This window comes from Clupea harengus, chromosome 12, assembly GCF_900700415.2.
Source record: "Clupea harengus chromosome 12, Ch_v2.0.2, whole genome shotgun sequence".
Taxonomy (NCBI): domain Eukaryota; kingdom Metazoa; phylum Chordata; class Actinopteri; order Clupeiformes; family Clupeidae; genus Clupea; species Clupea harengus.
Genome location: NC_045163.1, coordinates 11,615,503 through 11,687,591, shown reverse-complemented (window position 1 = coordinate 11,687,591; position 72,089 = coordinate 11,615,503). Strand labels below are relative to the sequence as shown.

Below are 72,089 nucleotides of genomic sequence, written 5' to 3'. Positions count from 1 at the left end.
GTAGAGGCTAATGCATTTCATCGCACAACAAAAATAACTTCACTTTCTAAGGAGCCAACTAGCTTCATTCTTTACACTCTGTATTTATTCAACTCTTATGTATTTGTTTATTTATTTATCTTTCTTTCCCTGAGGCTGCCCTTTTTGATTGAATGGCTGGCATATGAAGCGAAATGCCAGCTATCTTCATCACAGAGGCAATTTTTGGGACTGAAAGGAGTGAGTGGAGGGCGGCTCTGGTCCTTTGGTTAGAAACTGCAGCTCTGCACTCAATTGGAGCCAGACATAGCAGGGGGACTCAGCCATGAGGGAAGGAAAGAATGGAAATTCTAGATGCAGACCAAATACCAGTGCGCTGTCAATCAAGAAACAATGCACCATGATTATTGACCCGTTGCTTTGACCTCCGTTATTGTGAAGTGCCTGGAAAGATTGGTTATATCTGACTGGTTGTATCATATATAAAATGCAACATTCCTGCTACCCTTGAGCAACTACAGTTTGCCTTCTGTTCCAATAGATCTGTAGATGACGCGTGGTTTCTCTTGCTGTGCACACTGCTTTAGTCCACCTTGAAATGAAACGTATCTGTCTGAATGTTGCTTATACAGTATATTATAGCTCTGCTTTTAATACAATTGTACCATCTAAGCTGGTGTTGAAACTCAGAGATCTTGGTCTGGGCAAATCTATCTGTAATTGGCTGCTTGATTGTCTGACAGGCAGGCCCCAAACTGTGAGTAAAGGCAAAACACATTCACCTACTGCATCACAGGTCACGTTAATCACTGACTGAATTTTTTTAACAATAGCGACAAAATGAGGCCGAGGCAGATCTGCTGTAATTGTAATTCACACCCCTGTCCAGTTGATGGCAAGGGTGCATAGTAATTAGCCATTGTCTAGTCTTGTCTTTGATCTCACATGCACCTTGTTGTCTAGCTGGCTTTAGCCATCACGCTGGTAGGCTATACCACTACATTCCGTTGTCAAATGTTGAGGCTGCTGAGTGTCCCAAGTCCCAATAATTGCGATTCCATTGATAAATGAGGTGAAAAAAGAAGGACTGATGCAGTGGAGGAGGAAGGACAGGAATACTGATGACGTTTATCAGCCAGCAGCAGCTAATGTTACGGGGCAAGTAAATGGCAGTCAATCGTTTGTTCATATTTTAATTGTCTAATTTTCGAAAACAGAACTGTTCATATTTTCCTGGCGAGGCACATTGGCCGCAGTTGTTTCCGTGGCCTCCACTGCCACAGCGGAAGAAAAGCACCCATCTGCTTCGTGTGAGGTTGACATGAAAACTTCTCTGTTCTCTCTACTCCCTATGAATGCATAATCCACACGCTTGTTCTGTGTATTCAATATTAAATTTGTATTATCATAAAAACATGACATTTAAAATCACAGGGTAATAATAGAATATGACAGACTTTTTATGACCCTGTCTGTCAAGAAAGTCTAATGCAACGTCTTATCTGCATTAGTCCTTCGGACCGGCGCGCCTCAGGGCTGCTGTCACAGTTCCTGCAGTCTCTTAATACACGCCTGTGTTGCCAAATATGACAACAGCATCATAACATTTGCAGAGGACAGCCCCCAGTGATTGGTTTAGTAAGTGACAGTGATCACAGGGCCTAAAGGAGGGAGATGGATGAGCTTACCACATGACGCCATGATAACTACCGGTCTCTAAATGGCAATAAGAGGAAAGAGATCATTACTGACTTCAGAGAAGATCAGAGAAAATCACACTCCAATTTCCATCAATGGGTCGTCTGCTAAAAGTGTTGATATAGTCTTTGATGTCTTGGTATGCCCATCTCAGACATCCTCACATGGTCACACAGCGAAGAGAGTACTATCTGGGTCGTCTCAAAGGTTTTGGCAAGAGTAATGAAGAGCTTGAGGACATTTATCGCTGTGCCATGGAGAATGCACTGACAGGCTGTATCACAGTGTGGTTTGGCAATCGGTAAAGAGAGCAGCAAAAATCATTGGCACAGAACTACAACAACTTCATAAGATCTACATCACTCGCTGCAAAAGGGCCCAAAAAGAGCCCAAAACATCCTTGAAGATCCCATTCTCATCTCTTGTTCTCAGTCTCAGTCCCATCCAGGCCCGGGGTGGGTAATCGGGAGAATCGGGAGAGTTCCCGGTGGGCCGCTTCACTTCTGGGCCGGTCGAGAATTTTATTTTTTGACATTTGTCACGTTAATCCATCTTCTCTTAAAGTAGGCTACACACGTTCCGCATTCTGACACCGCAGCCACTGCATGGGTTGTACCATGCGAGGGAGTTCTCCCCTCCCAAATAGAGTTGGTTGGGTCCATAGCCCGTCTTTTCCAAAAAGTTATCAGACTACCCTGGTCCCATCTAAAAAACATCTCCATCATTACCATCAAATCACACACCACCCTACTCAGTGACAGTTTAGATCCACAGGCAGACAGGTTGCTGAACAGCTGACGCAACCATACACACACTGATGTTTATTCACATGTAATGTTACTGTGTTCTGTATAATGTTATCACACTGATGTTTAATCACATGTAATAATACTGTGTTCTGTATAATATTATCACACTGGTGTTTAATAACATGTAATGTTACTGTGTTCTGTATAATGTTATCACACTGATGTTTAATAACATGTAATGTTACTGTGTTCAGTATAATGTTACCACACTGGTGTTTAATAACATGTAATGTTACGGTGTAGGACACCGTATATTGTGTATTTATTGTGTTGTATCTCTTGTAGTGTCTTTCTTTGTCAGTTTCTTGTTATGGTGTGTCCTTTATGTAAAGGCAGGTAGAGTCAGAGCACAACTGTCTCAAGGTATTTTTAGTACACATGAAAATAAAGTTGAAGTGACGTGAAGTGTGTGTATATGTGAGAGAGAGAGAGAGCATGTGTGTGTGTGTGTGTGTGTGTGTGTGTGTGTGTGTGTGTGTCTGAAGTCTCTGACTGTGCGTCATGCCAGTGGAGATGGCAGAACCTGGCGCTCCGATGCTTTAATTTGGGTGAAGCTCCCCTCCTCTCATCACTGACTTAGCACTGCTCAGCTCTGATGTCTGGTACTTTCTCATGACTCAGCAGAAAAGACAATGAGTCGTCAGCAGGAGAGTGACCCTCCCTCTCCCGATTAGCATCTAATTCACCACAGTATGTGTGTGTGAGTGTGTGTGTGTGCAAGTGTGAGTGTTTGTGAAGGTGTGTGTGTCTGTGAAAGTGTGTGTGTGTGAGTGTATCCCATAAGGCCGCCTCTAATTCATCACTATTAATCTCCCAGACTCTCTGGAAGAAATACACTGTGAGTGCCAAGGCCTAAAAATGTAGAGAGAGGGGGAGTGGGACAGACAGAAGAATAGGAGAGGAGAGGAGAGGGAGAAAGTGATGAAATGTCAGGAAAGAGAGAAGGAGACACAGAGGAATCTAGACAAAACGAAGAAAGAAAGAACGTGACAGAGGAAATCCAGAGAGGGAGTGAAAGAAAGAAAAAAGAAAGGAAGAAGGGGACAGAGTAAAAAAAAGAAAGAAAGAGAACTATTGTGACTCCAGTGGAAACTGCTGACCTGAGTAAGGTTCTGTATGTCTGGGTCTATGGGTCCAGTGGGCCTCTGTGCTAACTGGGTCAGGACAGAGCTTTCACCACTTCACATATCTATTCCCTCGCTTTCTTTTTTTCTCTCTCTCTATGTCTCTCTTCTATCTCTCCCTGCCTCTCTCTCTTTCTCTCTGCTCCATCTCTCCCTGCCTTTCTCTCTCTGAGTCTCTCCCTCCCTTTCTCTTTCTTTCTCCCTCTTTCTCTCTCCGAGTCTCCTCCCTCACTCACTCACTCTCTCTCTTTCCTTCTCTCTCTCAGAGTCTCTCTGAGTCAAGGCTGAGTTACTACCACCTCCAGATCAGTTCTCTCCTGCTCACCTTCAACCATGCACCTTAAGCAGCTCAGTGTGTTTATGGAGGTTTAGACTGACACAATGTTGGCAGCGAGACATAAAGAACAGCGCAGAAAGTGTCATAATGCAGCCACTATATCAATAACACAGATATATGTCAATAACACGGCCACTACGTCAATCACACAGCCACTATATCAATAACACAGCCACTATATCAATAACACGGCCACCACATCAATAACACGGCCACCACATCAATAACACAGCTACTACGTCAATAACGCAGCCACTATATCAAAAACGCTTCACTATATCAATAACCCAGCCACTACGTCAATAACACAGATCTATGTCAATAAACAGCCACTATATCAATATCTATCTATATCAGAACATTAAACTCATGACTCATACACATGCTCTTAAATGTGAAATTTCAATGTGCAATATTAACACTTCAGTCACTGTATTCTACTGCAAGTCACTTATGCCATCTCAGTCACCTTATTCATGTGTATAAGACAAAAATGGGTAACACTTTAGAATAACCCTCCTTAATAAACCGTTTATGAAGCATTTGTTGATAGTCTGTTAATCATTTACAAATCATTATCACAACATTTACAAACGTTAGTAAGCTATTTATAAATGAGTAGTAATGTATTTATGAACATGTTTTCTAATGATCTATAACATTTTTTATTAAGGACATTAGTAAGCCATTTATAAATGAGTATTAATGTATTTATGAACATGTTTCAAATGATTTTCTAATGATCTAAAAGATCGTTTATAAGGACATTAGTAAGCTATTTGTAAACAAGTAGTCATGTTTGTACTAACATGTTTCAAATGATTTTTGAATGAGCTAAAAGATTGTTTATAAGGACATTAGTAAGCTATTTGTAAACGAGTAGTCATGTTTGTATGAACATTTTTCAAACGATTTTCTAATGATTTATAAGATCATTAATAAGGTATATGATAATGGTCTGCTCACATTTTGTAAATCATTTACAAATGATTAATCAACCAGGTTTCAATGAGTTACTAATGATATGTAAGATCATTTATAAGGTGTGTGATAATGGTCTGCTCACCATCTATGGGTCATTATGAATAACCTTTGTCATGCATAAGCTATTGTCTAATTATAAGTAATATATGTTAGCACATGTAACACCTCAGTTTATGCTTAATATAGGTTTTTAGAAATCATTTATTAATCATTAGTAAAGTGTTTTGCATGGGTTGATATAAAGCGGGCACTATCTATACTTTATAAGCATTTACAAATGGCCCGTAACTGAGCAACATACTATAGAAACCATTTACTAATCATTAGTTAAGTGTTTTGCATGGGTTAATATAAAGTGGGACACTATCTATACTTTATAAGCATTTACAAATGGCCCGTAACTGAGGAACATACTATAGAAACCATTTACTAATCATTAGTTAAGTGTTTTGCATGGGTTAATATAAAGTGGGACACTATCTATACTTTATAAGCATTTATAAATGGCCTGTTACTGAGGGACATACCATTAGTAGACAATTCTGCAGCAACTGATGTAAAGTGTGACTACACACATGCTCCGTCAAAGTTTCCAAAAATGACCTCAGACGTTAAGTTGTTAAACATATGAATGGCAAAAGCACACAACACAGCATCGAGGAAATAAAGTGAAATTGGAAAACATTTATTTGAAAAAACTACACTAACAATAAATGCACATTTAACCATGCGTTCTAATCTGCTAAATACAACAAGAACAACAACAAAAATGCAACAATGCAAATACAACTAAGGTGATCCGCCAGTCACTTGCCTTTATTTATTGGCAGAAGTTTGCCAGACTCTTTGAACGCTTTAATTTTTGTAATAATGCTGTCATCACCCTCAATGGCATCTTTACACCTTTGTGTAAAACAACTGAGCTTCTCCTTCTTGGAGCACCTCTCTCTGAGCTCTGCAAATGTTTCTGGGGCAGCAATGCAAAGTTCTGCCATTGGGGCATTCACGACAATAGTGTTGCGGTCAACACCCACAGCTCTGAAAGCAGCCCCCATGGTCCTTCCCTCCTGGCAGATTTTCAACACCTTTCGGTATCGGGCCACCACTTCAGGATCTCGAGCTTCAAATTAGAGAAGGTAAAATGAGTACAGCGCACATCATATATATTCTACTAATTAAATGATCAAACTTGATAAACTTGAAAGCGGGTGTAGACTTTCCCCCGCCACTGTATTCTTATTACCTCTCTGGTAAACACTTTGCTCCTTTCTTTTCTTTCCCCGTTTCCCCTGCTTCCGTCTCTTTACTGTTTTGCTGTTCTTCTTTTTCTTCTTCCGTCCCTCATCCGTGGAGGAAGAGTCATATGAAGAGTTGGATGACGAGTCGGAGGAATCAGAAGAGAAAGTAGCTGAAGCGGCGGAAGTGGTTTGCTGTAAGGGACTTGTGCTGTCCTCTGATGGAACGCCCTTGTCCTATTTATTGCTGTTAAAAACAGACATTGACCGAGGATGATTAGTAAAAAATATAGGCATGTGGGTGGCACACTACTAAGTGTGATGGTCTTTGGAACATAGTTTTCTCAGTTCAAAATCAACCCTTTACTGTTTTTTTGTTTTATTATTTACCGTATTAAAAATATATACAGTGGGGTCCAAATGTCTGAGTCCACTGATCTGATGTTTTAACAAAGGTTTTTTCCCCCGGCATAAATCTAAGTCCTAAGTCAAAATATAAGTAGAAAACCTATTTCAGTGAAATATCTGTTTAACCAATATCATGGCCCCAGGATATGTTAAATGTTCAATTTTCCAAGTGTATTGTCAAACATGACAAAATGACTTACTCATAGCCAGTTGTTCCCTTAGAAAGTCTCTCTCCTTGGTCACTTCCTTGAGCATCTCCTGCTGCCACTTTTTGTTTGGCCATCTCCAGCTCATGGCGTAGTCTTTTTGCAGTTATTTGTGCATTTGGGGCCACTGTGGTCATAGCTAAATGTTTGAGGGAAAGAATAAAACAGACTATTAAAACAACATCCATATAATAAGTTTCATTTATTTTACTGTCAATGTATTGACAACATGAGAGCTACACACAAACTGGGTAGCTTTAAGTAGGCTACCTTAAAGTGAGATATGATGAGACATATAATTTGCAGTTTGAACAAGCCTAGAGCAGACAAATGTCAAGATAGCTATATATAGTATGTACATGTGTGTTTATTCAAGGTAGGAGGAATTCATTTTTCTGCACAAAAATGGCTAAAAGGAAAATAGTGATAGCTAGCTAACATAGGCTACTACTGCTATCTCAGCTATGTAACCAGGGATGAGAATTAAGGTATCGTTATGATATAGTCCATAAAATCAAATTTTCACACCGCTAATTTCCAATAATGAAGGTAAATTATATGCAAATTCAGCAAGAAGGGAAATAGGTTTGTAAGTCTAAGGTTACTAGCTAGGTAGTAAATAAGTACATTAATGCATGTCGGAACGACACTCGGGAGTGAGACAGCTGAAACAAGTGAATGCTAGCTATCAATAGCTGTCAATGGCAAGCTAGCTAGCACTAATGTTAGTAGCTGGTTAGCTAGCTAACCACTGCGGCTCAGTCATGTGCATTAGATTGGCTTGCTACTCACCGGTGGAAGAAATTTCCGCTACGTCCTCCGCAACGGATTCATCAATGACAGGGATATTTCTCTTCATTGTTTCCGATGGTCTAGAAAGTTTTGAGCCAGCTACTTTTGAGGTTGAACAAGACCGAGTATGAGCACGTTCCATTGTGCAGTATTTGTGTCCCGACTCCCTCGTGTTGTGAAACTCAGTGCCACTTGATTTTGTGTCCCCGTCTGCTCAACGCTGTAGGAACTATTCATGGGTATCAAATCAAAGTAATTCATGTTACGTGTTTAATTTTTTCATGTGATGGAAATATTAGCTAAATAAACTGGACATTTTTTCTTAACAACTTTTTAATGTATTACTCGTCAGCTAACTAACGTTATTTTTGTTTTCTGGTGAGACATTTGTGGCCGAAGGACAACAGTTGGCGGGACTGTACCATAAACCCTCACTGTACTTCCTTCTTCCTTACGTTACTGATCTGAATGAGAGTAAGAGGTTAGATTGGTTTGTGTGGCAGATTAAATGCGTGTGTAGGAATACTAATTTAATAATGACAGCCCACATCGTTTCACATATTTTGCAATCATTTTGGATGATGACTAGATTAAATTAAATGACTAGATTAAAAAGGAAACTGCAGGATCTTATTTCTAGGCTCAGTGCAAAGAAACGAAGTTTGAAGCTCATCAAAATGGCTGCATAAAAAGCACCTGTTAAGGCCACAAATCAAATGCAATATTGAGGGTAGGCTACAAGGAGCAGATTTGGAGGCTCACCGGAAATCAAACAGAGAGTTTGCTTTCTGATCACCTTAAAGTTATTGAATGGAACAAATGGCTGGCTAAAAAGCACAAATATAGGGCACTCGGACGACTAAGTTATGATATTGTAGCGATCTCAGGCACTACGCAGAGAGGGGTTTCTGTAAATGATTACTTTATTGTTTACATCCATGGGAACTTTAATCACTGTGACTGCTCATCACTAAACCGCGAGCACGAAGAGGCTCAACAACAAGAAACACGTTATCTTATCCAGGTGTCCCCGCCCCCCGGCTACTCTGCCAGCCCCCCGCAGCGCATAGCAACCCACACATGAGCTGCCGCGGCTGACAGAGAGCAAGGACACAGGCACACAGGCACACAGACATCACAATGAACATTAACATTAAAACATCAACACATACAGGTCGCTACATTACCCCCCCACTACAAAGTTCCTCGTCCACGAGGGAACAAACAAAGTCTGCATAACGCTGGGGCTGTCTCCTAGCCCTTTGTGGACGTGAGACGGGGGGTAACAGGCTTAACCCAGGGGCAGGGGAAGTGGGCTGAGACCAGGGGGCCACAGGAACAGAGTCAGGGTCACCCCCATCAGGCACTGGCTGTGGGGGGTGCGGTGTTTGTGTGTGTAGTGCAGGGGGTTGGGGTTGGGTGCGTGGGGTACCTGGAACCTGGGGCAAGGCATTGCCTTGATAGGGGGCCAGTCTGTCTCTGTGCAGTGCAACCTTCCGTCCTCGTGGCGGTAGCTGCACCCGATACACCACCTCCCCCATCCGCTCCAACACCCTGCAGGGCCCCACCCACTGACTGTCGAGCTTTGGACACCGGCCCTTTTTTCTTTGTGGGTTGTACACCCAAACAAGCTCTCCAGCCTGGAAATGCCTACCCCGTGCCCGCACGTCATAATTGCGCTTTTGCCTTGCACCAGCACTTTCCTGATGCACCCGGGCAAACGCATGGGCAGACTCAAGCCTGTCCTGGAGCCTCCTAGCATATTCAGGGCCTGGGGGAACAACAGGGGCGTCTGGAGGCCGCCCAAAGGCCAGCTCCGCTGGTGTGCGGAGCTCCCTCCCTAGCATGAGGAGTGCTGGGGAACAAGTGGTCGACTCCTGGACTGCAGACCGGCACGCCATGAGCACCAGCGGCAGATGCTCATCCCAGTCTCGCTGATGCTCTGATGTCAGTATGGCCAGCTGCTGACCCAGTGTGCGGTGAAGCCTCTCCACGAGCCCGTCACTTTGAGGCCGTAACGGGGTGGTGCATGTCTTCTGTATGCCCAGGCGGCTGCACATGGCAGCGAATACCCGGGACTCAAAATTTCTCCCCTGGTCACTGTGCAGTGTGTCAGGCAGCCCAAACCAGCTGAGTATGCCTCCCAGCAGGGCATCTGCCACAGTCTCTGCTTCCTGGTTTGGGAGGGCATAGGCCTCTGGCCACTTTGTGAAATAGTCAATAACAGAGAGGATGTAGACATTACCCTTGTTTGTGCGGGGAAGCGGGCCCATCACATCTACAGCTACTCTCTCCATGGGGGCCCCCACTAGGTGCTGCTGCAGCTGGGCATGTGACCGACCTGTTGGGCCTTTCCGTGCAGTGCATAAGTCACACCGTCTGCAGAAGTCCTCTACGTCCCGCCGAAAGTGGCCCCAATAGAAGCCTTGGCGGAGGCGGCGGAGCGTTTTGGTCACACCAAAGTGGCCTGACCCCGAGGCTCCGTGCATGCCCTGCAGTACAGCTGTCCTCAGGCCCTTGGGGACCACCAGCTGCCAACGCTCCTCCCCTGTAGCAGGCTCTTTCCACGCCCTCTGCAGCACCCCGTCGATCAGACGCAGCGAGTTGAACTTTGACCACAGCCCCTTGGTGGCCTGTGAGAGTCTCGCCACCTCTTCCCATGGCGGCCTCTGCTGTGACTCCACCCACTGATGCACAGGGTGTAGGTCGGGGTCGAGTTCCTGCTGTTGCCTCCATTCCCCCACACTCACCATCTGCAGCTCCCGGCAGTCAACCATTTCTGCCCGCCGCACTGCCTTCAGCTGCTGCTGCTGCTGCTCCTCCTCACACAGTTCAAGCTCCCGACTCTCCCTCCGTTCACAGTGGTGGCACCCGTCTGCAGCACAGTGGCGACGGGAGAGGGCGTCTGCATTGCTGTGTTGAGCTCCTGCCCTGTGCACCACTGTGAAGTTATAAGCCTGGAGCTCCTCCAACCACCTGGCGACCTGCCCCTCCGGCTCCCTGAATGACATCAGCCACTGGAGAGCTGAATGATCAGTTCTCACAGTGAAGGGCAGACCGCACAGGTAATATTTAAAATGGCGCACGGAGAGCACCACTGCCAGGAGCTCTCGCCGGGTCACGCAGTAGCGCTTCTCAGCCTTGTTGAACACCCGGCTGAAATACGCCACTACCCTCTCCCCGTCTGCACCCACCTGAGACAGCACTCCTCCAGCACCCACCCCACTGGCGTCAGTGTCCAACATAAACGGGAGAGAGGGGTCAGCTGGAGCCAGCACAGGTGCATCGCTGAGGGCCCAGCGCAGCTGGTCGAACGCCCCCTGGCATGCATCTGTCCAGACAAACTCTCTGTCCTTATGCAACAACTGGAACAGAGGGGCAGCGATGCACGAAAAACCCCGTACAAACCTCCGGTAGTATGAGGCGAGGCCCAAGAAACTTTTCAAGTCCTTTTGAGTGGACGGGACGGGCCAGTCTGCCACTGCCTGCACTTTGTCCTGCACAGTGCTAATTCCCTCCCGCCCCACTCTGTGTCCCAGAAAAGTCACCTGACGCTGCATGAAATGGCACTTATCCGGGTGGAGTTTCAGCCCTGCTGCCCGGATCCTCTCCAGCACGCGCCGTAACGACAACAGAGCGGCATCGAAAGAGGTTCCATGTGCCAAGATGTCGTCCAGATAAACCAGGCACTCCTGACGTGGGATGCCAGTCAACACCTGGTCCATCAGTCTGGCGAAGGAAGCAGGGGTGTTGCATAAGCCAAAACTGAGGACCTTAAACTGCCAGAGCCCACGTCCAGTGCAAAAGGCAGTCTTTGGTCGGGCAGATGGGGCGAGAGGCATCTGGTAATAGCCGGAGCGGAGGTCCAGTGAGGAAAACCAGGCAGAGCCTGAGACTAAGTCCAGAGACTCATCCACGCGGGGTAGTGGATATGAGTCTTTCTTAGTTACCCCATTCAGTGGCCTGTAGTCAGAGCAGAGGCGCCACTCACCATTCTTTTTGGGGACCATGACCACTGCAGCTGCCCAGGGACTGTCTGATGGCTCGATGACGCCTGCCTGCAGCATGTTCCCGACAGCTTTGTCACACGCCTCTTGCCGTGCCAGCGGAAGCCGGCGGGGACGGCACTTTATCGGGCGGGCGTCTCCGGTGTCAATCTCATGTTCCACCAGCTGTGTTCGCCCAACGTCATCCTCCCTCAGTGCAAAGCTGTCTTTAAACTCTACTAACAGCCGCCACAACAGCTCCTGCTGTTGTGAGTCCAGGTCATCACAGTTCTCCATCCAGATTTTCGTGATGGCAGACCGCGTCGCCTCCTCCTCCGTCTGGGGCAGCAGGGACACCTCCTCCTCCGTCTGGGGCAGCAGGGCCGGAGACGAGCAGCCCATGCTGTTGGGGGCCGGCACTGCCAGCAGGGGTGGAGAGGCGTTGGGTGCTGTCACCTCTGTCTCCAGCTGAGAGGGAGGTGACTGAACAGCAATGCTGTGGGCGTGGAGTGGTGGCCTGTTAGGGAAACACGCACCCTGATGTCGTGAGGGGTTTTGGGGAAAAGGGGGTGTGGCCCGCGGCTCTACCATGCCAACTTCTCGTGCCGGCAAAGTAGTGGGTGCAGCGACTGGTGGTGTCACGGCCGACAACGCGATGACAGGCCCGTCCTGAAACCTCAGCGTGCCTCTGCCCAGGTCCAGCTGACAGCCCGTGGCCTTCAAGAAATCCAGTCCCAGTATGCACGGGTCCTGCACGCTTGCCACCCACACTGGGTGGCGGACAGCTTCCCCCCCACAGTCAGTGTCATTTCGCCCCTGCCTTTCATGGGTGCCAGCCCGCCCGTGACTGTGCGCAACTGCACAGTGGTGGGCTCTAACTGAGTCCAGCCTGGCACCACATCAGGTCTCACCAGTGTCACTGTGGACCCCGTGTCCACAAGAGCAGTGCAGGGAACCCCCTCTACGGTCACTGGGACGTGACAAAAGTCCCCAACACAAGTCCGCCCTACCACTACCACAGGCTCCGTGGGCATGTTGTCGTCTGCTTCTGGGGGGAGTGGGCCCTGACTCCCCCGTCTGTGTTGTCGGGCCTTTCCTGCAGACGACGAAAAGGAAGAGGATGGGGCTGGGGTCCGCACAGCCTCCCCTATGCGGACCCCGGGTCGTTTCCCGGACCCTTGGGTGCTTTTGGGCACTGCCTGAGGAAGTGACCAGGCTGGCCACACCCCCAACACACCCTGGGGGATGTGTGCGGGGTACGGGTTGACTGGATAGACATAGCCCGTATCAGTTCCGTCAGCTCAGATGCCCATGCCGGCTTCTCCAGGCCATCGTTGGTGCCCACTGCCACTCTTGTTATGGGCATGCTCTCACTGTGGCTACCTCCAGCTGGCACACCCCACACAAACTCCCTCTCCACTGCTAACTCCAATGCAGCCTGCAGAGATCGAGGGTGCTCCAGCTGTACCTGCACACGCAGCTCAGTGGGGGACAGAGCTCTGATGAACTGGTCTCTTGCCAGCTCGCTCTGTACATCAGGTGGCATGTGTGCATATGCCTGCCGAGTGAGGCTCTTAATGTCATTTGCTAATGCCCGCAGGGGCTCCCCTGGGAGTCTGTACCTGTTGCTGAGTTCATTTTTTAGCAGGCCAGGCTGCACACATTGTCCAAAGCGCCTCTTTAATGCAGCCACCAAAGCCCCATAATCATGCCTGTCTTCTGGGCTAACCAACAAAAGGCATTTTAATGCATCGTCTGTGAGGCACATTGCAAGCTGCAGGGCTTTATCTCTCTCCGTCCACTCCCCTGCATGAGCCAGCAACTCAAACTGTGCATGGAAGGCCTCCCAATCTGACTTACCCCCGTACTTGGGTGTTTTCACTGGGGACCATGTGCTATGGGCGCCGCCATGATTGACGTTCTTACAGTCACAGTCCGCCCCTCCCCCACTCCTCGGATGCTCCGCGCGGGACTTTGACTTTGAACCTGCAGCCATGCCAGCCTCCGAAGCCATCCTCGCCGCCGAATCCCGTAACCGAGATCTTGCCTGTTCCATCCTCTGAAACTCCTCAGACCATCGGCCAGGACCACTGTCTCCCTCCTCCTTAACTTTCACGCCAGAAAACTTCTCCATGACGTTAAACAATGTCCTCCGCAAAAAAACTTAGCCGCTAGCTAAACTGATAATTAACTACCAAAAAAAACGATAAAGAACTTGTCTCCCTAGCTCACTCACTTTATTTATAGTTCACTTCTGACACCAATTGTAGCGATCTCAGGCACTACGCAGAGAGGGGTTTCTGTAAATGATTACTTTATTGTTTACATCCATGGGAACTTTAATCACTGTGACTGCTCATCACTAAACCGCGAGCACGAAGAGGCTCAACAACAAGAAACACGTTATCTTATCCAGGTGTCCCCGCCCCCCGGCAACTCTGCCAGCCCCCCGCAGCGCATAGCAACCCACACATGAGCTGCCGCGGCTGACAGAGAGCAAGGACACAGGCACACAGGCACACAGACATCACAATGAACATTAACATTAAAACATCAACACATACAGGTCGCTACAATATTTCAAAAATGTACAAATAAATATTTCACTTCCCCGATGCTGTGTTGTGTATTTTTGCCATTGATATGTTTAACATCTTAACGTCTGAGGTCATTTTGACGGAGAATGTGTGTAGTCACACTTTACATCAGTTGCTGCAGAAGTGTCTACTAATGCTATGTCTTTCAGTAACGGGTCATTTATAAAGTATAGATAGTGCCCACTTTATATCAACCCATGCAAAACACTTTACTAATGATTAGTAAATGGTTTCTATAGTATGTTCCTCAGTTACGGGCTATTTGTAAATGCTTATAAAGTAAAGATAGTGCCCGCTTTATATCAACCCATGCAAAACACTTTACTAATGATTAATAAATGATTTCTAAAAACCTATATTAAGCATAAACTGAGGTGTTACATGTGCTAACATATATTATTTCACTCATGAATTAGACAATAGCTTATGCATGACAAAGGTTATTCATAATGACCCATAAATGGTGAGCAGACCATTATCACATACCTTATAAATGATCTTACAAATCATTTACAAATCAAATCACATGACTACTCGTTTACAAATAGCTTACTAATGTCCTTATAAACGATCTTTTAGATCATTAAAACATCATTTGAAACATGTTCATACAAACATGACTACTCGTTTACAAATAGCTTACTAATGTCCTTTTAAACTATCTTTTAGATCATTAGAAAATCATTTGAAACATGTTCATAAATACATTAATACTCATTTATAAATGGCTTACTAATGTCCTTATTACATTTTTTTATAGATCATTAGAAAACATGTTCATAAATACATTACTACTCATTTATAAATAGCTTACTAACGTTTTTAAATGTTGTGATAATGATTTGTAAATGATTAACAGACTATCAACAAATGCTTCATAAACGGTTTATTAAGGAGGGTTATTCTAAAGTGTTACCCAAAAATGTTACTCACTTTATTTGCAACATACCTCAGGGGGAGTACTTGTACTCCATACCACTGCACTTTGTTCTACTCAATCTGTTTTTAGTTGATTTCTAGTTTCTATGTTGTCCCTCATGGCACCAACAGGAGCAGGGGGTATTCGTCGTAGCTCGCTAAGCGGTTTAGCGAGCTAATTTTCAGGCTAAGATAAAAAACGCCCCTCTTTTTGGTTCGTGGAAGCAACTTTTGATAAATCACCATAGTTACATATCGATTAGCACTAACCTGCTCCAGGGCAGGCTAACTTAAGTGTAGCTGGATAAGCTTGCCACACCCCCGGAAAAAGGAGGGATCCCATTGACCAAGGACTGATATTAGATAGTTAATAAGATTAGCGGAGGGAGAGAGTTCTTTGCAATCGCCAAGATCCATTATTCTTGTATGAGCGCTACCGATTCAGCCGACAAGGAATCATTAATTTACAAGACCTTCTCGAGTCATTTATTGCAAACACCACAGTCGAATATTTACTGTCTTGCGCTTTTTTGCGAGTGGTACATTTTTGTAGTGTCGGTGATGCGGAGAACAAAGCACTCATAATTATATGAGCGTTATTAGTACACCATAGCATATCATTATTGTAGAAAATGATTAAGGTGGACTTATGATAAGAATAGAGAGAAATACAGACAATTTATTTTCACTGCTTCAATTTATTGCATTTGTTATTAATACATTTAGTCATTTAACAGACTCTTTTATTCAAAGCGACTTACAAGAAAATGTAGAACTATATCGAGGAAGGAGGTGAGGGGATTCGAACTAGCAACCTTGTAGTTTCGAACTGGTAGAGGGATCCTCTGTACCAGTTGACACTTGCCATCAGGTATTCATACATAGATATCACCCTATAAACATCCCAACACACCTTGCTCTCACAGCGGTGGCGGTGTTGAATTTTGCCATGATTATGGTCTTGTATTCTTCATAAGCGTTCATGTTCATCTCCTGATCGCCAGCGGAGAAAAAAAGAGGCCTTTTCTTTGAGTTTAGAACCATTATACCGTTAGAAAATCATTGTTTTGGTGATCGACCTTTCCTGCCTTTTGAAGTAGGACGTGCATGCGCAATAGCCCTGATAACTTTAGCCTGGTTGAAATTAACCACATGATTTGGATGCGGATCAGCCGTTAACGAACCGATATTTGCTGTTCTCAATCAGCTCGCTAATCTTAATGGGCTAAAAGGCCAATTGATTAACTTAGCTTCAACCCTACGACGAACGGGGCCCAGTGCTCAAAATTTCGTTGTATACAAATACAATGACAATAAAGGCTTTCAATTCAATTCAATTCAATTCAATAACACCACCACTATGTCAATAACACAGCTACAAAGTGTCATAAAGTGTCATGACAGCCAAAATGATTAAACTATTCCCAGGTATTATGGCAACTTTGATATCAAGTGGACATACCACCTGTGTCTAGTTTAATAATAGACAATAGAATAGAATTAAATGGTTACAAATGTAAAAATAACAAATAATAAATAATAATTTACTTACAAAATAATAGGCTTTATGATAGTTAATACATGTGTATGTACGCTTGTGTCAGTTCCCGTTGGAAGGTTATGTGAATGTGACGTTCCTGTGGTCCTGGAGATTAGCAGATCTTCCCAAAGATTCCAAAGATATGTAGGCACAATAACAAAATATCATTAAAAAAAACTCCAAACTAATGTTTTTCTAAGAAGATAAGCAACGTTAAGCAAACCTTAATAAAACACACAAAAACACACACACACACACACACACACACTAGAATGCAAACATACACAGGTATGCACACACAGTGGTTGGAAACAAATCTCTATACTGGAACCCTGAAAATAGGGCTGCAACTGTAAATAAATAAATAAATAAATAAAAACAAACAAAGCAAACAATTTTGGGGATGGAGAGACAGGAATGGTTTCCTGATGGGATTCAAAATGAAAAGAGCCGTCTTTTCTCTCTGACTCTAACAGAAGCATACACATATAGACAGAAACACACACACAGACACACACGCACGCACACACACATGCGCACGCATGCACACACACAAACATGCACGCACACACACACACACACACAAACATGCACGCTCTCACACACACACACACACACACCCACGCACACACCACACACGCACGCACCACACACACACACACACAGACACAGACACAAACAACACTCACTCACACACAAACATGCACACACACACACACTTATACAGACTTAGTCACACTTTAACACACACATAGAGTGAAGGGTGCGGTGGGTACTGTGGTGTTAAAAACACAAATCAAAGAGACTTGCTCTTGGAGAAAAGGGACACACACACACACACACACACACACACACACATAGGAAACACACCTCAGCCCTTATCCGCAGTCTTCTCTCCCTCCAGAGGAAACTCAAGCTGAGAGCTGTCAAACACGCTTCAGCATGGCCTGCGCCAGGCGTGCGCCCGTGAGCACGCTACCCACTCATCCAAAACCAGTAGCGCTACACCTACTTACCTCTAAACACATGCAGCAGACTGCCCCTGGCACAGCAAACACACACACACACACACACACACACCACACACACACACACAAACACACAGGCTTACACATATAAACACACTCCCTCCCTCTTTCTTACACACACGCATGAGCGCACACACTCCCACACACACACACACACACACACACACACACACACACACACACTCATGAGCATATTGATGTAGGTCCACTTGATACACTCTGTTTATGCAAACACATTTGGATGCACAAACATGTTAGTAGAATGACACACACACAATTGAAGAGACAACTTGTCAGGCATGTTTTTACACTGACATAATCGTGCACGCACACACACACACACACACACACACACACACACACACATACACTTGTGCAACATGTTAGTAGATTTGCAAACACACACACACACGCACACCCACGTACACACACACGCACACAGTCACACGCACACAGTCACACACATACACACACACACACACACACACTCACACACTTGTGCAAACATGTTAGTAGATTTGCACACACACAAATAAATAGACACTGGCAGGCATGTGTATATTCCCCCCCTCTCTCTCTCTCTCTTCCTCTCTCTTCCTCTCTCTCTCTCTCAGCAGTGTGTGTGAGTTCTGGGCTGAATGGTGAATTATATTTTATACTGCTGCGGTTTGCTGTACAGCTCCCTGAAGTACCTCTTTCTAAAGGTGCCAAAGTCCTTGATAAACACAGACATAATATGACACTGACACCATTATGCCTTCTCTCTCTCTCTCTCTCTCTCTCTCTGTCACACACACACACACACACAGAGAGAGAGAGAGAGAGAGAGAGAGAGAGAGACACACAGGAATACACTGCTCTACATAGAAAGACATTACAGTGAGCCCTGATGCTGTAAACTGTACTGTAAAGTCTTACATTATGAAGCATACATGTTGTATATCCACTGAATGATAAAGTGGCAGGTACTGAAATGGAAGGACGTGGAAGACGCTACTGATTTTCTTCTCCTTAGTAAGTCTAATACGTGTTTACACACACACACACACACACACACACACACACACACACACACTGACTAGTTAAGAGTATGTAACAATGGCTGCATATGAAACAAAAGACTGCTGTTGACTTCCTCACTTTCCTCAGCTGTCTGACGAGTCAGTTGCTTTAGCGATCCTACCTATGAATGCTTCTGAATTTTTTTTTTCATCTCAGATACAGTAAATGGGTACTTACATGCATCTGTTAAATTGGGCCGATTATCAAAGGGAGGCGTTCTCCTTTGATTGCCCACTCCAGCACCACCGTCGGCCATTTGACTACAGGCACTGAACGGGGCTGCTACGTCAGAGACTGGAAGAACAGAGGAGAAAAACACTGTGTCATTTTCCACAGTCATTTTCTACACTTACAGTTCTTGAGGTAAACAGACACAGGTGTATCTCTGTAGGCATACTTTTCATGTTGTCAGACCCTTAAAATTAATAACATAACAAGCCCGTCTGTGGCGAAAACAAGCAGTTGGCTTGTCTCGTAGGATTTTATTGTAGAGCCACTCTGTGGGCGCAGGCTTTGTAAAAGTGGTTATTACATTTTCATTTGAGTTTCAGACCAGAAGTACAGAACTACATAATGAAGAGCCTGGACAGCTGCTGCTTTCCCTCCTTCACATGACCATACACAATCTGAATGAACTGTTCCTTTAAGCTTTGACTTTTTAGTTTTGTAAACCCAGTGAAACTGTTGATCTTACTTTAAGCTTGCTGCACCAAAAACCACTTAACATAACACAAAGTGGAATTCATGCACTTATTGTAAGATTAGACATAACAAATGCCATATCTTGTGTAACTTCATGCACTTACTATAAGATTAGACATAACGAATGCCATATCTACTGTAACTTCATGCACTTACTGTAAGATTAGACATAACGAATGCCATATCTAGTGTAACGTCTCGGTTACTTACGTAACCTCGGTTCCTTAAGCAGGAACCAAATATATCAGTATGGTACATGACGTCAGTCATGGGTACAAATCGAAGCATTTATCTATTCACGCCTGAAAGGCCGCGAGATCTGTCAGCGCGCGCTCCTGGGCCCGCCTACCAGGAGTACTATAATATCATTACGCGCCCTCAGATCTGCCTCGGAAAGAAACTGAGCAAGACAATCAATCCAAGGTAACACTGTACACGCCAACTTTGTTATATCTGGTTCCTGCTTAAGGAACCGAGGTTACGTAAGTAACCGAGACGTTCCTTATCGCAGTTCACTGCGATATAACAGTATGGGACCCTATACATTCCCGCGTGATAATACAGTGGCAGCCAATTACACACACCAGCTTTATCAAAGCCTTTGCCCTCATAGAGGTTCCTACGGCCGCTGGCGGTGAACATATTAACAGGGCAACCTTTATCATAGGCGGCGAGGATCGTGATCCTGCGCCTGTAGGAAACCACCCTGAAATGTTTCGTGCAACATAACATGTAGACACCGATGAACACACTTATCATATACATCGTTCTCAGGTCAGGGGATTCAGAGATCGCTTGCCTCCAGAACACCATGAATTTAACAGGGCCACCTTTATCATAGGTGACAGGGATCCGTGATCCCGCGCCCGTAGGAAAACCCTGGGATGTTTCATGTGCAACATAACATGTAGACACTAATGAACACACTTATCATATATATCGTTCTCAGGCCAGGGGATTCAGAGATCGCTTGCCCGCAGAACGCTATGAAGAAAACTAGGTTCAGCCACATCTAACATATAGAACATAATGAAAGTGTGGCGAGAACTCCAGCTTGCAGCTTTGCAAATATCTTCCACTGAGACGCCCTTTAGTAAGGCCCAGGAAGACGAGACCCCCCGCGTAGAGTGCGCATGCAACTTCTCCGGGGGATCTAAAGACAAGCTCTTATAAGACAACACGATAGCCTCTACTATCCAACGGGAGAGGCTCGGTTTTGAAAGAGGTCTGCCTTTTGCACGTGCACCAAAGCACACGAATAGCTGATCTGACTGTCTGAACGCTCTAGTGCGCTCTGTGTAACAGCGGAGAGCGCACACTGGACAGAGCTTATTCAAACGTTCCTCCTCTGCCGACGCAAAAGGAGGAGGCGAGAAAACTGCTAATTCAATCACCTGATTGCGGAATGGGGTTACCACCACTTTAGGTGTGCAAGCAGCATTAGGTCGCATAACCACTCTGTCACCAGCGATCGAAAACTGAAGGCACGATGGACTGACTGACAGGGCTTGCATGTCACCAACGCGTTTTGCTGACGTTAACGCCAGCAGCAGCGCGGTCTTTAAAGAGACAAACTTTATGTCCACTGTCTCCAGGGGCTCGAACGGAGGCCCTGTGAGAGCACGTAACACCACTAGCAGATCCCAAGAGGGTATGAGGTGTCTCTCTGGCACCCTGAGCCGTCTCACCCCGGCCATAAAGCGTGACGCTAGCGGGTGACTGCCAGGAGAACTGCCATTAATGCCTGCGTGGCAGGCTGAAATGGCAGCCATGTACACTTTGAGAGTAGAAGCCGCCTTCCCCTCATCAAACAACTGCTGTAGGAATTCTAGAATAACGCCCAGCGCGCAGTTAATGGGGTCGTGCTGACGCGCAGCACACCACCGCTCAAAACTGCGCCACTTCAGCGTATACAGAGCCCGTGTTGATACAGCTCGGGCACTCTGTATTGTAGCCACCACCGTGTCCGACAAGCCTGACGCTATGAGCCTGCACCTTTCAGGTGCCAGGCTCTGAGCCCCCCACCACTCCGGATGGGGGTGCCACACTGTCCTGTTGGAGGAGCGGGATCGGGGGAAACGCATATAGGGGTAGAGCTGGCCACTGGTGGCCCAGCGCGTCTATGCCTAGTGGGGGATCGTCGCCCCCTAGCGAGAACCAGAGCGGGCAGCAGGTGTTCTGCCTGTTCGCGAACAGGTCCACCTGCGCCTTGAAAAAACGCACCCAGATCTGACCTATCACTTGTGGGTGAAGGCACCAGTCTGCTGCTCGAGGATCGCCCCTCGATAACAGGTCCGCACCGTAGTTGAGGTGACCTGGTATTAGGGCTGTCAACGAATATTCTAAATTCGAATATATATTCGAATAGTTGTTAAAAATAGAATTTCGAATGTGAAAATGAATATTCGAATGTAAAAAAAAACTAAAAAAACAGCGGCAACACTGTCTGCTTTGCGGGTGGCCGCGCGCCTGAGATCAGGGACAGGTCACAGGAGTCTCACTGTCTGGCACAGAGTCACTGCTGACAGTTGACTTCCGAGATGCAGAAAGTGCAGAATCCAGCTTGACCGCAGCAGAGAAAGTGATTGTAACCCCCAAACATCTAAAGAGTGATGTCTGGAAATATTTCGGATTTTGGTCAGTTGATGGTAAACTTGTTGAGCCTACAGCTAAAGTAGTGTATAAGCTATGTAAGCTAGAGTTAGCTTACCATTCAACAACTAGCAACTTGAGGCTACATCTCCACATTTTGGAGATGTAGCCTCAAGTTGCTAGTTGTTGAATGGTAACCTAACTCTAGCTTACACACTACTTTAGCTGTAGGCTCAACAAGTTGCCTCACTGCTGACAGTTGACTTGGTGGAAGATGGCAGAAAGTGCAGAACCCTGCTTGACCGCAGCAGAGAAAGTGATTGTAACCCCCAAAAATCTAAAGAGTGATGTCTGGAAATATTTCGGATTTTGGGCAGTTGATTGTAAACTTGTTGAGCCTACAGTTAAGTAGTGTGTAAGCTATGTAAGCTAGCGTTAGCTTACCATTCAACAACTAGCAACTTGAGGCTACATCTCCAAAATGTGCATCCAAGTGAATATGGCATAATATGTGGAACTTCAGCGAAACAGCCACGTCTGGATACATATTTTGCGCCGTCCGTCACAAGTTCGTTGCCTGCGGCACGACAGGAGGCTTGCACGCAAAAATTGATTTCGTTCACATGCAAGGACATGAGGCTTCAGGGAGTTCTGTGAAGCACTGGAACCGAGGTACCATATCCCTTGTTGTCGTTCATTTAAACCGCTATGCGCAGAGAGCAGTGTTGTCCGTCCTCACTAGTACATGCTGACCACTCAGCCTGGGCAGAAAGTGTTGTAGAGCTAGGACTACTGTTCGCAGCTCTAACACATTTATGTGAGACGCGGCCTCTGTCACAGACCAGAGACCGTTCACGCCTCTCCCTTCGCAGACAGCTCCCCAGCCTTTGGTGGAAGCGTCTGTGGTCACCACCACGCGACGCGACACTATGCCCATAGTGCCCGACGCGGCGAGAAACCAGGGGGTTCTCCAGATCGCCAGGGCTTTCCTGCATCTGGAGGACACCACTACTCTGCGATGCCTGTCTGTGACTGCGTTGAGCTTCATAGACAGGTACCATATTTGGAATGGCCGCATACGCAACATCCCCAACGGGAGCGCTATAGCGGCCAACGCCATCATTCCTAACAGGCGTTGGCAGCACAGCGACGAGACTGACTGTCCCCGTCGGAACTGGCGCACGCATGTTTTGATGGCACTTATCCGTTCTTGAGACAGCCTGACCTCCATGGAGGTGGAGTCTAAAATCATACCCAGAAAATGCGTAACTTGCCTGGAGCAGAGAACGCTTTTTTCTCTGTGTATTACAAAGCCCAGTCGATACAGGTGCGCCACCACTAGATGGCCGTCCTGCACTGCTGCAGCCTTTGAATGAGAAGCAATTAACCAGTCGTCCAAATAATTGTAAACGCGTAAGCCGTGTAGACATAGTGGGGCGACGGCTGCCTCTACGCACTTTGTAAATACCCTCGGCGCTAGGGACAGGCCGAATGGGAGTGCGTTGAATTGGTACGCTATTCCTCCGAACGCAAACCTCAGATATCTCCGATGTCTGTGGTGGATCGGAATGTGGAAATAAGCGTCTTTTAAGTCTATCGTGACAAACCAATCGTTTGGCCTTATCAACTGCACAAGCCTGCGTGGGGTCAACATTCTGAACCGTAGCGGCATGAGTGCTTTGTTTAACACACGTAGATCTAATATTGGCCGATAATTCCCGTCTCTTTTGGGTACGAGGAAGTAACGGCTGTAGAAGCCTGCATTTTCCTCCTTGGGAGGGACTCTGCTTATCGCTTCCTTTCTGAGCAGGGAGATGATCTCTTCCCGTAGGAAGTGAGACTGTTCTCGCTGCACCACAGACTGTATCACTCCGCTGAATGGCGGAGGGGAACGGGCGAATTGCAGCACGTAACCCCTTGTGATCGTCTTTAGCACCCATGGTGACACTGCGCATGCGCGCCAACTCTCCACACAACCAGGGAGGTTGTGCTTTGAGTTGAATTTGTCGGGGACTAACCCGCTCATGGTCTGTTACGACCCTGGCGGGTCTAGGCCCCGCCCCATGAGATTTGCATGCCTGTTCTCTATCTGTCGTTACAACAGGTAATTGGATCCAGGTGTATGGGTGATTGAGTGTGTATGGCCTTTGATGCTGACGGGCACAAAACTGCCGGTGCAGCAGGAAGGGTATTGCAAATTGGGGAGACGCACGCGGAAATTTGTAAGTGTTAAACTTTTTTTGTTTTCGTTGGGTTGCCGTGGAGGAGGAAAGTCATTTTTAAGAGTGACTGCAGCTGTGGGCTCTCGTTGGGAGAGAGACGGGCTGTGCATACTAGTTCAATTGGGTACAGGTGTTGGTAACTGGGTGGTGATAGTAGGTGAGTACCTACTGAGCAAACGCAAACCCCTGCGCAGGTTAAGAGCGCTTACCGCTGTTTGTTGTTTTGTCCGGGCTTGTAAGAGTTTGTTGTTTTTCGTGGGTGTGTCGGACTCGCTGGAGTTGCTTAGCAGCTCAATTGCAGGTGGACACACTGAAGAAATAGGCACTGGAAATAGCGAGGACTGTGTGTTGGAGATAGATCGGGGAAGCTCTAGTCTAGTGGGTTTTTGTGAGTGGGTGGTTATACACCTGTGCGTGATTTGCTGGTGTACACAATCGCGTCAGGGCGATTTAATTAATTCCGATGATCGGAAAATTTTGGGCCGGTTCAAGATGGGGTGGATGAGTATGTTAGATTGTGAGCAGCATAGAAAGCTTCTGAAAATGCAGGCGGAATTGGAGAACGGGAGGCAGCTGGGAAAAAATATGGAAGCTGAGTGGGACGCATTGGAGAGAGAGGAAGATCGTCTATTTGAAATTGTAAAACTGAGATTTAGGCAAAGAAAGGTCGAACAGGATTATCTGTTGCAAAAAGAGCAGTTAAGATTAGTTGCCCAAGGCAAGATGACGGAGGACGATCTCATTCGTTGGGAGAGATCGGTTAAGGGAAATCGTGATGAGGGTGTGTCTGAGGTAAAGGCCGTACAGAGGGATCTGTCTGAAATGAAGACTGTGAATGAGAAAATAACAGTGGAAAACCAAGAGCTGCTGGCTCGAATTGCAGAAGCATGTGAGAAGTTGTCAGCCAGGGAGCAGGAAGCAAAAAGTCGTGAGAATAAATTGCAACTTCAGCTCGACCGGGCATGGCGTTTGAACAATTCTTTGACGGCACAGATGGACGGGAAAAAAACGGAAATGGGGGAACAACAAGAAAGGATTAAGGCAATACAGGAAGAGAAAGCAAGAGTCTCTGAGAGGTTCCAACAACTGCAGATAGATCATGAGGCTGAATTGAAGGAAAGGGACAAAACTCTGTGTGAACTAAATGAGTTGGTGAATATGACTGGACAAGAAACCATTAGCCTCAATGAGAAAGTAAGAATCTTAGAAGATGACAAATGTTTATTGCAGGAAAAGCTGGAAAATGCCCAAGAGATGGCTGACAAAGTAAAGAATGAGAATGAGTGTATGGTGACTGTACTCCTCAAAAATTCAGAGAGAGTTAAGGAGTTGACTCAAATGGTGAGTGTAGTACAGGCACACAATTCCCAGCTAATGACACAGCTAACAGAGAATAAAGAGGAAAAAGGCAAGACACGCTTAGTGAGCTGTGCGTCTGGAGAAGATCAGGTACAGCATGAGCTGGAACATAAAAAGGAACTCTTTCAATCTCAGATGAATGAGAAAGAAGGGGAATCGGGGAAAATAATTGAGCAACAGAGGTCTCTTCATAGGGAAAAGCTAGTGGAACTCCAGGATCAGCCGTGCCAACAGGAGCAGCATCTCCAGCAGACTGCACAGGAGCTCGAGCCGCTTTGCAAGGATGCTCAGCAGAGCTCTCTCATGGACATGGAGTTGGCAGACTATGAGCGCCTTGTAAAAGAGCTCAACATCCACATATCAGAGAAAGACGCTCAGATTGAGGATCTGAAAAAGCAGCTACTGACCCAGAAAAATAAAGTTCTGGAGGGCGAGGCCCAGTATTTATTTGAGAATGGCCTGACTAAACTGGTCCACAGTGGTTTTACACCTCATAGGAAAGAGGTCCATTTTGCATGGACTAATGCATTGTCCCACGCTCCAGATGTGGGGATAAGTTGTGTGGTGTTATTGCTTGCCTGCTTAACTATTTTATCTCCTCTCCGGTCTCCTCCCCTGTCCCTCTCAGACTGCTTTTCCAGGCCCGCGGGGATTGCTGAGGGGAAAATAGGTTGTGTGACTGGTGAGCTGGATGAATGGTGAGCATGTGGGTGAAAAGGTGAATAGGTGAGCTGGATGAATGGTGAGCATGTGAGTGAATAGGTGAATAGGGGAAGAAGATGGTTTAGGTAAATGGGGGTTTTGGATGGTGCAGAATCCCACTTAGGTGGGCTTCTGTCATAAGGGGGGGGGATGTTACGACCCTGGCGGGTCTAGGCCCCGCCCCATGAGATTTGCATGCCTGTTCTCTATCTGTCGTTACAACAGGAAATTGGATCCAGGTGTATGGGTGATTGGTTGGGCTACAAAAGCCCTGGTCAGATGGAAGTCGGGAGAGCGTTGGGTTGGTCGTCGGATTTGGATAGAGATTGGTTTTGGATTGTCGTTGGTTTTGGAGTGTCGTTGGTTGTGGATTATCGTCGTTGTTTGTTTATATTACCATTTACCTGACTGTACATTACATCTTTTGTTTCTCTTCATAACACTGATCTTCACCACACGTTTGCTATAATTATTAGATAACTATATAACCTTGTAAACCTTTAATAAATACATTATTATTATTATCCAAAATTTGTGTGGCCTCCCCTTCTTGTTTCGTGCCTTGAGCTGGCTGGTAACAGTCAATGAGTCTAAGCCTAGATCTACACCCACTCCGCCTAGGGAGGGAGACGAGATCTGGGGCTGCCCCCTCATGTTTTTGAAAAAAATGTGGGGGTGCGATTGCACTGTGTGCATCGCGGGGGGAGTTGCACAAGCATGCCTGGGCACTGCGCCATCTGGGACAGGAGTTAGGACATATGATTGTGGTGCTTGTGAAAACCTGCTTACCGTGCTGGACATGATTTCCACATGTGAGCGACGGGCTGATTTCTGTGGAGGCGGTGTGGACTCCACCGCTCCCCCCTGTGTGACGAGTGGCTGACTGTCACGATCAGGAAGCCTGAGGTCTCCCTCTGCCTCGCCCGCGGCGAGCGGAGTGCTGCCGCGGAGCCTGGGCTTTGCCCTGGGCAGGGCGCGCAGCTGGTCGCTGTGCTGCAGGCTGCGCTGGCGGGCGGAAGGGGTGTCTCTGCCAGCCTCGCCCGGTGGACACCTTTGCTGGAGGCGCTGGCGAGCGGAGCCCGCTTCTCTTCTGGCCCGGTGCGGGTGTGGTGTGTCCTGAGGAGGACGTCTCACCCGTGCCACTAGAGCGAGGCATCCAAGCCTGGAATACCTCTCTGCTCTTCTGCTGTTCTTCGAACTTGGCAGCCATTGTGACCACTGCCTCCCCGAAGGCGCCCTGGACAGAGACCGGGGCGTCGAGGAGTGGTGCTTTTTCTCTGTCTGACAGCTTAGCCAGTGATAGACACAGAGACCTCTGGGTAGCCACCGCGGCACCCATCACCCTCCCCAGTGCCTGTGACGTGCACCGAGTTAGTCTGAGCGACAGATCCGTCGCGCAACGGAGTTCTGCCACAGACGGGTGATCTTCCCCCAGCGACAAGGCAAGCTCAGTCAGGAGCTTTGCCTGGTAGCGCTGTAGCAATGCAGCCGTATTGGTCGTGCAGGCAGCCTGCCCTGCAGCCAAGTAGGACTTCTCTGCCAGCTGAGCCTGGTGTCTGCTCACCCGCGTGGCAGGAGAGGCTTCTGGCCGAGACGCATCGTGGGGGATGCGGGCGAGAGGTAGCCCGCTACTGCATCCTCCACCTGAGGAAAGGAGAGGTAGCCCCTCTCCTTAGCCATGTGGAGCTGCATGTAGGGCGCGAACCCCGGCACCGGGGCTCGGCCCGAGTAGGGTATCGCCCATGTCGCCTGCAGTTCCTCGTGCACCTCCTCGAAAAAGGGGATGCAGCTGGGAACTGACGCGGCGGAGCCAGCATAAAACTCCCCGTCCAGCAGCGAGGACCGCACACTGGGAGGGGGAGGGAGAGGGAGCCCGAGGCAGCTGGCTGCTCTCAGCGCAACCTCGTGGAGTTGCTGGCCCAGGAGCCGAGAAGAGGTAGGAGGTGTCTCCACCCGCATCCTAACGTCATGGCTCGTCTGCATTGCTTCAGCGATTGAGCTGTGCTCATCGGAGAAGTCTAGCAGACTATCATCATCCAGGCTGATGTCCAGCTCGAGTTCAGGCTGGACACCGCTTGGTTGAAGCTCCTCAGCCTCGCTGCCCGCAGCCCCAGGGCTTACAGGCGGCGGAGACGGGGAGAGACCCGGGGGCGGAGCTGCCGCTGCAAGGCGACTGCTCACGCTCACCAAGTCCAAGGCTGAAGACGCACTCATTCCTACGGGGGCGTTAGCCCCGGATGGAACCAGTGCAGTCTCCTCGGCGTCCTTGCGCTTCCAGAACGCAAGGCGCCTGGTAGCCTTAGCTAGCGGGAGGCTAGCACAGATGGAACAGACAGGGGCTTTGCCCGAAAGCGCGCCCTCTGCGTGGTCCCTGCCTAGGCAGGTCACGCACCGACGGTGGCGGTCGCCCTTGGGACGGACGTGACCGCAGTCGGGGTAGTGTCTGGCCATCTTTTTTTCAATCTGAAAGTAGAGAAGAATGTTAAAACACAAGCACACTATCTGCAACGAACACGTTGTTAGCAAGCTAGCAGGCTAGTCAGAAACTTAGCCAGCCAGGCAGCCAGGATAGCAGCCACTACTTTCAAAATGAAGTTGAGCCAATGAATTTTGTAGCGCCCTGAGCTAGTGAGGGTTAAGGAACCCAGATAACTCACCAACCCGTAGAGAGCGAAAGCACACAAAACTCTTTTGACTGTGGTAGAGCGTTTGAGATATGCTCGGAGATGTTCACTCCGTCTTGCGAAGTTTCAAAAGAGGCAGATCTGAGGGCGCGTAATGATATTATAGTACTCCTGGTAGGCGGGCCCAGGAGCGCGCGCTGACAGATCTCGCGGCCTTTCAGGCGTGAATAGATAAATGCTTCGATTTGTACCCATGACTGACGTCATGTACCATACTGTTATATCGCAGTGAACTGCGATAAGGAACTTCATGCACTTACTGTAAGATTAGACATAACGAAGGCCATACCTAGTGTAACTTTATGCAGTCACTGTAAAATTAGACATAGGCCTAATGAATGCCATATCTAGTGTAACTTTATGCACTTACTGTAAGATAAGACATAGGCCTACTGAATGCCATGTGTGTATAATAGTCACAGGCTTCTCACACTCTCGTCCCATATATGTAATGTTTTAGTCTTCCTGCTGGCCTTTCGGGAGTTGTAGACATTCCTGGCTTACAGTAATGTGGGTGGCATCCATACGCTGGCTCTCTGTGCATACAGTAAATTATCTCCCTTTCAGAGGAAATGATTCGCTTGTTTGTGTTGAGTATCGGTTCAATTGCTTGCTGCATAAAGTTTATTTCTTTAAGATGTGGAGGTCTGATGCAATTTAAAGCCTTCTGAAAGGTGATCATTTGTGTTCTTTAGGAGCTTTCTGCATTTCTGTGTGTGCGTATATGTGTACAAAAAGCTCTGAAACATATTTTAAATGTATTATTAATGTACTTATACCAGCAATATATATAATATTGCGGCGTGCAGCGGGCATGCTGTGTGTGTATGTATCTACAGTATTTGTGTTCCAGGTGGTGTACATGATGCAGTTGCGTGCCAGAATGCAGTATGAATGATTTATTGTTTCACTTGAAGCTTTTTGTTCTAATTTGGAATGTCTTGTGGTTTTCCTCCTAAGTTAATGCTAGCGTGTATTTTCTGGTAGCCACCAGAGTCAGTGTGTCTATGATTGGTGCCCTAATGTGCTTTTCCTAGTGTGTTGGTGTCTTGTCTACCCTTTCCCTCTGCCATGTGCCTGTGCATAGATGCCCATGCCAGTCTGCCATGCTGCGTCAGTGTTTGAATGTTGTGCCAGTGTGTAATAAACGGCATAGAAGCCAAAGATACGACGGTCCTACTGCCAAACGCCTGTCTCACATACATCGAGGTTTGTGCGTGTGTGTAATTGAAAGTTCACACGCTGTGTGAGGCTTGTGTATTTGTGTGTGTGTGTGTGTGTGTGTGTGTGTGTGTGTGTGTGTGTGTGTGTGTGTGTGTGTGTGTGTGTGTGAAAAGGTGAAATCCCCCCTTCTCACCGTGGCACAAAAAGGGCGCTTCACTCATGTTGCCCTGCAAGAGGCTAGGTCTCCCCCACTACAATTGAAATTGAAATTTAAATGTATTGTTTGGAGGATAACCCCTTGAGATGCAGCATCTCGTTTTCGAGGGGGTCCTCATGGATGGTTGGGTCCGGGCTCCCCCACGTAAATGGATGGGTACAATTGGAACTAATTGGACCAATTTAGCCCAATGGGCTGCCTTTTGGATTTGGACAGGCATGAGAGAGGTCGTGAAAGCCCTGAGAGAGGAAAAAAACACTTACCTGCTGTGAGGTGAGGTGAGGTGAAGGGGTGTTTAGATGTGTAAACACTGTGTGCCTAGCTTTTGGTGCCTAGCTGCATTGCCTAGAGATATGTTGCCTAGAGAAATGTCGCTTGGTTCCAATGTTGCCTAGTTCCAATGTGCCTAGAGTCTGCTTAGTTTTGTGAAGTAGGCTGGATGTGTTACTGTAACACTTTTCAAAACCAACTAACAATCTGAACGAACAAAACGCACTTTTACTGTTGTACTAAGCACGCTGAAGAAAGTGAACAGTAATAGTTTTGAGTTATTTTCCGTGGCAGCACGCCTCTCTATGGACAGTAATAACAGATGATTATAGTTCATGCTTCCGCAGGACATTACAGTGCAAGGGGGTAGAATACCAAGGGTGCAATCAAGAGGGAACTATCAACAGAGAAAGTAAAAAAAGGACAAGGCCACCTATTTGTGTGTGTGTGTGTGTGTGTGTGTGTGTGTGTGTGTGTGTGTGTGTGTGTGTGTGTGTGTGTGTGTGTGTGTGTTTGTGTGTGTGTGTGTGTGTGTGCTCTCACTTCTTAGATGTCTTTGGAAGATGTAATTTTAGTCAACTGAGCGTTGAGCTTTGATAAACGTCGTGACAGTTTGTTAAGAATAAGGTATGCCAGGTATGAGCTTCTTCTTCTCTACTGAAATGATACCAAGGTCTTCTTTTTCATACTCTGCACAGAACTCTTCTATGCTTGAACAATCAGTCATTGTTCAACACGCACACACACACACACACACACACGCACACACCCGCACACACACAGACACACACACACACACAGAAATACATCTGTCGAATCTATCTGAAAACCTTCACCTTCTTTCCGATACATGAATCTGTGTGATTGAGCCTTCACATGAGTAGGTGATGGTAAACATTTATTGTATGCTTTAACAGCCACTAAGTACATAACTTAATTTAATATTCCATAGATGTGCTGACAGTTGCTTTTGCTGTACTCTTTTATCCTTGATATCTTTATCTGTTTGTATTCCCTTTCTCCGTGGGTCATATCAAATGCCTCTGCAAATGTTTACGTGAAGCTATTTGAATTAATTTAATTCATGAAATGCGTCATGAATATGAAATACATTTGGCTCTCAGACGTCTTTATGAGTCAGAAACAAGAAATAGACTTGTCATTACGTGCACTAGCCTTTTCACCCTTTTGCATTTCGGTCTGTGTGTTCAAAGATGGCAGGAACTACAGTGGGAGAGCTGCTAGTTCCTGGTGCTCTTGCCGTAATGCTGTTGTCCCACTCTCCAAGAGGGTGAGCCGGGTGGTGCAGTCTACAGAGCAGTGCATTGTGCTCCAATCACAGCTCACATATTCTGCCCCTTGATTCTAGGGTAAGGTTGCATTGGCTGTAAAAAAGCTGGCTCCTCCATTACGGGTTTGTTTGAGTCTGCTGTATCAGTGGCCTAGGGAGTCGGCCGTGGCCTTGGTGTTCTCAAGGGTTTAGAGGGTTTATTTCCACGCTGAGATTAGAGGGAGCTGCACATCTTCAACACCAGTGGAAGGTCTGCTGCCTTGTTTAATAACATCACTTGTTAGGAGCAAGATGTGATGTTTTGACGGTTTGAAGATTTTGCACTAATGATGTTATGTATCTGAGGAACATATTGGAAGAGACAGATTTTGTTTCTGTTGTTTTTCCGGTGAACACTGTTAATATTACAATGCCCATACTACATAATAGTTCTCCTTTTTCTCCCTCTACCTCTTTTCTCTGTCTCTTTTTGCCTCTCTGTAATTGTATGATACATTTATTTATGTGATGAGAAATGCTCTTTTCCGATGGCTGGTAGATATTTGTGCATAATGGGAGACATATTAAGTAGATCAGGTAAACAAAGTTTGACTCTGGGATTTCCTCCTGCCCCCACAGGTCCCTGGCATACCAGACTCATGGCTGTGGTAAGCGCTGACAGCGGGGGCTGGGGCTGTCCGTCTGTCTGTGCAACAGGTGGTGGTGGGGAGGGGAGAGTCATGCCGCATGGGAACAGATTGTGGAATAGATGTGGCCTGGGTTTGACCCGTATCAAGCAACACGCACTCAAACACACTCTCACTCCCTCACACACACACACACACACACACACACACACACACACACACACACACACACACACACACACACACACACACACACACACACACACACACACACACACACACACACACACACACTCACTCCCTCACACACACAATCACACGAGAGAAAGAGATTGAGTTTGATGGAATCTCTGTAAGCACGCTTAAGTTGAAGAAGGGACCGGAGAGTTGAAGTCAGGTTTCTGGAGTTTATTTTCGCCGTGGAGACCCCCTCTCAGCTTGGTGCTCAGAGCAAGGCCTACCTGATAGCAGAATGTGTAGGCATTTATACATTTTAGTCAGGTAGAGTACAATAGAAGAGGGGATGACCACACCCTTTAGGTGAGAGGAAGGGGAGACATTCGGGTGAGGGGTTCACCTATGGGGGGAGGGGGTGATACTATGGCACAAAGGGTCTTAGCAGGAAGGAGCCTATCTGGGGGGGGGGGGGGGTTCACAAGTCACTTGTTCAGGTCTCAGTGAAACAGAGAGTACACATCCAAAATGAGTTGCAGATACAACATAAGGAGTTAATGTCTTACAACAACAGAATAGCAATATTTCCAGTTCCATCAGTCCCCTATATGAGCATGTATATGCTCACACAATAACCACCATGCAACAGCCAATCAGAGCAGGAAACATCAATATATGTTAAAGATACAAATGATACAGAACAACAGTAGAATAGCTATTTTGCAGTTCCATCAAGTTCTTCAGTTATTCATAATTATAGCCCAGCCAGATACAAACTCTCAGAAGTAAGCACTTTCTTTTAACAACACAAAATGTATTTCACTTTCGCACATTTCCGTCTCTTTTTTTCCCCTCTGTCTGTATCTTCCCTCTCTCTCCCTCAATCTCTCTCTCAACCCTCCACACTCAGCTTTTCTGTAAAGTTATAATTCTAGAAATTAGTGGACACGCTCCTCCACTCTCCTCTCTAGAAGAAGAGGCCATTCCAGCGAACACGTTGTCTCCTCCACTCTCCTCTCTACGTTGCTCTTAATTGCTCTTGTTTGTTGGTTGTGTTGCTGTTTGTTTACAGGAAGTTGTGTCAACAGCAATTTCTTGAAGTCAGAGTAAAAATGCATCGAGGTCAGGTGTGTGTGTGTGTGTGTGTTTGTGTGTGTGTGTGTGTGTGTGTGTGTGTGTGTCAGTGTCAAGATTATTTTTCTGAGAACTGAGAATATAATCACTGAGGTCAGTTCAGGTGTGTGTTTTGTTTACAGGAAGTTGTGTCAACAGCAATTTCTTGAAGTCAGAGTAAAAATGCATCAAGGTCAGGTGTGTGTGTGTGTGTGTTTGTGTGTGTGTGTGCGTCAGTGTCGAGATTCAGGTCAGTTCAGGTGTGTGTTTGTGTGTATGCTTTATTGTCACTCTAATCCTTTTAACTGTCCCATAATGTTCAGACACGTATAAACCTTCCAGCCTGGTGTTTTCCGTCGTTGGTAACATTATGGCTGTCCTAACACTGTTCACAACCATTTTACCTCACAAAAGGGGTAACGTTAAATGATTTACATTACGCTTACTAATTTGGCAGACACACACACACGCATACAAGTTCACACTCTCATGTAGCAGACGCTTTTATCCAAAGCCACTTACAAGCAAGGTACAACACTCGAACCTCAGGGCAGCAGGAGGCCTTGGAGTTCGAGGTGTTAGGAGAGGAGGAGTGCTAAGTACTAAATCTACTCAATATGACAAACTGCAGGGAGATCAGGTAAGGATGTGTGAGCTAGGCATGCTAGGGTGTTAGAGGTGAGAGGAGATGCTCTTGATAGAGATGAGTCTTCAAAAGACTTGAAGTTAGGCAGGGACGGCCCTGCTCTGATAGAATTTGGTAGCTCGTTCCACCATCACCGTTGGGGAACTACAAATGAGAACAGTCTGGACTGAGATTGCCTGAGGTAGTGTCTAGGGATGGCAATGGCCGAGGCTGAGAAGGAGCATACGTCTGTATGATTGAGGTAAAGTAGATGGGTGCAGACGCAGAAGCCACTCTGTCGTGTGCGACGATGGGTAGCCAGCGGAGGCCAGTGAGCAGCAGAGTGACATGTGCCCTCCTGATCGAAAACCAGACGCATCGCCACACTCTGGACCTTCTGGAAGGATTTCACGGTGCATGTTGGGAAACTTGCTAGAGGGGCATTGCAGTAGTCAAAGCGAGAGATAGCCATGGCCTTTACTAAGAGTACAGAGGCAGGTAGAGACTGATTTTTCTTATGTTGTATAGTGCAAAGCAGCAGCAAATTGAGAGATGCAATACGGTCAGAGAAAGAGAGCTAGTCATCAATCATGAGACCCAGGTTAGGGTAAGTATACTCTGTACTATACTATACTATACTGTTCTATACTATACTATATCTGATTATCAATCATGCCACCCAGGTTTATTGCAACCAGGTTTAATGCAACCTTGGTTGGGGTGAGAGATGAAGATGCAGTTCTTTTAGTTGTGATGGATAGATTAATTAGCCGGTATGACCAAGAGTTCAGTCTTAGAGAGGTTTAGCTGACGATGGCGTTCCTTCATCCATGTGGGTACCTCTGAGAGACAAGCCAAGATCCACAGATGAATACTTGATTACCGACTGCCATGGCACTGTTCTACTGATGCCGGTGCTAATGCCGAGGAGGATTCACCGACTCCACCGAGGCTGTGAATGAACTACAGGGCCTGCAGGGCCTTCAAGCTCATGGAGGAGCCACCCATATGGCTCAGCAGGCTTCCTGGGCTGAGTCTGTGGTCATGCTGCTCTAGCGGAGAAGGGGATTAATGACATGAACTAGACTAATATCCTCAGCCTGCTAAAAATGGATGACTTTGATCCTCTTTCTTTCTTTTTTTTTCTCTTTCTTAAATGAAAAATAACTTTAAAAAAAAATGATTGTATTCAACTATCAACATAGAGAAAAAAACCTGTGATGCCATTCCCAATTATCTGAAAATATCACATTAGATAATAATAAGAATAAGATTATTTACAGGCAAATTCGAAGACAACGGTTGAGGATACATGGATACAATGGATACATTGATATAGGACATGGATATATAGGATACACAACATAATCTTAAAGTAAATAAAGAGACCTGAAGAGATTAAAGTTGCCATGTTGAACCGCATTGTGCTTAGGACAGTCAATGAGGACAGGTAAATAACGGTTTCACCTGTAGTGTGTGTGTGCGTGTGTGTGTGTGTGTGTGCGTGACAACTGGTTAATCAGCAGAGAATCCCATGTCCTCCTGCATTTGAAAAAACCCATATATCAACAACATTAAGTGACTTTGTCACAGCTTAAGGAAATCTCTTAGTCTTTCTTTATATGTCGAGTGTGTGTGAGGGAGGAGAGTGTGTGGGTGTCTGTGTGCCTCCTGTGTGTGTGTGTGTGTGTGTGTGTGTGTGTTTTGTTTGGACCATAAGGGTGTGAGATGTTGTGGTCTTACTAATTGGATGAAGACACAAGGCACAGGAAGTCCACAGAACTTGTGATCTCCTAAACCACAGATAACCTGCAGCATCATCTGACCCGTGGTGACCCTCCTTTCACTGCTTACCTTACCCTAAATACACACACAAACACACACACACACACACACACACACAGACACACACACACACACACACACACCATAGACTGCATGCACTCACCCCCACACACACACACACACACACACACACACACACACCATGTCCCTGTACCCCATACACTGAATATGTTAACAGTTTGTCCCTGTACCCCATACACTGAATATGTTAACAGTTTGTCCCTGTACCCCATATGCTGAATATGTTAACAGTTTGTCCCTGTACTCCATACGCTGAATATGTTAACAGTTTGTCCCTGTACCCCATACGCTGAATATGTTAACAGTTTGTCCCTGTACCCCATACGCTGAATATGTTAACAGTTTGTCCCTGTACCCCATACCCTGAATATGTTAACAGTACACACCTGTACCCCATACGCTCAATATGTTTACAGTGAAATTTGTATGCAGTTATGCACCTCCTCTTCATACGCCCAAACAAACAAAGTGTATGCATGATTGCTCTCTCTCTCTTCCAAACACACAAACACCGACACATATACACACACCCTTTCACACACAAACAAAAATCTCTCTCACTATCACACACACACACACCTGCTTCTTCTCCTAGAGTTCATTCCCAATGCAGAACAGAAAGCTCCTTGAATACTGAATACACACTCTACTGGGCTGCTAGCCTTGGACACTGCAAAGGAACGGCTGCCCCTCCTCTGACTAATGATGAAAAATAATGCAGAGAAAGGTATACACACACACACACACACACACACACACACACACACACACACATACAGAGCCCTAGACCAGTGCGAGGCCGGGCGCCCCAGTCACGGCATCTGACACTCGCCTCATCACGCATGCTAATGTATGCAGGTGTGAGGAGGGAGCGAGACCTCGTTAGGCACTCTGACACACACACACACACACACACACACACACAAATACCAACACACTGAAGGATATAACACTTTCTCTTCAGTGCTTGAACTCTGTTTTCCACACATATGCAAAGACTTAAAGCACCTCTTTTTTATCTTGGTTCACACACACACGCACACACACACACGCACGCACGCACACACACACACACACACACACACACACACACACACACACACACACACAGTTAACCTCCTGGTAGCCTCACACTGCCTGTGTGCTAATGAGGTTAGGTGTGTGATCCTGAAGCCATGGAGGGGTTCAGAGGAGCCATGGAGGCAGGGGTTTAAGGAAAGCTTAATGTGCAGACACACACACACACACACACACACACACATCTCAATCTCATCTCCCCCCCTGTCTGTGCATGTTTCATGCCAACCACATAAGAACAGGGACGAAGCCAATCAATATCGGTGAAGATAGGAGTACATATAAAGCCAAGTAAAAGCTAACAGTTACTGCTAAAAGCTACGTCAAATTCAATCAACTAATTATTACTTTTTAGAAAATAGCATCAATACTGTCCTGTGATGTCCTATCCTAGCTGCTCTATGCTCTATCTGATCTGACGATTAGCAGATTGAGGTCAATGTGGCAGGATTGGGTCAGCCACATTAAACGCACTACTCTCACTAATGTCAGGTGTCATGGCTACAGCTGGTTGCTATGGGTGCCAAGCCCCCAGCCAATGAAAGACCAGGGCCTGACCTGTGACCTTGCCCAACTCTGATTGGTAATAAAAGAGACAGCCTGTGATTGGCTCCAACACACCTTTGCCTTTAATCAGGGGTTGGCGTCGGATTACATTAACTATCAGAGACAGTGGTTGGAGGAGGCTCTTCCAGCACGGGCGAGGACATGAAGAAGGGCAAGAATAGAGGGATAAAGAGAGAGAGAGAGAGAGAGCGAGAGAAAGAGAGAGGAAGCGCAAGGGAGAGACAGTTTAGAGAGTTGTGTAAGTAAAGAAAAAAAGTTGTATTCAGTATGGTAAGAGAGGCACAATGGAACAGAATGTTTCTCAATGTCCCTGTGTGTTCTTACAGGAGTAGAGTGTTCTCAGGAGGGGGCCAGAACCCAAACACACATCCTCAATTATGTATTTGCTATAATATTCAGACCATTATTCTATATAAACTATACTATAGGATGTGCTGCTCAAGTGTAGGAGGGCAATAGAAAGGGGGTTAGAAATTCAGTTTGGATTAAAGAGAGGGAGGAGGCGAATAACAAGAGAGAGAACAGACTGGGATGGTGAAAGTTAAAAAGACAAACAGTGAGAAGAACGCAAACATGAGAGAAAAGAAAGAGAAAATATTATGACAGAGAAATATTTGCCCTCCGGTCTGTGTGTTGCGCCATCACTGGATCTCCATGGAAACCATCTGTAGTTACAATAAAAGTGTCACGATCTTGCCACAATGCCATTCATGTGTAAAACCAAAAAGAAACATACAAATCAGAAATGCACTGCCATGCACTGGAAAGAACTCATAACAACCTCATTTTGAATTAAAAGACAACTTAACAGATAAACATTGGGTTTGTTTTTGAACTAAAACACACCTAAACAGATAAACATTGGGTTTATTTTTTAACTAAAACACACCTCAACAGATAAACATTGGGTTTGTTTTTTAACTAAAACACAGCTTAACAGATAAACATTGGGGTCGTTTTTGAACTAAAACACACCTTAACAAATAAACATTGGGTTTGTTTTTGAACCTAAACACACCTTAACAGATAAACATTGGGGTTTGTTTTTGATGTGTGAAGGCAGCATTGGCATGCGATCCATGACGTGGAACAACGATGTAATCACTTTGGCACAGAGTGAGGAAGAGCAAAAGAGCGAGCAAAGAAGTTTGAAGTAGAGTGCACTAGGAGGCCACCGTTCAGGACGCAGCCACCTCATTCTCACCTCAGTTAGTTTCATTCCATTTACACATTCATGAAAGATTGTCAGAGAAAGATTGAGAGAGAGAGGAAGGGAAGAAAAAATAGGGAAAATGAGAGAGAGAGAGAAAAGGACTGTGAGATAGAGATAGAGGAAGAAAAAAGAGAGGTAGAATGAGAGAGAGAGAGAGGAAATGACAGTAAGGGTGAAAAAAAGATAAGGAAAGAGAGGAAGAAGAGAAAGTGAGAGAGAGAGAGAGAGAGAGGGGAAGATGACTAGATTGATGCAGATGAGATGAGAGAGTGAAGTGAATGAGAAAAGATATAGACAGATGAATGGGCTTTTATCTTCCTTTTAGCATCTGGAGATGGCAGACACTGAAAAGCACTGCTCAGTGACATGTCTGCCATTACCGTGACAACCATCCCCAGCAAATTGCTGCATACCACTCATGTGTGCATGTGCAGCGGAGAGGAAAAGGAACGGAAAAGAACGTTCTGGAAAGGCTTGCATGCATTGAGCCGCGCCATAGACGACCAGTACCCAAGAAAGAGGGCGATGAGGCGTGACTGGGTCCTAATTACAATCCCATCAGGCAGAGGGCACCCGTAGTCATACAGTCACTCTGTTGTCACGGTAATCAGAAGGATAGTCAATGTCCCCATATGAGTGAAAGAGTGTTTCTGCTGGGGACTAAAGGCACAAGGTCATATATGCACAACATATATGCACACACATAAACATGCAAGTGTACACACACACACACACACACACAGGTACACACACGCACACATGTGTGCGTATAAAACAAATACACACGCAGCCCACATACTTATGCATGTAACACACATGCAAGCACACAACATGGTAGGTATACATGGTCCTTCAGTCACATACATACACATACACACACACACACACACACACACGCATACACATTTACATATACACACACAGACACAGGCACACACACACACACACACACACACACACACACACACACACATCTACAGCCACATAAACATTCAAGTGTACACACGTGTATGCATATAAAACCTGTAGATACACACATATGCAGGCACACAAACAAGTCCACAAATGGTAGTTTAACATAGTCCTTCAATCACATTCATACACATACACACATGCACACACACTAACACAGATACACACACAGGCATACACACACACATACACACAAACATATACATATACGCATACACGTACGCAAACACATACACACACAGACACACATACACAGACATTCATTTCAATTCAATAAAATTGTCTCTAGGCGCTTAACAGAGCCTAGGGCCTGACACACAAACACACACACACATGCATATGCACACACTCACAGATATATGAACACGAAATATGGATAGCAGATAGATACTTGAGTGTGATTAAACATGTCTGAAGTGCCTGAACATTTGAGTGTGTGTGTACGTGTGTGTGTGTGTACCACTTCAGTAGTGTGCGTGAACAGGTAGCATTGTAAACAGGCGGGCAATGAGTGTTTGATGAGGCTTGATGATGCTTAATTACATCCTTGTGTGCGGAGCGTGAAGCTGGATGACTCCTCTCCGGCTGCTCCGGTGCAGGAGCCTTATCCAGTGCGCAGTCATTGTCCCTAATGAGCGCAGTCATCACCCAGTCAAGTGCACCGCCCGATAGCTGGAGCTGGAGCTGGCACTGATCGGAGCACACGCAAGGGTGTTCACAAGACACACAAACACACATGAGCACACACACACACACACATACACACAGAGAGAACTCTTTACAGTTCCACACTGCATTATAGGAGCTCAGCCCTCAAAAGTGACTGTTGGTGGGCCGTTTCTTCACATGAAGACTAGCCTACATGTCATCAAACTATTAGCATTGGGAAAATCGAATGAGGTGAGGGGTAGCACGCTTGTTAAAGTGTAGTCTACTGATCCAAACAAGGTGCTTAAAGCAGATAGGAATACTGTGTGTATCCCAAGCACAATGTAAGCTGGAAGTCCCAATAACACATCGCTAATCAATACACAAAAACAAAATCACACAAATCAAAAACCACACAGGCGGCCAGATACAACAACTTCTTAGCAAAGATGCCAGTCTGAAGCGAGGTACTAATAGTGCCATAAACAAAATATTTTAAAAGCCATTTGATAAGATGGGATATCAGTGTTTCCATCTTCGGCAGCACTTGGAGTCCATATGAAATTGGTTAAACGGTTTATTTGAAAGACTTAACAATCATATCTCTTATATTATATTAATATCACGTAACTCTTAGGGGAAAATCAATGTCAATCAAACACAAAACCACCAAGTATACTCAGCATAAGCTACACCACAAACCATCAGACTCAGACACAGAGTTGTGGCTTTCTTATTAAATTGCTCAGTGTATTTTTGGATTACATAATCGAAGTGTCATTGACATTCTTTACACTTAAAGCATGGACGCGAGGATGGGTAGAATTGTGGCCTTGTTCTGGGTTATGTAGCTTATTGTACACAACAAATGAAGACTGCCACCTCATTTTGAAATCTGTTTATTAATCATAAAGCCTACTGTGTGCTGTATGCTCATGTGTTCCAGATGATAAAATTGTAATAATTAGCATTAGGGCAAGGTTCAGGTTTCTGCTCCTGTTGAGCAATCACACTTTGCATTTTCATGTGGAAATGCATCTCAAGTGGTGATTTAGCTCATCTTATGGTGAGTCACACTAATGATTCACAGAAAATCACATGAAAAAGACCAACGCATAGAGGAGATAAGCAGATGTGAAGTTCCCCTTTTCATGAAGAAAACACACACACTACGTGAATATATATATATATATATATATATATATATATATATACTGTATAGAAACATAAACGCACTGTCAGACACACATGAACACAAGTATTGTTCAGTTTAAAGAGCTGAAACTAAATCTTGCCAGGTGTTTATCACCTAGTATGACTCCAGAACACAGATCTGGCTCGAACCTTGACCTGATGTAGTGGGGTGTTTGTGTGTGTGTGTGGGGGGAGGGGGGGGGTCTGCACATCAGGTGTTGCACATGGCTAGCTGGGTGGTCACTTTGTGTTTCTACGCTCTCAAGGGTGCTGGGTGAGGTGTGTGTTCAAAGGGGTGTGTGAGTTCTATTGGTATGTTTTTGGAGGAGTGTGGGTTTTTTGGTGTGCGTTTGAGTGAGTTTGGTGTATGTTTGGATGTTTGGAGGTGTGTGTGGGGTGGTAGCCACGGCCAGGGAAAATGTCATTGTGTGCGCTTGGCTATTTCTCGGTACGCCAATTACCCGTGGAAAGGCCAATGAGCATAGAAAACAGAACGGCTCAAACAAAAGCTAATACATTAGGCGCAAAGACCATCTATTGTGTGTGTGTGTGTGTGTGTGTGTGAATGTGTGTGTGTGTGTGTGTGTGTGAATGTGTGTGTGCATGGAGGGGGGAGGAGGTGGTGGAGTTGGGCAGAGTGTATGTTTCCTTTGTGTATGGTCTCCATTTCTGTGTGTGTGTGTGTGTGTGTGTGTGTGTGTGTGACCACACACACGTCCCAGTGGATGGATTATCTCGGATGTATGGGCGGTCCTGAATAGCTCTCTGGAACATTAACATGTTGGCGAGTGTGTACTTCATCTCGTCTGTCTGACCACATGAAACAATAGTAGACCACACACACACATACACACGCAGCAGATGCCAAGGTCAACGACACCCCTCATAGACTCTGACTCTGAAACCGATATGGCCTGGCCCTGATCAGGAACGTGTAGGACATCTACCATCTTTTTAGTCATTTGCTTTTCCATCGCGGTACAGGACCCAACTGACCTACAAGTCGATTCTTCGATCATCAATTCCGGGGCATTTGTCCAGTGGTAGCACTGATATTAGAGCATTAAACCAGTGACATGTGGACATCAACCCAGACATTCACAACATAATTGCGCTTTATTGACGATGCCTCAACAGCTTCGGTGGAAAGGTCATTCAGTTGCTTGACTCTTAAAGACATACCTGAGGAACAGCATGACAAGAGACATTGGCTGTAATACAGTCAATCATTCATACTAAGAGATTTCTTCTTTTTACGAGAGCTTAAAAAAACAGGGTTTGGTTACTGCTGTTGCACATAATGAGCTAGCAGCCAAGAAACACATTTGTTGTTTCAGTAGGCAATTTATCTGATCGACATTTATTCTTTTTTTAAAACGCGTTTAAACTCCGTAGATGCCAGCCCTCCGTCACTGGGTTCATTGGTACCAAGTTAGCTAGCTGGCATCTGAGTGCTCTAAAATAGAAAGAAAAGGTGTTTATAAAAACTGTATGGCAGCATTTATTAACTCAAAACAATGGCAGTAGCTGGAACAGTCCTTTAAACTACCATAAAGTAGGTTATATGAGAAGATAATGTTCCAATCCACCGATTTCTTTCCAAACGTGGCTTGTTTCGCAGTGCGGTTTTTCTCACACGCTCCAGGCGCTCTCATTCACTTTCTGGTTACGTCAGTAGATGGGTTCTCTACATTTCCTGAAAATGAGCTGTTGTCAACTTAAGTTGTGCGTGGCACAACTTTGATGAGTGTGCGTACCATGAACGAGAATCCTGCGGGCGCCCCTCGCTGTAATTATTAGAGAATCAAAGATACCAGCACCACTGCTGATTGGTTAAATATACCAGCACCACTGCTGATTGGTTAAAGATACCAGCACTACTGCTGATTGGTTAAAGATACCAGCACCACTGCTGATTGGTTAAAGATACCAGCACTACTGCTGATTGGTTAAAGATACCAGCACCACTGCTGTTGGTTAAAGATACCAGCACCACTGCTGATTGATTAAAGATACCAGCACCACTGCTGATTGATTAAAGATACCAGCACCACTGCTGACTGATTAAAGATACCAGCACCACTGCTGATTGATTAAAGCTGAAAAAAGGTGCTTGTTGTTGTCCTGCATTCATTTTGAGTTCAACCAATAAGCATCAATCACCACTGCAAGCCACACCCATCAGTTTCAGAGCTGCACAGAAGTACCCCCCCTGAATAAAGTCCTACTGGGCCGGTGCAGTAAAAAAAAACACCCTCAAGTTCCTGCAGTGGAAAACTCAAATAATACTCCTCCCTTTTGTTGTCTGCCTATTTCAGCGACAAACAGTTGTCTTTAAAGTCGGCGACAGTTGGAGGTGAAATGAGAGCAAGGTAGGCAAAGCAAAGGTGACAATAAGAGCTAATGTAATTAATTGTAAATTGGCACAGTGCTCAGAGCATGGTTTTTTCAGTCTGTGTGATCCGACAAGTCTGCCGATTATAAAAAATAAATAAAAAAAATTAAAAAAAAAGTTTTAGGTTTATTAAAATGAAAGAATTTCGTCCTCTTTTAGTGTAGTGTTGAGACACAGCATGAACTTTACTGAGGTTCTTGTTTGTCATCGCATGTGTCGATCAAATGTGAATGTGTTTTCTCATTGTGTGTGTGTCAGATCAAATGTGAATGTGTTTTCTCATAGCATCAAATGTGAATGTGTTTTCTCATTGTGTGTGTGTCAGATCAAATGTGAATGTGTTTTCTCGTAGCATGTGTCGATCAAATGTGAATGTGTTTTCTCATTGTGTGTGTGTCAGATCAAATGTGAATGTGTTTTCTCATCGCATGTGTCGATCAAATGTGAATGTGTTTTCTCATTGTGTGTGTCGATTAAGTGTGGATATGTTTCCTAAATTGGAGGAAGGATTACTTCAGTTCTCAGTTTGCGTGTGTGTGTGTTGGAATATGTGTGTGTAGTAGCTGTGTATTTTTTGGATTTTTGTTTATGTGTGTGTATGGTGTGTGTGCATATGGGTCTTCATGTGTGTGTGTATGTGTGTATGTGTGTGTACGTAACATAAAGAAGCCGAAAGAACGGCGAAACAGGTCAAAGGAGCAGGAGAGAAAACGGTCACAGAGCCCAGCAGAGAACCGCGAGGATAGCGTGGCGGCCATCTTGGGGCAGGCCGGCTTAAAAAGGAGAAGACAAGCCTAGTAATCACACGAAGACCACAACAACGCCCACTCTCCACCTAACAGAAACAGAGCAGGGAGACAGTGTATGTGTGTGTGTGTGTGGGGGGGGGTTCTGGGATTTGACTGTGTGTATGTGTGTGTGTGCTTGTGTGTTCACCTTAAAATGTGAATGTTAGTCAAAAACAGAAGGAGATTACGCACTACGGCATACCTATCTGTGTGTGTGTGTGTGTGTGTGTGTGTGTGTGCACTTGAGTGAGCGTTGTGTTTTGGCAGACAGCAGGGGGGTGCTGAGTGTGACATGACGTTGTGAATGTGTGTGTGCGTGTGTGTGTGTGTGTTTGAGTGTGTGTGTGTGTGTGTGTGTGTGTGTGGTTGGGGAAACCAGCAGGAGGGTGCTGAGAGTGACATGACAGTGTGTGTGTGTGGTGGTGGTAAACAGCAGGAGGGTTCTGCGTATGTGTGTGTGTGAGAGAGAAAGTGTGCATAAGTGTGTGACACAGCAGTCATCTCTGACATCTCTTGCTGTCATCAGCGATGCTGCTACGCAGAGATCTAGAACATGGGAACTTTGTGAGCGCTGCCTCTTCCCTGCATTTAACTTCTGCCTTCGAATAGCAACTCCACACACTCTCAGAGGGTGGTCGAATAGCAACTCCACACACTCTCAGAAGGTGGTTGTCAGGGAGGGGGAAGGTAATGTGAGCATAAGGTGTGTTTCTGGAAGTGATGATGATCACATGAAACTGCTGCTTCAGAAAAGCCACTGAAAGGTTTTTCTCCTTTGTTGTGGGTTGTGTGAATGACGAAATGTTTAGCGAGAAATTTCAGCTATCACTTCGCTGAAGAAGTGTTCATGTTTGTTTTTAGAAATTTTGTTTGTTTCCACCAGACGTGTCCTACGATCTAGTGGAGAGATAGATGGAGAGACAGAGAAGAAAAGGAAGGAAGACATATGTGGAGAGGGAAAGGAAACAAAAGAAGGTAAGAAAGAAGTCTAAAAGAGTGATGGCAGTACAGAGAGAGAGGCGGAGGGGGAGAATCAAAGTATTACAGTGTGTAGATGTGTGCTTACAGATGTGCATTACAGTGAGGGAGGGAGAGAGAGCATGAGAGAGAGGAAAATATGGAGGGAATGGAGGGATGTGGTACATGAAATAAAGTAAGACAGAGGCATATAGGGGCACTAGTGAATGTGTGTGTGTGTGTGTGTGTTTGTGTGTGTGTTTGTGTGTGTGTGTGTTTGTGTGTGTGTTTGTGTGTGTGTGTGTTTGTGTGTGTGCGCATGTGTATGCGTGTGCATGTACAGTATATGCACATGTGTATGTGTGTGCGCATATGAATGTGTGTGTGTGTGTGTGTTGGCCAGCTTTCTGATTGCAGAGGACAGGCACAAGCAATGCTGAGGAGGAAATATAGCAACAGATGTTGCAGCCCATACAGATGCACACAAAACACTCATAAAACCATCACACACGCTCACTCACACCCCCACACCCACACTCACACACAGCCGGTGGCATTCAAACATTCAAAACCACCATTTTTGCTCATTTCTTTATCTTTATCTCTTCTTACCCCATTTCCTATCTATCTATCTATGATATACCTGAATCTGAAAAGGCTATTCAGGAGAGTACAAATAATGCGATGGATATTTCTTCCAATTGGTCGTTATTATTCCCGTAATTATTCCCGTTATTATTCGGCCGTTATGTTTTTTTTTTCAAATTGATTGAAGTCATTGTGGAAGGCCACAAGATGAAAATACCCATTCTGTTGTTAACATATGACTTTTTTTTTTCACTACCTATTGTTTTTGTTTTTTTTACATATTATTGAAAAGTGCTCTCAACGTTCTGTAGTCACCCCCACAGAGTCAGCATACAGCGGCCAGCGGGCTGAGAGCTAACGGCTCCCGGCCGTCACCGCAGGGAACCTTCCGCACTGAGAAGGAAGAGGCGTCATCAATGGGAGCTAGCGAGACAAAAGCCTGGTGTGGCAGCTGGATTTCTTTCAACTCCCACAACCTATACATCAACAAGAAGCTTAGATCCTGTAAGGTTTAGCTGTATGTGTTCATATCCTTCATTTAAAAAAAAAAACCCAGTCAAATTATTTTAAAAGCTGAAATTTGTTTAAGATGTAGCATGCTTACGGTGTTCATATTAGGACATCCTCAGATCTCAGACTCAAGTGTCAGACTCAAACGAAAAGGCTGTGTAAAGTAAAGTCATGTTTAGTCCTCCGGTTGCCATGGATACTACAACCAGAGGTTTTTCTGAGACTGAAGCCGTTTCGCCTGAGTCTGACTACTTTTCGTTTGAGTCTGACACCTGAGTCTGAGATCTGAGGATGTCCTAATATGAACACCGTACATGCTATTGGTATCAGCCATGGGTTTCATGGAATTTTCACTTAGCATCCACAAACACCTTACCAAGTATTCCATGGTTATTTTATCAGACAGTTCAAGTTCAAGTTCAATTGAGAGCAACAAGTGACTTGTTTCCCTAGCAAACTAGTAACGTTAACACATCAAGAAATGAGAATACAGCTGTCATATGTCATATGACTGTATGTTTGTTATGATGTTGCTTATTGTGTTGTGCAGCTGCCGTTTCTTTAATTAGGACCGCTCACTTCCAGAACTCCGCTGGGCAACGCCCACTTGACTGGTGTGCCTCGCAAACACCTGATTGCATGGTACAGGTGCGGATCATTATGTCTATGATTGAGATCCTTTTTAACATGAACACTGAACAGTCTGTGAATGCTGGACATCACGCAGGATTGCTGGAGAGGACGGGGGGGGACGGGGGGGGGAGGGGCCGGGTCTGTGGCAGAGCTTTTGTGTTTCGTTGGCGTTTACTGGATTACCGGACGTCTGTTGAACGAGATCCGAAGTTGATTGGTTCCCTACTGCGTTGGAGTGGAGGCCGGTGAGATCCCCGTCTTCTACGTTCGTGGGTTGCCAGGAAAGAGCTGACCTGAGTCGTCCGTTTGACTGAGAGAAGCCTGAATGAGTATTGACTGAGAGCTAGATTCGTCTGCTCTCTGTTCAATGGTGAGTGTGCCTTGTCCACTAATAAGCTGAGGAATTACGGTTAGCACCATACAAAGTAGAGCTTCACGGACTATCACAAGTAGCTATTTTCTTTGGGTTGATTTACTTTTGGTTGATATTATTATCTTTTTGTGTGTTGGTTATTTACTTTCTGTTTGCTGTGAGTGTGTATTGCTACTTGTGGAGATACTGGCGATTTCTCTCTCTCTGTGTGCGTGCGAGTGTCCGTGATTGACAGACCAACGTGAGCAGCGGTGGTGGATGCTGACGGACTTTGCTTGCGGACTTTTGGATACGGCGGACTCTTGGACATTGTAGACTGTGGTTCCTTCGGCAGTGGCCTACGGCCTGATTCATATGGACTTGTGTTGTATTTATATTTTAGTGCCTGTAATAAATTGTATATTTTTGTATCAGAAACGAAGTCTGGATGAATCTGTAGTGCTGCTCCCACCAAACAAAGAACCTAAACACTAAACTTTAAACTAGAGGCCCATCTCTATAAACTGGGTGGCGTAGTCGGTCTACACTGCCGTCCTCCCGTCACATTTGGCAGTAGTTGGCAGGATTTGGTTTGGAGCTTCACTTACAGTTCATCCAGACAGTGTTTAGTTTAAAATTGTAAAAATGATGCCTGTTTATGTGGGTCCTTGGATTCCTACATTTAAAGGAATTGTTGGGGATACAAAATTCAATGACTGGAAAGAGCAGATCCAGTTTATTGCAATCACGGGAGTTTATTGAAGCACAAAAAGTCAGCATAACACTGAGGGGCTTTAGCTAATGAAGCCAAACAAAGACCTGGAACTGGCCCGGAGCTATGTGGAGATTGGACATTTTCCTACCGGAGCTGCATGGCGTGGTGTCCCGCCTAAGGTCAAAGAGCTACTACAGCAGCGGGCCAAGCTGGCGCTGAGAGATGGGGTCCTATGCCGTTGTGTCATTGACCATAACACCCACGAGATGCTGATGTGGCGGCTGCTGCTGAGGCTGGACGAGATCCCTGTGAGCCATGGCAAGTGCTGACTGGCAGACCAAGCAGAGGGAGGACGAAGACCTGGAACTGGCCCGGAGATATGTGGAGATTGGACATTTTCCTACTGGAGCTGCATGGCGTGGTGTCCCGCCTAAGGTCAAACGGCTACTACAGCAGCGGGCCAAGCTGGTGCTGAGAGATGGGGTCCTATGCCGTCGTGTCATTGACATAACACCCACGAGGTATTCTTCCAGATTGTTTGCCCTACTCAACAACGTAAAGAAGTCTGGGAGAGGCATCATGATGCTGTTGGGCATTTGGGAGTGGAGAGGACTCTTAACTGCTTACGCCCCCATTTCTTTTGGCCTGGCATGGACGCACAAGTCCGCCAGTACCATGCCACTTGTTCGCGTTGCCAGATGCAGAAAGTAGATGGAGCCCCTCAAGGCCCCATTGAAGCCCTTTATAGTGTCGTTCCCTCTAGAGGTTATTGAGTTGGACTTTTTGACACTAGGGAGGCCCCATAACTTGTATCTAAATATTTTGGTGATGACATATGTTTACCTGCTATGCTTGGGCAATCCCCACTAGAGACCAGACTGCAATGACTACAGCTGGGGCCTTATGGCAGCATGTGATGCAGACTTTTGGGTGCCCCATGTGCTTCCATTCGGATCAAGGCCCAAACTTTGAGTCTCACTTAATGGCCAAATTATGTAGCTTGTACAGTGCTGCCAAGAGTAGGACTACACCTTACCATCCCCAGGGCAATGGCATGTGCGAACGCCTCAATCAGACTCTGCTGAACATGTTGCGGACCTTAGAGGAAGAGAAGCAGCACCGATGGCCTGAATTCCTTCCATCCCTGGTTCAAGATTATAATGCAACTTTGCACAGCTCGACTGGATATGCACCTGCATATCTGATGTTTTGAAGACATGTTAGATTGCCAGTGGATGTAGCCCTCGGGGTAGAAAACCCACAGACCCAATACAGACGTGACAGCTGGGTAGAGGAACACCATCACAAGTTGTTGTATGCCTATGCCCTAGCAGCAAAATCTATGGGCCGCGCAGCAGAGCAATACAAGAAACACTATGACCGTCAGGCTAGAGTACTTCCCTTAGCGCCTGGGGAGAGAGTATGGCGAAGGACTAACCGAGTTGGGGACAAGGGTAAACTATGTGGCAGATGGGACCCAGACCCCTATGTAGTTGTGAGACAGCTGGATGAGGAGGGGTTAACGTATCGGGTTAGGCTCGAGCGTACAGGGAGGTTAGCACCATACAAAGTAGAGCTTCACGGACTATCACAAGTAGCTATTTTCTTTGGGTTGATTTACTTTTGGTTGATATTATTATCTTTTCGTGTGTTGGTTATTTACTTTCTGTTTGCTGTGAGTGTGTATTGCTACTTGTGGAGATACTGGCGATTTCTCTCACTCTGTGTGCGTGCGAGTGTGCGTGATTGACAGACCAACGTGAGCAGCGGTGGTGGATGCTGACGGACTTTGCTTGCGGACTTTTGGATACGGCGGACTCTTGGACATTGTAGACTGTGGTTCCTTCGGCAGTGGCCTACGGCCTGATTCATATGGACTTGTGTTGTATTTATATTTTAGTGCTTGTAATAAATTGTATATTTTTGTATCAGAAACGAAGTCTGGATGAATCTGTAGTGCTGCTCCCACCAAACAAAGAACCTAAACACTAAACTTTAAACTAGAGGCCCATCTCTATAAACTGGGTGGCGTTGTCGGTCTACACTGCCGTCCTCCCGTCACACAGCCTCGGTGGAATTTAAGATAATTACCTTCAGTTGAAGGATATTTTGAATGTTTAGCTTTACTTTAAATAGTTTCTATTTCCAATGCTAAACAGAATATTTCTATAGAGTACTATAAAAGTACAGTATGAGGATATGGAAATATACTTGATAATTAATTGTATGGCCATATGTTACGCCCCTCTACACCCCCACTAGCTTTGCCGTGGCAGTGCAACAGCCTTTGGGTGGTGAATTGTCATAAAGGTATGGATGAGGAGGTATGGATAAAAGCCATGCTGTTGGCCCTCAGGAAGGGCCTTGCATTCTCACCATGCGTTTGATGCTGCTGTGCACGCTATGGATTTTTGGTGTTGGCACTTGCTATTTTATTCTGTATTATTGGAAATAACCCGATTTTTGTATACTCTGTGGTCGGTCTCGAATTTATGTTGCAGCTCACGAGCCGGGTCGTAACACCATATTAAATCAATTTGATGGTTTCGATGCATAACAATACCATTGCCAATGAATATTAGGTTAGGAAATACAACATTTTCCCGATGAAACATGACTTCCGGTAGAAACCACATCCACCTTTGGTCCTCTGTCTGAATACAGATACAGAGACAGATAATTGTGTTGGTTGAACAGAAACAGGTAATGAGGTGTCTGTACACCTCTTATCTATCCATGTATCTATGCTTCCCTTTCGTCTATATCAGTTCTATCATCTTCATTGAAGTCTCTCTCTCCCCATCTCTCATTTGTCTCTCTTTTACTGTGTCACTCCATCCATTTTACTCTCTGAAGCTATTTCCTTTCCCCTCACTCTCATTCCAGTTTGATTCACCTTGCCTTTCACAATCACACTCTCTCTTTGTTCATCTCCCCCCTCCTGTCCTTCCTTTTATTCTCCATCCCTCCATCTCTCTCTCATCTCATCTCTGTGTATATTCGTGGCTTAGGTCTTCCCAGCGGAGGTGAGTTGCGCACAAACACTCCTTCAGGTCTCGGATCACCCTGGTACCTACCCTCCTTCCTAATCTCCTCCACTGTAAAAGGTTCCCTGAACATTAAGACCCTCCTTCCTAATCTCCTCCACTGTAAAATGTTCCCTGAACATTGAGGCCATCTTTCCTAATCTCCACTGTAAAAGGTTCCCTGAACATTGAGACTGTTTACTGAAGGGCCTGCTGGCCTGACAGAAAGCATCTTTGTTGCTGCTCCTGGTAGTTGATGGAGTACAGCAATCACCCCAGAGGGCATCCTCTTCTCTTCTCTTCTCTTTTCTCTCTTCTGCCCCGCAGCATGCAGCTCTCTCACAGCTGTCTTCTGTCCTCTCGTCTTCTTTTCTCTTCTCAACTCTCCTCATCTCAACCTCAACCTCAACACAGGCACACACACACACACACACACACACACACACACACACACACACGTACCCCTTCCTATGTCTCTTTCCCTTGTATTCTAAAAGCTCTATATTCTGCTCCGCTCCCCTGTCCGTCTCCCTGTATAATAAAGGGCAGAACACATCCATTAGTCTGGTCCCAGACTGTGCCCCCCTGCTCCTGTACTGCATTACCTAAGTACTCAGGCACAGGTGTGCATCCGTACGGTTCGACGCGGTACTGTCGCCCCTGACCCTGGGCCCCGGGCCCTGGCCCCCGGCCGGGGTCACAACGTCAGAGGCCCCTTCCTCACAAGTCCCTGGGGATAATTGAGAAGATATGTGTGTTATTTAATAATGGATCAAAGACGGAGCCGATCTCAGCCGGGGTCACAGTGAGCACACAGGTCACGGCAGTAGGAAAGGTCGGATCACAGTAATCTCCTTAAAGAGGAGAATAATTCTCTTTTTTTTTTCTTTTACAGTCTGCTGATAGAATACTGAGTTCAGTAGAATGACTAATCCCACTGTTGATCATAAGGATAATATATCTTAGAAGCACGGGTGGACAAGCTGCTGCTGTTTAAAGGCTGATTGGGCTGGCAGGCTATTATTTGAACAAAGCAAGAGCACAAACTGATTCTATCACATTAATCAAGAGATTCCTCTTTCCCTTCGCTCTCTCTCTCTCTCTTCCTCTCTCTCTCTTTCTCTCTCTCTGAAGCAAATTGAACGATTTTGCTTGCAAAGATAAAGAATATTTTCTGGAATTTAAGACTGTATGGTAGTTTATAGTAGTCTCTCTGTCGCTCTCTCTCACTCTCTCTTGCTCTCTCTCTCTCTCTCTATCGCGCTTTCTCTCTCTTGCTCTATCTCTCTCTCTCTCTCTCTCAAAAGTATTATGATTGCAAAGATAAAGAAGAACATTTCTAACTCTCTGTTGATTGATTTTTGTGGACAAAAGCACTTTCTTACCCTATTCAAATGAGGTTCTAACATCCTCATCATGGTCCTCTCACAATGCAATGGTCCTCTGAATGTTGTGATCCTGGGGCAGTCATGTACCGTCCGACCCAGTAGGTCAGTCTGGTCAGTGTCTAGTCAGTAGGTGTCCTTTGAGGCAGTTATGAAACAAAGAATATACAGCATATCACCCCCCCAGTATTTCTGTTAAGGCCATGTTAGCTCATGAGCAGCACGAGCAGGTACCCAACATGTACCCAGACAGCACGGGATCTGTGAGCGGCGCGGCACGGGGTGATAACTTACAGCGTATTTCATGCCCCTCTCAGTTTCCTGCGTGCTTATCGAACTTAATTCAGCACAACGGCTGCGCCTCACTGCACAACACTGATAGAACACACATTTGGTCCTCAAATCCCATAATACTCAGGATTAGGAGGCAAGACTGCGTTTTTTTTTTTTTTAAAGCCAGTCGGCGACAGTGTGACAATGATTCTATTACATGGCGTTCTGGAACATAATTACACAAAGACAGAAGTGTCAACGAGTAACTCATGGGAAACAACAATAACACGGGCATATCTGTGAGTTAAAGAGATAGCGCGCTCAGAAAGGCCAACACACTGGAGTTAGTATGTTGGCACGGCGCTCAATTATTTAAGCTATTATTAAGTGAACAAACAGAAGAAATGGAGCCCAAAAGCCCTTGAATGTTTAATGAAGAAACTCTGGCATTCCTGGCCGTCACTTTTCTGTTTTTAAAATAAAGTCCTCACAAAGCTGCCAATGAATTATTTGTCTGCTGGCCATCACACGGTATTCAATATTGATACAGCATCACACTTTCTTTACAAACAGAATAACTGTGTAACTATGCTTCTTGCTTCTCTTCTCTGTCAGAGTCTTAGGTGTGTGATCCATCCAGCCATCCCCAGGCAAACACACCAGGTGAAGCCTTTAGACTAAGGGAATGGCACACACACGCACGCAGGCACGCACGCACGCACGCACGCATGCGCACACACACACACACACACACACACACACACACACACACACACACACACTCCCCCTACACTTGATCCCAAGTGAAGTGCCTCTCCTGATGTTTCCTCAGGCCTATCTGTCACTGCCTGCCTTCATCTAATATTGATCCCCGCACCCCGCACCTTCTCCAGAGGAGGGGGATGGGGGGCAAAGAATGCTCTGGAGGAACATTCTGAAGGAATGCTCTGAAGGAATGCTCTGAAGAAATGCTCTGCTTGGTTCCATACACTGTCAGCCGACGTGTTCCCTCGCTCGCTCGAAGCTCTGGTGAACGCATGGAAGGCCTTATTCATCCAAATGGCCAATCAGAAGAGGAGCAGAGGGGATAGAGTGAGTGGTGTGTGGTGTGTGTGTGGTGTGTGGATGTGTGTGTGTGGTATGTGTGTGGGTGGTGTGTGTGTGTGTGGGTGTGGTGTGTGTGTGTGTGTGTGTGTGTGTATGTGTGTGTGTGGGGGGGGTGTGTGGTGTGCGTGTGTTTGTGGTATGGGTGTGGTAGTTGTGTGTGTATGTGTGGTGTGTGGGTTTGGGTGTGTGGTGTGTGGATGTGGGTGTGGTGTGTGTGTGTGGTGAGTGTGTGTGTGAGGGAGAGAGGAATCATCTGTTCTGCCTGAAGAAACGCAAAGAGGCCGACAGAGACAGATAGAGAGAGCATAAGAGGCTCAGAGAATGAGACAGAATGAGACAGAGAATGAGAAAGAAAGAAAGACACTTAAATCCTCGCTTCCAGCCTTCGAATCTCTGAACTGTTCCATTGTTGCATCACCTGTTGTGAGGTGTATTGGTTTGGCAGCCTTGTCCCAGACATGCCAATAAACAAAAAAACCTTTGAGTGCGAATTGAATTGGAAAGAAACAAAATAGATAAAGGGAGAAAAGGAGAGCAACACAGGGATTGAACAGTGTGTGTGTGTGTGTGTGTGTGTGTGTGTGTGTGTGTGTGTGTGTGTGTGTGTGTCTTAATGGCACACACACACACTAATGCTGGAGCTTCATGGCGCACACACCAAGGTTATTATAGTTAATGAAAACTAACGAAAAAACGAAAAACGAGGTGTGATTTTTTTTTTCGTTAACTGAAATAAAAATAAAACGAGGCTTTATAAAAAAACGATAACTAACTGAAACTGTATTGTGTCTTTACAAAACTAACTAAAAATATAGCTGCAAGCAGCGATGCGGATTCCTCCAAAGATTGCGAAACCAGGGGAAAATGTATATTCTTCACAATTTTGGAAAGAAGAGTAAAAGAAGGAAAGAAGAGTGAAGAAGGGAAAAAAGAAAAGAAAGAAGTGTCTTGCTAAAGAACGCTTCGACAGGGAATTGAATTTACAACCTTCTGATTACTGAACGACTTCTCTACCCCTGTACCACTGATGCTCAGCTTAATATCTCAAAGATTTGCTTAGATATTACTTCACTTCCTGTGAATTTGAATTTGAGTGGCTGTACCAGACAAACGGTTGTGAGGATCAAAATTTTGTTGATTAAGTTTTGTGAGGTTTGGTCTGAAGATCCTCTCTAGTGATTTTGAAGAAGATTTGACCAAAATTGTAGGAGGAGTAAGCTTTCAAAGGTTTTTTGATAAAACCGGGAATAACAGAAAATCTATACAACCGAAAATTGGCGCCATTGAACGTCGAATTTGTCTTGATCCAAGGAATCCAATGGTACCTCATTTTTGAAAATCGGTCAAACGGTTCAAAAGTTGTGTGTGTTAACAAAAGTCCAACTTTGACCCGTTGGTGGCGCTAGTGTGGTCTAGTGGGAGACATGAAACTTGGTGTGAGTAAAGAAGGGACTGTCCTTAATGAGTGTGCCAAATTTCAGAAAAAGTTACCATACGGTTCTAGGGGCTGCCATTGACTCCCATGGTACAAGAATAATAATACCTACAAATATAGCTGCAAGCAGCGATGCGGATTCCTCCTAAGATTGCGAAACCTGGGGAAAATGTATATTCTTTACCATTTTGGAAAGAAGAGTAAAAGAAGGAAAGAGGAGTGGAAGAAGGAAAGAATAGAGGAAAGAAGAGTGAAGAAAGAAGTGTCTTGCTAAAGGACACCTTAACAGGGAATTGAACTACCAACCTTCTGAGTACTAAACAACTTCTCTACCCCTGTACCAATGTCACCCAGGTTTGTATCTCAAAGTTTTGCTTACATATTACTTCACTTCCTTGTTGGCGGCTTTTCTGCTGAATTTGAGTGGCTATACCAGACAAACGGTTGTGAGGATCAAAATTCTGTTGAATAAGTTTTGTGTCGCTTGGTCTGAAAATCATCTCTGGTGATTTTGAAGAAGATCTGACCAAACTTGTAGGAGGTGTAGGCATTCAAAGGTTTTTTGATAAAACCGGGAATAACAGAAAATCTATACAACCGAAAATTGTCGCCATTGAACATTGAATTCGTCTTTATCCAAGGAATCCAATGGTACCTCATTTTTGAAAATCGGTCAAACGGTTCAAAAGTTACAGTGTTAACAAAAGTCCAACTTTGACCCGTTGGTGGCGCTAGTGTGGTCTAGTGGGAGACATGAAACTTGGTGTGAGTAAAGAAGGGACTGTCCTTAATGAGTGTGCCAAATTTCAGAAAAAGTTACCATACGGTTCTAGGGGCTGCCATTGACTCCCATGGTACAAGAATAATAATACCTACAATAACAATAGGTTTCCTCCTGACGGAGGAATCCTAATAAAATAGAATTATAGAGAAAATGTCCTTAGTTTTCGTCTTTGTCAATATATTTCATAGATTTATTTCATACATAGCCTTAGTCTATCTTCCGCCGTACCACTTTTAGTACACGCCCCTCACCTGGTATCATGGCGGCAAAAGTCGGGAGAAAGCGACAGAGTCCTATTTGGGATTACTTGGAACAGTAACGTGCGGTGAGGTTCGTGGCTGGTGAGGCACTTCAGAGTCAGAATTACAAATATATAAACCCAATACAGTACCTTAAATCACCATTCAATTGGCAGCTTGCACATTGACTACTAGTTGTTTTTCATATCGTGAATATGAACTCTTACGAAGTTGCACAGGCCCCCTGAGGGTCTCCGCTGTACGTCCAAAACCAAAATCTATTCTTGAGGTTCTCAAAGCATTTTCAAAGCAATTTGGCTTTGGGTGTGAGAAGTCGATCGAGTTATCTTCTGTCCCGTCGTTTGAAGCATACCTTTTAGCTACGGCATTGGTCTCCCATTATTGATTAATTCACGTTTTGATTGAAAGTCCAGTTATGAGAAATGTTTTAGCTTAGCTATAGAATCTTCCATTTTCGTAGTCAAGGTCAAATATAAGAAGAGTAACGGCAGAACAAGCATAAACCCGACCGGTGGGCTCTCGCATGCTCCCTTCATTGAAGCAGAGGTACTGTTTGCCTCCTCTTTGTGCTTTTTCAATGCGGCTTTACGTCAGATCAGCAAAACGAAATAGGTTCTACGCATGCGCTCAACCCAGTTTTTGAGGGGTTGCGCAATCTGAGATTTGAGAGTTGTCTTTTGTGGATGGCTGTTCATCTATGAATAATTTTTTTTAAATGGTATGTTTGGTGAGTTTTTATTACATATTATCTATTATAGCTTGTATCTTCTATTCATTTTGAGCATTTTGTTTTGCAAGAAAAAATTAAGCTTCTCTGATTGGCCCCCCCTTGATCTGTTGCATTCTGCGGTAAAGACTAAAACTAATACTGAAACGAATAAAAACTAAACTCAAACTAAGCATTTTCAAAAAATAGAAACTAAACTAAACTAGCAAACCGCTTTAACTAAACTGAAATTGAAAACAAAAAGTCAAAACGAAATAAAAACAAAAACTAGTGAAAATGCAAAACTATAATAACCTTGGCACACACACACACACACACACACACATACACACATACACTGATGTTGGAGCTTAAGGGCTGGACACAAACACACGAATCGAGACACAAACCTTGAATCAAAACAAGGATTCGTTACTTACAACTCTAGAGACATCCAGGAACAGGGCAGCAAAACAGCATGTAACCAACCTACACAAACATGGACACAAACATGACCAACCTGTAACCATGGACACAAACATGACCAACCTGTAACCATGGACACAAACATGACCAACCTGTAACCATGGACACAAACATGACCAACCTGTAATCATGGACACGGACATTGACAGACCAAACTGAGAAAACACAAGGATTTAAATACACAGGACTCAATGAGGAAACACAAGGATTTAAATACACAGGAATAAATGGGTAAACAAGACACAGGTGGGCAGGGACCAACTAGGCACACCAGGCTGCAACAAGAGGGGCGTGAACAAAGGCACAAGAGACACCGAGAGCACATGAAACACAGGAAGTAAACACAGAAGAACATGGACAACCAAGGAAGCAAACACAAGGAACAGAAACACAAGACAGGGCAAAATAAAGGGAACACATAAATCAGGATCAGGAGATCCTGGGCAGGATCGTGACACACACACACACACACGCAAACACATACTGTACATACACACTAACACACATACTAATACATGGATACCATGCCCATATATATGCACACACACATTCATACACACACTGCATCGGCACGGACAGCAGAGCCTCCAGAAGTTTTCCAGACGATCTCTCCTGTTGCCAGGAAACGTGTGAGGGCAGTGTGTTTTGTATTCCGAGCGAGTGTGAGCCGAGAAGCAGTGGAGTGTGTGAGTGTATGAGTGAGAGTTCGGTCAGTGACGTTACCCCCTGGTGATAAAACAAGAGTTCCATTAGCCAGCTGGCCCAGGGACTGACTCAGCCCCCTCTTCCCCAAGCACAGTGCACCGTCGCTGGGTCAGCCTGACCTGCAGGCCCCCTGACAGGCCGGGCTGATTCACATGCATAGCCATCTATCATACAGACCCTCACACACACACACACACACACACACACAGGACAGCAGGATGTGTAGGATACTGTACTGAAATGTATGCTTGTGGATGCACACACACACACACACACACACACACACACAGACACACAGACACACACACACACACTGTAGCATCTTAGTGGGTTTTTTTTCTTCAGAAACTGGAATTACTGCCTCCTCCTCTCCGTTTGTTCTAGGTTAATTTGTTTGTTTTTTAGCAGGATTACTCAAAAACTACTGGCCTGATCTTCATGAAGCTTGGTAGAGGGGTGTAGCAAGGGCCAAGGAAGAACCCATTACGTTTTGGAGTGGATCGAATGCACGGGGGGCCTGCGCAAATTTAGTTTAATTTTCGCTAACATTACGAGATACGGCATTAGTTTCGATTCAGCTACCGTTCCGAGATATGGCATTAAAGGGGACTTCTGGGCCTTAGCGTAGGTTTGCGTGCTCCTGAGTGACATTCTAGTGTTTTTCTGTTGTAAGAAGGAAAAATAAACAGTCAAAGTGGCCTGGGGGTTAGTGTGTGTGTGCGTGTGTGTATGAAAGAGAGACCCTGTGCTCCACATCCACTGTGTGTGTACTGTATGTATCTCCTCCTCCTCCTCCTCCCCATCTGTGGAGTGTAAAGAGGAGCAAGCGGGCGGGTGAGACAAGAGGAGGATGAATAGCAGAGTAGAGTGCCACTGAGCAGGGAGGCTCAGAGATGATATGACCAGGGGCCGCTGCAGAGACACTAAATGTCAAAGGACTCCGCTTCCATGTATATTTATGACTCATGACACTTTCGCTCACTTTTTAGTTGGCCTTTTTGTAGCTTTTAGTTACAGCAGTCTGAGTGTTTGTGTGTGTGTGAGAGAGGGCTGTGTGTGTGTGTGTGTGTGTGTGTGTGTGTGTGTGTGTGTGTAAGGGAGAGAGGATCCATCACACACATACAAACACATCCCTAAGCATGGGAGTGAATCCTGTGAGGTCTTTTTCCTCTGACTGGCCTTGCTGGCACTGTGATTCTCATACAACACTGTTTGTTCTCACACACACACACAAACACACACACACACACACACAAACATACACACACGTGCACAGACAAACACAGGCACACACAAAAACACAACACATACTGTACACACATGCTCACACACATGCACGTACATGCAGCATGAAAAACCTCTCCTGTTAATAACACACACACATACACACGTGCACGCACAAACACAGGCACATACACAAACAACACATATATACTCACACGCTCACACACATGCACATACATGCAGCATGGAAAACCTCTCCTGCTAAATATACACACACACACAGACACACACACACCCACATACACACACGCACTCACACACACACACACACACAGAAAGAGAGAGAGAGAGAAAGAGAGAGAGATAGATAGAATGATTCAGCACCAAGTATGAGTTCAATATAAAAGAACACAAACGATGAGATGAGAGTAACATCTCAGGGATGTGATCCTTTCCGCTGTATCACTGCTCCTAGAGTGTATTGTTCAGGATGGGGTTATGATGTATATGTCATACTGCACCCCTTCAACTCCTGCAGCCAGCACCACTCGAATCCTTAAACACAGAGCCAGCCTTGACCACAAGAAACATGAACGCTAGTCATTCATTCTTTACCTCTCGCTCTCTCTTCCCTCTTCTCTCTCTTCCTCCCTCTCGCTCTTCCTTTCTCTGTCTGTTACACTCTCTCTCTCATACATGCACATGGTCTGACATCTTTTACAATCCACGTGGTAGCATCGCTCTGTTGTCTGTGTGTTTATCTGTGTGAGGGTCACGTCGGTGCCAAGGCTGGGAAGGTCAGAGGTGAGGGGTCAGGGTTGGAACAGGCGGTAAGGCACGTGTTTGCTGATCTATTGACCGCCGGCTGCACGGCTGCGGCCTCGTCTGTTTGCCCAAGCACACACACTTACACACTCACTCACGCACACACACACTGTTTCCTGCAGGGGCCGAATTAATAAAATCGACAGCGACACACCTCGAGGGGTGAAGGGCAAGGACAAACTCGTTACTGGGTCGTTTCTCTCCCCTCGCCCTCTCCTCCGCCACCCTTACCCCCCCCCCCCACTCTCTTTTAAAGGAGGAGCGCTTTTTATTAAGTGGCTCTAAATTGACTTGGTAATTCACTGGAAGCTCCACAGTATTGGAGAAGAATAGCAATGAGATGGCAACGAAGTTAGGGAGGGAGGGAGGGAGGGAAGGAGGGATGGGAAAAAAGGAAGGAACTAGAAGAGGAGAAGGAACTGAATAGACTGTGTATCTCTTCTCCCATTTCACTCTCTCTCTCCCTCGTTCTCCTTCCTCAGCCTTTTTTCATTGCGGGCTCTCGTTCTTTCCCATATTCCCTCTCTCTTTTTTCTCTTCTCTCTCTCTCTCCATCTCATTCTTTCCCATATTCCCTCTTACTCCCTCTCGTTCTTTCCCATATTCCCTCTCTCTTTTGTCTTCTCTCCCTCCCTCTCGTTCTTTCCCATATTCCCTCTCTCTTTCCACTTCTCTCTCCCTCTCTGGTTGCCAGATGTGTTGTTTCTGGGCCAGCTCACCGGGGGTTAAATGACTACTGCACTTTTAATGGGAACTTTGATTCAGTCGCTGAGATGGGTAACCAGGGGTGGGATCCTATTAACTCACACACACACACACACACACACATATACACACACAGGCGCACACATACATGTATACACTCACAGAGAGTGAGGAGGAAATGGAGAGAGAGAGTGAGAGAGAAAGACAGAGAGAGAGAAAAAGATAGAAATAAGAAATGAGAGAGTGCAGGCGTGAGTGTTTATCTCTCTGGTGGCTCTTCTGATCCATGTGAATACAGCTCTGAGCTGGTAGATCCCCTCTGACCCCTTACACACACACACACGCACACACACACACACACACACACACACACACACACACACACACACACACACACACACCATCCCCTCCCATACTGCTGCATTATGCTCTCCACTGCACATCTGTAAAGCCTCAAATGTGCCATATCCCACTGCCACACACTCACACTTACACACAAGCACACACACACACACACACACATACACGTGCAAATGCACTGCCACACACTCACACTTACACACAAGCACACGCACATACATACACGTGCAAATGCACTGACACACACTCACACTTACACACAAGCACACACACACACACACACATACACGTGCAAATGCACTGACACACACTCAAATACACATCCCTGGCAAAGCAGGATTTCATGTGATTCCAGCCCTGCTGCATACATTCATGTACACGAACATACACTGACATAAACACTCACACACACACACAAGTATTCAGAACATGCTTCTGGCATTGCTCGTTTCAAGGAATCCATCGACATTTGTATTTTATCTTATCTCATGATCTCTCCATCTAAATGCCAAGACACAATCGGCCTTGCAGCAGCCCCGGATAAACTCTACTGAGGTGGATAGATTTTCCAACAAAGGAGAAGTCTGAAACAGAGCTTTATTTTCTGGAGCAAAAAACAACAGAGAGAGAGAGAGAGAGAAAGAGAGAGACAGAGAGAGAGAGAGGGATTAAAAATGCTAGATAGAGAGTGAGAGAGTGAGAGAGAGAGAGAGAGTGAACACTAACAGTATCTCAGGATTTCTAAGCATCCTAAGGCACAAAGAGTTCTTGTCAAGACTCATCTTCCCCCCCATAGAGTCAGCCAATGCTTATTGTCATCCCATCATTTAAGGATAAGGATGTTTTATTGTCATTCCATCATTTAGGGATACGGATGTTTTATTGTCATTCCATCATTTAAGGATAAGGATGTTTTATTGTCATCCCATCATTTAAGGATAAGGATGTTTTATTGTCATTCCATCATTTAGGGATACGGATGTTTTATTGTCATTCCATCATTTAAGGATAAGGATGTTTTATTGTCATCCCATCATTTAAGGATAAGGATGTTTTATTGTCATTCCATCATTTAGGGATACGGATGTTTTATTGTCATCCCATCATTTAAGGATAAGGATGTTTTATTGTCATTCCATACCATGATGGACATGAAAGGGGCCGCAATGATGTACTCGGTTCAAGTAATAGCAATAATAAAATCAAGAAGATAGCACACAATAAATCTCCATTAAAAACGCAAAATGAGTAAATAAATATATAAACACAAGTTGAGCGTGAGCAGAGTGTGAGGATAGGAAAAAAGGAAGAACAAGGTGGCCAAGAGGACCCAAACTGCAGCATGCCCTGATATGAAACAACAGTAATCATAGCAGCCAGTTGTTAAGTGAGAAGCAGCAATTGTTCAGTGACATGGCAGGATTCTCAGCCTTAAAATGATCAGTCTCAAATTGCAGCAATGCCCTGATATGGAAAATAGAGGTGTACAGAGACATCATTATCTGTATCTGTATCTGTTCAAGTAACAGAATGATCTGTCTCTGTATCTGTATTCAGATGGAAGGTCGGACGTGGGTGTGGTTTATGCAAGAAGTCACATGACCTCTGACCTAATATTCATTGGCAATGCAAATGTGCCTTCAAAGCATCCTATTTATTTAATATTGGCATATAAGTAATGATGAATGTAATTCAATTCAATTCAATTCAATTTTATTTATATAGCGCCATAACAATACAATTGTCTCTAGGCGCTTTACAGAGCCCAGAGCCTGAACCCCCTTAGTGCAAGCACATTGGCAACACGGGCAAGAAAAAACTCCCTGTTAGTCAGGAAGGAACCTTAAGCAGAACCACGGCACATAAGGGGGGACCCATCTGCTTGAGGTCGGCCGGGTGGAGATAGGAAGGGGGGATGGGGGGAGGGTTGTGTGGCAGAAGGGGATGGGAAACAACAGGTGTTGTACATATCCTGCATTTGGTAGGTGTACATAATATATATACAGACATCCGGTGGTAAATACATGATACAAACAAGACCAGTTTAGTGGGTATACACTGTGCTCAAAGGTTTACTGTTACAGGGGTAAGGGGAGTAGGAGCAGAGAAACATGTTGATGGTGGCAATATTATATATTGTATATAAATGCTAGCATAGGGTATGAGGTAGAGTAAGTGTACGGCAGTGCGGTGGCGGTGGGTGCAATTGGCCGAGGGTTTCTACGGGTAGACCGGGTGGAGAGACTACAGCAGCGTCCCATAGCGAAGATAGTCTGGATTAGGAGAGAAAGAAAAAGAACAGAGTGAGTGGGTAGAGTTTGGCTGTCCATATGTGTAGTTGAGGAGTAGTGGGGGTGAGGAGCAATGTTTCCACTTCCATCAGCAATTGGAACATGCTACAAGGGAGAGAGAACATTTTTGTTAGTAGACATTTATTTCAGAAACAGATAAGGTGATACCTTTGGGTAGTAGATTTACAATAGGCAATATGGCCATTTTATCAGTATTATTATAAGCATTAGCAATGTGATATGAGAGGAGAGGGAGGGAGAGGGGCTGCCTGGCTAGGTGTAAGGGAATATTATTTCATATATTATTTAGAATTTAGTCCAGTTTAGTTGATTAGGGGGGTATTACATGTGTTTAGATTTGTTTGGTGTATATAATTTTGTCTTACACTAGCATCTGTTTACCTATCTACCAAGTGGTCCATGGAAAGCATCACAGGATTGAGAGAACTAAGAGGTGCGCCACCGGGTCTGGCAGGACAGCCTCCCTGCCGTGTCTGGCATTGTCTCTCTCACCCGCTCAGCCCCCAGGCCCAACTAAGCAGGACAGGGGCAGAGCGGGGGTGTATCTATTTTTTTTTAAAGTCCACCAATGGGTTTCTGATGTTCTTAATTGTCCCTTAAAGGTTAGCCTAGATTCTAGGTGTATGTTTCGGTTTTATGACCTTTAAGTACACGTTCTAAAGTGCCCTCAATGTAGGTTTTGGTTTAATTTGGTCTCACACTAGCATCTGTTTACCTATCTACCAAGAGGCCTAATTGAAAAGCATGACAGGAGTGAGAGATGAGAGGCGCGCCACCAGAATGGGCTGGGTAACCTCCATGCCGGGATTGGCCTTGTTGTCTCTCCCCCCTGCTCAGCCCCTAGGCCCACCCAAGACGATCAGGGGCAGAGCGGGTGTGTACCCTACGTATGTAATGCCATAATGCCTTTTGTCCACAAAAAACACAAATGTGTTAGCATTGTTTCCATTGTTTCCACAAAATATTGAAGAAAGCACATTATTTTGTGCACAGAAGAAAAAGCGGATGATCTGTGTTGTGCACTGAATTGACTGTTGAGCTTTTCATTTTGTGAACAGAATGGCTAAATGCACTTATCTCTTTGTGAACAAAATAAACTCATTTATATAGACAAAAGTAATTATGTCTACGTTGTGGATGTCCAAGACAATCGGATGTCCATTATGTCACCATAACAGTTCTGATATATTAACCTTGATTGTGTCTTTGTCTCAGGTTTTACTAATGTTTACTAATTAATTATATCTACACAGCTTTCATAGCATTGCAGTGTACTTAACTCAGATTAATAGGATTATTATGTGTTAATTTTTTTGAAATTTTAATTAGCATTGCCTCATCTCGTTGCTCACAATTGGTGTAGCTGAGTTGTCATTGGTTAAACGCTGCTTTACCAAAGTTCACATTTGTTGAATTGTGTTAAGGATGGGATAGTCAGGATGTAGCATTTCCTTGTGGTTGAAAATGTTGCATGATAATTTTGAGAGGGCTCCTTGAATAGGTGTGACCTTAGTGTTCTTAATGCGGCCCTGGGCATTGGGGGGCCTTCTTCACTATGCTGGCTGTGTGGATGCTCCAGGAGAGGTTATCAAGGTATTTAAAGCAGGAGACCACCTCCAAAGCTGGTCCCCCAATGTTGAGGTGAGGGGGGGGGGGGGGGGGCAGCCTTCCTTGAAGCAGTTTTAAGGTCAGGATTTAAATTGTATTAATATTAATAATTAATTGATAATAACATATATAATAATTGGCAATAATCAGTGATCCAATGAATCTCTTATTCATTTGTATTTTTGGTCTTAGATTTGGACTTCAAATGGTTAAATGCCCTGCCGTGTGGAAAACTGTGTTCAAAAGATAGCAGGTGGTCTGATGGAATGTGTGTTTTTATGACCTCTTGTCTCAGGTCGTGTCAGGTCAGAGGTTACTCTTTACATCTTTGATCAGCATGACATTAGTTCACGTATAAGCGTGGGCCCACTGATAAATAACCTCTCTTATGGACAGATATTGTGGCAATTCCCATATCAGCGTAGCTGTCTCATGTAAGGTTGGGGCTATTGGTAGAGACCCCTTCTTTTGTTTATGACACTTAAACTAAAAAGGCTGTTTCGTTGTATTGTGAGAGATGCAGGCGAATCCTCATGTGAAACCATGCTCTCCCCCTCGGTGCACACCACAGAATAAACCAGCCCACTGCTGACTGAGTGTCCTTGTTTCTGTGGTATTAGAAAAGTCCACAATCATCTCCTTTGTTTTCTTTCCACTGATGGAGAGGTTGTTTATTTTACAAGGCCATCTCAAACAGCTGCAGCCCCCTTCTACTCCTAAGGTGCTTCAGCATTCTAGAACTATTTCTGAGAATATTGTTGGCATACCAACAACAAAGGAACATCACCTCAACGGCCTCCAATCACCCAGTAACCTTCAATATCCCTGCACAAACAAACAAGCAGGCAAACAAGCAAGCAAACAAAAATGCAGTCTAGGGCCTTTGTTTTAGCTGTGGTGGTGTGCTTTGACCCCAGTCAGCCTTTCTTGCATTATAATGAAGGGAGAGAAAATCTATTTGTCATTCATTCTGACGTACAGCCATCCCAAAAGCCCCTGACATTGGCCCAGGTCAGGGACACATGGCGGCTCGTGAGGAAACAGAGGAAGCTTCCAGATTCAGCTTCAGTCTGCACAGACATTCCATATATACTGTATATATATGTGTGTGCCGAGAACAGCAGCCGTTATTTGATGAAAAGACCTTTATATTCTATTCTGTAAATCACTAAACGAAATCATCATGATGTGATGGTCGTGATGGTCTTTATCGAAACACTTTCATAAGTTTGTTCACCTGACGAGGGGAAGTAATAACCAAAATCTCATCATGATGGTAAAGTGCTTTACAAACATGTAATGTAAATGACATACATACAAATTAACAAACAAAGACAAATAGATAAATAAAACACTGGGTGAGTATGGTTTGCTTTTCCAAAACGAGGACAGATTCCCCCTCCAGTAAAAATCAATAGCTTGGCCCTTAGAATGAGGACACTTTTTGGGGAAAAGAGGACGCCTGCTCTCCCAGATGTATCTCTGATGCCAGCCCCATGACCTTTGTCTGGCTTTGTGAGGCCAAACTATTGAAGCTTCAAGACGTGTGGTGTGTAAGAACTGAACTCAAGGCTGACTGTGTGTGTGTGTGTGTGTGTGTGTGTGTGTGTGTGTGTGTGTGTGTGTGTGTGTGTGTATCGTCTGACTTTGTGCTCATCTCACTGTGTGTGTGTGTGTGTGTGTGTGTGTGTGAGTGTGTGTGTTCAATTGACTCTATCTGCTATTCTTTATGCAGGCCTCCTATTGTCCAGAAAGCAGTGTTTCCTAGTTGATCCTAGTTGAGGGTGATTTTCTTCCAACAATGGCTATGCTTGATACTCATTTATTACTGTTTTTCACTCCAGCACGTTTGAAGAAGCAAACAAGTTGTTGTGTCAAGTGCATGGATGTAATACCGACGTATCATGTTACAACAGAGGTCATAAGTCAGATCCATTCAGCCCACTGTATGTGCTGGACAATAGGAACCAAGTCATGAGTGCTTTGCTCGGGATCATTAAATAAAGGCCTTCACTTTACTTAATAATACTTTCATAATAATAACATAAAGTGACACACATTGTACACAAGTAGCAATGGCATTCAATGTCCTGTGATGTAATGGTGTCATGGTAATATGACACTATCTAACCATTGGACATCAACTGTCTTGATAAGCAAATACAGGTCAGGGCATCTGCCATAACGTATTTATGACATGGCCTTATGAAACAGGGTCCAGGTCAGTATTACCCAAATGAGTAATCTCCTTATCACCAAACAACTGATAAATCCCTGCAACAATAAACCAACATGAACGCTCTTACACTGTAAATGCTGTCTTAGTAGCTACACCTTATCTTTGATAGAGAAACCATTATCTCTTTCTAGCTACAGATATCAAAATGGTAGCATTTATTTGTGTTAATCCTCACACGGTCTCTAGATTTGGCAAGCATAGAATTCAATCAGGCAATTTATCTGTTTGAAAGTGTTTCGCCCTTTAGATATACAGTAGTTCTTAAAGATTCCCCCTGCATTACGACAATAAGGAATAAGAGCTTGATCCAAATACATTGACAGTTCCAGTTATTTACCTGTGAGTAATTTTCCTCATCAACCTCCCTGAATCTTCACATTTGAAACGCCCTTAATCAGACCCCTACAGAGTAACCCATTCAACTCTTTCATCTAGTAATTCATATTATGTACAACAAATCACACACCAACCACAGGAGGCCTAACCTCATATCATCATATATTAAACATTAATGTAATCAGAACCCTCATTTACAGTATCTGTCCTGGAACCACTCCACTAAAGTGGGACCAGAGGGAGCAGGAGTGCACACGGAGAAGTTCATGGATACAGCGTTACAGAGAACACAGGCCACAAACTAGTATTGATTGTTGACATTATTTATGGTATGTTAATGAAAGTAATCGCTTATTCATGTTCAGTCATTAAATAATATTAATCCTTCAAGTTACGTTTTAAACCATTTGTGCTCACACATCACCATAAGCTAAGCAATGCGCCTGGTTGATTAATGCATAATCATCATCAAATATTTCAAGTTTTCAGATATAATTGGCCATGCTGTGAGAACATAGTTTTCCCTGGGGGATGTTGTCAGTAATTCTCCTATCTGGCAGGGTGCCTACTCCACTGCAGAGGGGGATCAGAGTGTTTGCCTGCATGCCATACGGCTTTGCCGTATTTGGCCATACTGCGCTTTTTGGTTAAGAATGACCCGTACGCTGATTGGAAGACTTTATGCTCCACTGCTTTGCAAACTGGCACTGTGTCTCTTCACAATCCAGAATTGATCGTATTTCTAGTGTTTGATCGATCATGGACAGACATATAAATGTTACAGTTGGCCTACATGAACCGTATGAGATTATCTCTGATATGGTAATCAGCTGTTTTCACTCAAGTATCACTCATGTACTTTTCAATGACTGCTCAAGTTCATATTTTATGATCCCATCTCAAGTAACTCAACAACTAGACAGCAGATAACAATGGGCCTCATTCTCGAACGCAGTTAAGAAGAATTTAAGAAGAATTTAAGAGGAATTTAAGAGGAATTGGATTTAGGACAACATTTGGCATTCATGAAAGTTTTCTCATCTGGGATTTGCTCTGAACTTCAGAAGACTTTCCGAACTCGAAATAGCAGTCGTAACTCGGCCAGAGTTTTCTCAAATGCGATTCCTTTTTTGAGGAATCGCATTTAAGAAAACTCTCCGTGTTAATGAATTTGTGAGAAATCGTTGGTGATTGCGTTCACATCAACTCTACAGATCCTCGGATTAAAGTATCATTAACAATTACGTTTCACATGTAGGCCTATAGTCATGATTCTACGAGGCACCGTGATGTCATAAAATAAATAAAAGCACTACACCGGAATGCTGCGAGCGTCGTTTGGCACTGCCGTCTGTGCAAGTACGGCAATCCAGAATTTTCAAGTAGTTCCACGTTGGTGGAACGAACTGCCTAGCACGACCAGAGCAGGCGCGTCCCATTCTACCTTTAAGAAGCTTTTGAAGACCCAACTCTTCAGAGAGCACCTCCCTTCCTAACTGGCACTTCGACTAGTGCTTAACTTGCACTTATAGCAGTTACATTCCTGCACTTCGTTTTTATTTCCTATTTCGTTTTTCTATTTCTTATGTCAAGTAGTATTTATTGTTACACTAGGTCTCTATTGCTCGTAGCTTGACTGTTATATCCCTTGTACGTCGCTTTGGACAAAAATGTGTGCTAAATGACTAAATGTAATGTACACGAACACTGCTGTTGCTTTCGTGTAGATTCGGTCGATTCCGACTGCACACGTCACTACGGTTGCGTGCCCTTATAAGGAGGTGGCAGGGCGTGTATGTATGCAAATTCAGGAGCACGAGAACGCGCTTTCAATTTAAGAAAACTCTTCCGGGGGAGCACAGCCCAGAAAACTTCTGCTGCGTAGGACCACATTTTCAAGCGTGCATGAATTTGGCGGATGTCTTTTGCTTACGTTGTTTTTCCGAAGCCCGTAAGAAACATTTCAGAAGAAACTTCAGAAAATGTTCGAGAATGAGGGCCAATGATGCTGATCTGGCAAAGTTATGATGCTGGTCTGGTTATGGTATTGGTCTAGTTGTGGTGCTGGTCTAGTTGTGGTGCTGGTCTGGTTGTGGTGCTGGTGTAGTTGTGGTGCTGGTGTGGTAGTGGTTGTGGTGCTGTTCTGGTTGTGGTGCTGGTGTAGTTGTGGTGCTGGTGTGGTAGTGGTTGTGGTGCTGTTCTGGTTGTGGTGGTTGTGGTTGTGGTGCTGGTGTGGTTGTGGTGCTGGTGTAGTTGTGATGCTGGTGTAGTTGTGGTGATGGTCTGGTTGTGGTGCTGGTCTAGTTGTGGTGCTGGTCTGGTTGTGGTGCTGGTGTAGTTGTGATGCTGGTGTAGTTGTGGTGATGGTCTGGTTGTGGCGGTTGTGGTTGTGGTGCTGGTGTGGTTGTGGTGCTGGTGTAGTTGTGATGCTGGTGTAGTTGTGGTGATGGTCTGGTTGTGGTGCTGGTCTAGTTGTGGTGCTGGTCTGGTTGTGGTGCTGGTGTAGTTTGGGTAAAGGGAGGATCAAATCCTGAGTGGGCTCCAGCCTCCTCAAGTGAGTGCAGTGGATGTGAAATGCTAAATGGCCAAATATGGAGAACGTATAGCTGCTGTACACGACACATATTCAGGTGAAACGTTTTTCTGTGATGAAACTTTTTATTCAGAAAACACAGAGGTTAACACTGGTGGAAAAACATCTGCAGCAGACACAGACCTGGTCATGGTATGGGCACAGATAAGAGAGAAAAGCACAAACCATGAAACAAACATGTGAATGCAGTCTGTGCGGTTCATGAGTAATCTGACTGTCTCTTCCAGTCCTGACCCATGACCTCCCATAGTGACCACCGCAGCAGACAGGTCATCAGAGGGCCCATGAAAGGTGTGCAGCTTAATGCACTGAACTGAGCGGCATGGTGTGAGTTTTAAGCAAGAGCGCATCTTGTCAAATCTAATTTAAAACAAAGGTCTTTCTGGAAAGGCACTTGGACCCCATTTAATTGGAATGTGGCATAATGCACGTGCACTTGCATGAGTCATTGTGGGATATAGGCTAGGACTGGAGTTATACTGTACTGAGGACAATAAATACTAAAGGCATGTAAATGACACATGAGATATTGACATGTATTTGTCATTCTCAGGCTCACTGCTGGTTAGGCCATGGGGAGCCAGCCCTTAGTGGAGTAGTCGGCTCAGTATGCAGGTGTTCTACAAGAAACCTAATCACCGCAGGCAAGACGTCTTCATTACACGCACGTGTGCTCAGAGTGCAAAGCCCTGGACTCAAGTGGCCTGGACTGGACTCACTAGGCGTGAATTAATTCACAGTATGCTCGCACCTGCAAATCAATTGGTTCCCTGCAAAGACATAGCGGTGGTTGATGCTAAC

The 72,089-nt window shown here is 45.2% G+C and overlaps 2 long non-coding RNA genes across 3 annotated transcripts; one reads left to right on the top strand and one right to left on the bottom strand.

Moving 5' to 3' along the window:
* Positions 1-5,595: 5,595 nt before the first annotated feature.
* LOC105904167 lies at positions 5,596-8,437 on the bottom strand. 2 transcript variants are annotated; one of them, XR_006152694.1, is made up of 4 exons: positions 7,573-8,437; positions 6,775-6,919; positions 6,175-6,413; positions 5,596-6,051 (listed from the first exon to the last, which is right to left on the bottom strand). It is a non-coding gene; the product is annotated as an uncharacterized LOC105904167 (long non-coding RNA). The 2 variants fall into 2 exon arrangements; XR_004164831.1 differs by lacking the exon at positions 7,573-8,437 and having other exon boundaries at positions 6,775-7,566.
* Positions 8,438-47,660: 39,223 nt separating this feature from the next.
* On the top strand, positions 47,661-50,854 carry LOC116222834. Its single transcript, XR_004164800.2, has 2 exons — positions 47,661-48,261; positions 50,474-50,854. It is a non-coding gene; the product is annotated as an uncharacterized LOC116222834 (long non-coding RNA).
* The last annotated feature ends 21,235 nt before the right edge of the window (positions 50,855-72,089 follow it).